We start from the raw sequence: 60,948 nt of genomic DNA, 5'->3' as shown, positions 1-60,948 counted from the left end.
GGGAACTAAGGGTTGGTAGGATTTCAAATAGTTACTTATGGAATCAATGAAAAAAGTATACTACATTGATGTAAAAGTACTTGCTTATTTATGAATTTTTCATTGCAATTTTACAACGTTCATTATTTGAGAGTATGTGTTTTTTACACGTTATATTTAATATTTCATAGATAATGAAAATTTATTCTAGTCTTATTCATAAAAAAAATATTAATATTTTATTATAAATTAATTTTCATGTGTCGAATTTGATTTAGATGGTGAGCATTGTATCTGATTTAGCAAAGTCAAATTTGGAGAAATTGATTAACGCAACACTGGAACAATCGCGTTATATTTGTTGCTTCACATTTATTACTAGAGAATTTGAAAATGAAAGAAAAAATTTGATACCAAAAAAGGAAACTTTAGAAGAGTATGTTAGAGTGGCAAATAGAAGAAATGATAACATACGAAGAGAAGTCAAAATTTGGCAAAAACAAGTTGAAGACCTTATTGAAGAAGACACCAAAATAAAAATGACATGCTTTTTTGGTAGGTGTCCTAACTTCAAATGGCAGTATAGTAGGGGGAAGGAATTGGAAAGTAAGACAGAAGAGATTAAAAGACTCATGCAATGCAACTTTGAAAATGTTGGAATCATTCGTGATGTTCCAGATATTGAATATCATTCTTCTCAAAATTACATATCTTTTGAAAGTAGAAAGTTAAAATTTGAAGAACTCTTTAATGCATTGACAAATGACAACAACTATATGATCGGATTGCAAGGGATGGGGGGCACAGGTAAAACAACATTAGCAAAAGAGATTGGTAAGAAGCTTAAGAAATCAAAATTTTTTGATCAAGTCATTGATACTACAGTATCTAATACCCCTGATACAAAGAAGATTCAGGATGATATTGCAGGACCATTAGGACTACCATTGAAGGATTATACTGAATCAGAGAGACCTAGAAGGTTGTGGGATAGATTGACCAATGGTGAGAAAATTCTTGTAGTTCTAGATGATGTGTGGGGGGATATCAATTTTGAAGAAATAGGTATTCCATTTAAGGACAACCACAATGGTTGCAAAATTCTTGTAACAACTCGCAATATGAGCATATGCCATAAAATGGAATGTGAAAAGATAATTCAACTAGATATCTTACCAGAGGAAGAGGGGTGGATATTGTTCCAAAAGCATGCTGGTTTAAGTGATACTTCCTCTAAAAGTGTTCTAAATAAAGGTCATAAAATTTCCAAAGAATGTAAAGGATTGCCAATTGCAATTGCAGTTATCGCTGGTAGTTTAAAGGGCCAAACACGTCCAAAAGAATGGGATGTGACCTTAAAATCCTTGCAAAAGTCCATGCTCGTACGTGATGATGATGAAAATTGGAGTAAAGTTTATGCATGTCTGAAGTATAGTTATGACAATATCAAGAATAAAACAGCTAAGAAATTGTTCCTTTTGTGTTCTGTGTTTCAAGAAGATGAAGAAATATCTGAAGTACTTTTAGTCAGGCTTGCCATAGGAGCAGGTCTCATTGAGAAAAATGTTGATGATTACAATTATGATGCATGTCGTAATGAAGTTATTGCAGCAACATATAAACTCATAGATTCATGTTTATTATTGAATGGAGAATTTGGAGGTGTGAAAATGCATGACTTGGTTCGTGAAGTGGCTTTATCAATAGCTAACAAGGAGATTTTGGCAATGAATACATCTAACAAGAATGAAATGACAATGGTTGAAAAGGGGAAGAACATCAAATATTTGTTGTGTGAAGGCAAGAGCACGGATGTGTTTTCCTTCAAATTTGATGGATCTAAACTTGATATTCTTATTGTCTACTTAAATGAATATGGTTATGTGGAAGTACCAAATTCATTCTTTGAAAATATAGCAGGGCTTCAAGTTTTGTACTTATCAAATACCCATATATATGGAGAAGCAACTTTGTTATTACCACAATCAATTCAATTGTTAACCAATATTCGATCTTTATACCTTGAAGGATTCACCTTGGGTAACATATCTATGCTTGGAATCCTAAAGGACCTTCAGACTCTTGATTTGGTTAGGTGTTCAATGGATGAATTGCCTAGAGAGATTTCAAAATTGGTGAAACTTAAATTATTGAACTTGAAACTTAATAATTTTGAATGGAACAATCCATATGAAGTGATTGAAAGTTGCACTTCATTGGAAGAATTGTATTTGATTGGTAATTTCATTTCAATGAGTCCTCACAATGTAAAGCTTCCTAACTATCAAAGGTTTTGTATATTTGACCCTAGTGGCTACTCCATTTCGAAGGAAAGCCTTGTAAGAAATGTCCTGGATCTTTCCATGGCTGATGAAACCTTTTCTAAAGATACATTCAAGAATCTAATGCAAAAAGTAGAATTACTTCATTTAAGGCAACTTCGAGGAGTATGGAAAAACCTCATACCTGAGATTATTTTTCCTGATGATGAAGGTGCGACTAATCTAGTTGAGATTGGTTTATTTAATATTTCACAACTCAGATGCCTAATTGACAATACTGATTCTCGTGTGCAAAATGCCTTATCTAAGTTGGTTGTACTTGAACTTGTACAAATGAAGAATTTGAAAGAAATATGTAGTGGACCCCTTCCCTTTGATCTTCTGAAGAGTTTAGAAAAATTCATTCTATGTTATTGTATAAATTTTGAAGGCGCATTGTTAAAGAGCAAGATATCCTTCTGCAATCTTCAATGCTTGACTATACGGGGATGCCCAATGTTGACATCTCTGTTTGAGTTGTCGACCACACAAAGTCTACTATTGTTGGAGAACTTGTGGATAGATGATTGTGAAAAACTCAAAAGTATAGTTAGAGAGGAAAACGAAAGGAAAAATTTAGAGGAAGAAATAGTTTATGATCATAATCATAACAAGAATTTTACTTCAACCTTTCCAAATTTAACCACTCTTTGTATCAACAAATGTCCCCAATTAATCTTTATACTTCCAATTGCTATTGCTCAAAATGTTCCAAGACTTGAATGTATGGATATAAGGGAGTGTACTGGGCTAAAATACTTATTTGGCTCATACCAACATAAGTATAATGAGGAAGATTTACATCATGAGTTAAAAGATGTCATATTCACTACTCTAAGTCAAGTTTATCTAGAAGACTTGCCTAATTTTGAGGACATTTTTTCAGAATGTAATGAGTCTATGTGTTCATCACTGAAGAGGTCATTTTCCAGAGATGAGTTCAAGGCACAAATAGAATCAAACTCCATGAAATGTAAGATTTTACATTGGATCCATAAATATAAAAACAAATGGAGAACTACCAAAATTCCTTTGGATTCCAATGATCAATTGCAAGACTCTTCTCTCTCAATGGTATGTTTCTCACCCCTTCTTATCTTACATGTTTTCTATTTTTTTTTATGCATGTAACTTATAATGTAAAGGTTAGCATTTGTATATAGTTATGAACAATCATATAACAATCACATCTCAAATTAGATTAACTGTTAATTTAAAACATTTGGATTTAGAATTCAAAACATTTTTTTATAAATAAATTACTGTTAATTTGATATTTTGTAGCTTGATATTATTAACAATAGGTAAACTATAATCTATAATAACAGAAATTTGGAAAATTCACTTGTTTATTGATAAAAAAAATTCGGTGGAGGAACTAAAGTTTCAAGTTATTTAATAATTAATATCTAAATGGGTGCATGACACATTTTTTTTGGCTATGGTGAATCACTTGTAGGTGAATGACTCCAATGAAAATGATTTGATTGGACAAACTATGGATGTATCTTTGAAAAACATAGCATTGAATAATACGCCTCAAACACCTGTGAGCTCCAAGATTTTTTTTACTCTACAAAACGTTACAGTGTTAGTAATTGAGGACTATGGAAATGCTGAAGTAATATTTTGTGCGTCTATGTTGGAATGCTTACCATATTTGCATACACTTGTCATATCTGGATGCAATGAATTAAAACAGATAATTGGTGAGGATACAAAGAATCAGAGAAAGCCATTTTTTCCAAGGCTAAAAGCACTTTTGCTAGAAGAATGCAACAAATTGAAATGTGTCTTTCCCATTTCAACTTCCAAAATGCTACCTAAGTTAGAAGTTCTGATAATCATAAAAGCATGTATGCTAGAGGAAGTATTCCAAGGGAACAGTGATGAAAAAGTTGAGATTCCAAATTTGGAAACTGCAGTATTTGTTGAACTTCCAAGCCTTTGTCAGAAGACTGAATTTCTTACTGTAAAAGATTGTTGGGTGAAGAATTGTCCAAAACTCTCCTCCTTGTCTTCATCCCTTCAAAGTTTCCAAGATATTTTTAATTCTATCGAAGGTACTATATACACATTAAGCATTTTTGCATCAGTTTTATGTAATAATTTCACATGTGAAGAGTCTAAATGTTATTAGTCTATTCATTAAGGAATAATCTAAATAATCTAGAAATATAACTCATGCAAGAATTTTAATTATCATTATTTAAAAGACAACATATATATGTTTCTAGTTTGAACTTGAAAATTGTGATTCATAAGCATACATATTTTGTTATTATTGTGAGTTACTTTTTATAGAGGATATTAATATTTACTATATGATCTTCGTAAGTAGAATCATGTGTCTCCGATGTATTACGTCCATCGCTTTGTGATCTTCTTGAAGCCGAAGAGATTTGCAATCAGAATCCAACTACAGAATGTACAAAAGACTTATTAATTGGGACTGAAGTTGAAGCAGCATCATTCGATGGAAGTGAGTTAACTTCATCACAGAACAATGCAAACCAATCTATTCATGCTAAGATTCATGAAGACAACCAACATGAAGATGACGTTGAATCGAAGAAGTTGGAGGATGTAGTAAAACAAAGCAAAGAAAATGTGGAAGAAGAACAACAAATTGTTGAAAAAGCTCCTGGTTTTGGGATACCATCAATGGCAATATCAGCAACAGATACCACTCTACATAAAAGACATTCATTAGTAAGTATTTTGTATTTGATGCCTTCAATTTTTTGATTTATATAGTAGTAGTTCAATGAACAATTACCATAAAAAATTTTAGGCCTTAACTCCCAATTTGTATCTCAAAAACCCTCAGGCCCCACTCTTTAGTCTTCCTCAGGCATCACATATCCCCATAGAGAACATCTTGTAACTATTCGTTTGCACTTAGCGTTTGTTAAAATGCATTACAGCAACATAAATGAAGCATTTCATAGAAATTACAGGTAATACACAATTTATATCATCATAGCTACACATGCTAGCATGTTTCTCAGTAGTCAGGAAAAATAGCATAATACACTTCTTACATCCTACTGCACTTGTTGCCCTGACAATGTAAGCTCTTAGCCCCCAAACTGTATCTCAATAACCCTCATGCCTCCACTCTGTTCGTGTTTCCCAGACATCACAGATCCACCTTTTTTTTAAAGTAACAACTTTACAAAATTGTCAAACTCTACCTTTGCATAGATACAAAAACAAAGAATTAATTAAGATTACACACACCTCCAGTTCTTGAATCTACTATTAGTCCTTCCCTTCTTTCTTAACATTTATCTGCCACTTGGATATTTATGATAGTGATTTTATGCATTGTAATGGGCATAAATACTAATCCGACTAAGAGAATGTCACCTTTGAAAAATTATATTTCATCTAGACACATATTTATCTAGGCAAAAAAAAAAAAGACTTCTTCTGCATATTCCGGATGATGACTATCAACATATCCATCCAAATCTTATTCCCATTCACATAGAGTTCCATTAGACTAAATTGTTAGAAATGAACTTGACTAATGTGTACAGGTTGGGATATCCCTGAAGTGTCTCATCTTAGTTGTGATAGATTGTGCTTACTCCTACCCGTCTATCATATATATTTCACACTCTTACAACAATTTTATTTTATGAAACCAAACTTTCAATAATGCCCTTATACCTTAGAGTAATTTTGTAGGTTTTTGTTCATTATTGCATTTGAAAAAAATCAAGAATATTATAAATTTTGCCAAAATAAAAAAGAAGTTGAGGTACTTAAACTCAAACTAAAGAACAAATAATTTTTTTATGAATAATATGATATGTCTCTTACAATCACAATTGGTTTTTTCCTGGAAATTGCACCCAAACTCAAGTGAAAATATTTAATTGATGAGATTTGAATACTAATCTTTGCCGTTATTTACACTTTCTATTCCTCTAACATTTAAACTTACTAATAAAACATGTATTAGTAATGGATACAACTAATTCTGAACATTAATAACCTAAAAGACGATGGTTCACTGAATCTATGCAGAAATATGAAGAAGGAGAAATGGTGATACCTTATTCAAATCTTAAGATGGAGCCTGCTACAACCAAAGATGTTAATGATAGAGATTTGCAGGGAACATCTAACTCAATGGTTACCCATTCTCAAAATACTAATTCTACAGGTATAATGACTCTCTTTTCTATTTATTTTCTTTACCTAATGGGTTTGAGTTGGGTAGGAATTGCAAATTTTGGTATTGACTAAACACTACAAGAAAATTATCAAATAGAAACCGATTTTTAGAGACCAAAATAATTAGTTGCAATGGTAATTAAATTAGAGATCACTTTAGAAACTAAAAATAAAATAGTTTCTAAATTAGTTTCTTCTATTATTGTTAAATAGTTTCTAAATTGGTATATAATTAGCTACCAAGGTTTTAACTACCAATTATTTAGTTTATAAATTTGGTAGCAAAAATCTTGGTTGCTAATTAAATACCAATTTGGAAACGATTTAACAATAATATAAACTAATTTAGAAATTAAAAATTTATTTAATCCCTAAAATGGTCTCTAATTAGGCAGTATAACAACTAATTATTTTTTGTTTCTAAAAATTGATTTTTATGTAATGATTTTCTTGTAGTAAAAATTGAAACTAGCTCACCCAAATTGAACCCATCATAAGTCAAACTAACTCATTAACTTGTGATCATATAAATTAAAAGGAAATACATTACCGGAGTCTAATAATAGCCCAAAACAATTAAAAAAAATGAGTGAGAGAAATATACACAACACACAGCTTCTTGTTATCCTATCAGGTAATCCTTCTCCCTTACTTCTTTTCTCTCAGAATTAAAATCTCTTATGTTACTTTTTTCTTCTCTATTCTAGGGTTTCCGATTTTGGGTTATAATTGTCTATTTGAAGTTTAAGTTGTAAAATGAGTACGTTGAATTCACTTTTGAAATTATTAAATGTTATTTAGAATTATCATTTAATCTTTGTGTTTCTTATGGATATTAATATAATATTTACAATTAGTGTTTACAAGTATCATTTATGGTAATTTGGATAGAGGAAATAAGTACAAAAGTAAAGAGAGAGAAAAAAAATGAATGGAAGAAAATAAACAAAAGAAGCTTAGAATTTTTTTACAAAGTATTTCTAAATATTTTTGTTTCGGGATGAAAAAAAAATTAGAGAAAGGTAAACAAATGCTCTTATACTTTTTAACTATAAAAATGTTATTTAAAAATAAAACAACACATTTTTAATCTTGTGAATTACTTTCTGAAAGGTGTTTAATTTTGATTATAGGGTCAGAACTGAGAAATCAGCTTACAAAGAACATATTACTAGAGATGTCGGATGATGTTGATGAAGACTCTGAAGGCAGAGAAATCAGCAATCATAATGAAATGGCAAAAGCCACTGAAGACTTTCGAATTGGGACTAAAGCTGAAGTAGCATCAGGGAGTGAGTTGACTTCATTGCAGGTCAGCACAAATCAATCTATTTTCGTAAACATATCTAAATGCAAATGACACTGAATCAAATACTAAATCTAAATAGGAGATATAGACCAAACAATGATTAGGGCCTCAACAAGAATTTCTTAATTAATGTTGGAGTTAATTGCTTTACTCTATCGAACAGTCAACAACCAGATGAGAAAACAAAAGTTCTTCCATAAATCCTTCTTAAAATAATGTCACACTATTAGATTATGCATGTTGTAAGAATAATACTATATTGGAATAGGATTCCTTAATCATATAATGAAACGTGAATAATGATTAAATAATACCTGGTAGATCCGTGATCGTATGGCTGAGGGACGAAGACATGATCTTGTCGGGTTCCCCTTTAGGGTGTATTGCTTAGAATGAAATTATGTGAGTAGAGAGACAAAGAGATGAGAGGCTCGAAAATCCCTTTAGGGAATTAGTTTCGGCCGTGTGATGTTAGAATATGAGGGTGTCTCTTTAGTTGTCTGGTAATCTCTATTTATAATACACCTAAGGGGAAACCCTAATTATTTATGGTAAGAGTAATTAAATTAAGTCCATCAAGTAATTACCAATAATATAATAGGATAAATATGGTAATTGATCAATTAATAAGATAAATAATCGTGAGGTGCCACATAATATTCTTACATTCTCCCACTTGGCCAAAGGATTATTTATTATGAGCATTAGATAAGTCTGGCCAGATTTTAATACCCATTTTAGTCCTAAACTGTAATTGTAGCAGAGAAATACAGTCTTTGAATCTGTATTCAACTCAAGACCCAAATTAATCATACTTACAAATTTAAAACTTAAGTAAATTTTAGGATCAATTGATAAGTAAGCCCTTTAGACTTTGATTTGTACAGTTAGTGTCTATGTATATTTAGGCATGCATAAACATATTTAACGACACACAAATCAAGGTAAATGAGGAAATTTTATTAAACATAAGTAAGTACAAATATGCTAATTATAAGGTCTTTAGATAATCCCATCTTCGAAACATGTTCTTCGAATACTTTAGGTGGGAGACCTTTAGTCATCGGATCTGCAAGCATATTTTTAGTACTAATATACTCAACACAAAGCTTATTTTCCTCAACTCACTCACGTACGAACAAGCACTTTGTATCAAGATAAAATCTAGCGCCACTCGAACTATTATTGTTCGAAAAACTAACAACAACTGAGTTATCACAATAAAGCTTCAATGGCCTGGAAATGGAGTTAATGACTTTGAGTCCAATGATAAGATTTCGCAACAACATTCCATGACAAGTTGCATTGTACACTGCAACATATTCTTGCCATCATTGTTGAGGTTGTTGTTAATTGCTGCTTATGACTCTTCCATGAGATAGGCCCGCCTGCTAACATAAAGATATACCCAGAAGTGGATTTCTTGTCATCTTTGCATTTTGCAAAATCAGAGTCAAAATAACCCACCACTTCTAAACTTTCACTTCTCCTATAGGTCAACTTATAGTCTTTTGTGCCTTGTAGATATCGAAGTACTTTCTTAGCTGTTTTCCAGTGATCTAGACCAGGATTAGATTGATACTGGCCTAACATTCCAGCAATGTATGCGATATCCGGACGAGTACAGACTTGAGCATACATAATGCTTCCAACTACAGATGCATAAGGTATCATCGCCATTTTCTCTTTTTCAGCCTCTGTTTTCGGTCATTGAAAAGAATCGAAAACATCTCCCTTAATTACTGGAGCCACAGAGGGAGAGCAATGTTGCATGTTATAACGAGTGAGGACAAGGTCAAGGTAGGCCCTTTGGGATAATCCAAAAATCCCATTAGCTCTATCTCGGTATATTTCGATGCCAATAACATAAGCGGCCTCTCCGAGATCCTTCATGTCAAAATTATGCGAAAGTATGCGCTTTGACTCATGCAACATGTCTATACTATTACTTGTCAATAGAATGTCATCTACGTAAAGGACAAGTATAGTAAAGTTGCTCCCACTCATCTTGAGGTAGGTGCATTGATCCACTTGATTCTTAAGGAAACCTTGTTTCTTCATGACTTCATCAAACTTTATGTACCACTAGTGTCGTGAGGCTTGCTTCAGCCTATAAATGGATTTCTTCAGCTTGCAGACTAAGTGTTCTTGACCTTCAGGTTTAAAACCTTCTGGTTGTTGCATGTACACGTCTTCATACAAGTCGTCGTTAAGGAAAGCGGTCTTGACGTCCATCTGATGTAGCTTTAGATCAAATTGAGCTACGAGGGCCATTACGATCCTTAAGGAATCTTTTCATCAAGAGACAGGTGAAAAGGTCTCTTGATAATCAATTCCCTCTTTCTGAGTGAACCCTTTTGCAACCAATCTTGTTTTGAAGCGTTCAATGTTTCCATTCTGATCTAGCTTGGTTTTGAACACCCATTTAGATCCTACGGGTTTTACTCCGTCGGGTAATTCTACTAGATCCCAAACATTGTTTTTCTTCATGGAGTCAAGCTCATCGAGCATGGCATTATTCCATTTAGAAGACTGATCACTAGTAATGGCTTCATTGTAAGAGGTAGGATCAGTATACCTTCCGGCATCCATTTCTGCTTCAGTCAGGTAGGTTACATAATCATCAAAATTAGTAGCAATTTTAGTTCTAGATGACCTCCTGAGCTGATTAGCGAGTTCTGCATTGTACTGATGTTTGTCGTTCAGGGTGCCTTCATTCTCGGATGGATTCAAAGTAGCATCAAGGTCTGAGCGTGGAGTAGGTGGTGCAGTGACGCGCGGAATGGTTACAAGAGGAGTGATCAAAGGCAAATTAGTAGTCGATGTAGATCTCCCCCCGCCTCTTGTACTTCTAGTAAATCCAGGTAAGGATTGTCACTGCTCCCACTGATCTTGAAGTCCTCTAGGAAATGAGCATGCTTGGTTTCTACAATGCGGGTGACGTGGGAAGGACAATAAAATCTATAACCCTTTGAGTGATCGGGATACCCAATGAGGTGACAAGTTACTGCTTTCATGTCAAGCTTCTTTAAGAAAGGGTTATAAACTTTAGCTTCAGCAAGGCAGCCCCATACTTTCATATATCTAAGACTCGGTTTCCTTCCAATCCAAAGTTCATAAGGAGTTTTAGGGACAGATTTGGAAGGAACTCTATTGAGTATATGAACTGGCTAACATACTACGCACCATGTTCATTAGGGTCTTGTTTCTCCTTTCAGCAACACCGTTTTGTTGAGGAGTACCGGGCATGGTGTATTGGTTCACAATTCCCTGGCTTTTACAAAACTCATAAAATGGACTAGGGGCTTGTCCCAAATCAGTATGTCTACCATAGTATTCACCTCCTCTATCTGATCGCACAACTTTTATTTGAAGATCAAGTTGTTTTTCAACTTCAGTTTTATAATCTTTAAAAGTTGTAAGTGATTCAGATTTTTCCTTAATGAAATACAAGTACATGTAACGAGAATAATCATCTATAAAAGTGATAAATGAATTATGTCCTGTTATTCCAATGATGCTGTAAGGGCCACTAATGTCAGTATGAATAAGTTCTAATAATTTTGAACTCCTAGTGGCACCTTTCTTCGTCGTAGATGTCATTTTGTCTTTGAGGCATTTGACACATGTTCCAAAATCAGTGAAATCGAGATATGGTAAGACTTCATCCTTCACAAATCGAGATAAGCGATCTCGTGAAATGTGGCCTAAACGTTGATGCCACAACATTGATGAAGTTTCTAAGTCTTGTTTTCTCTTGGTCTTTGTTAAGTTCTCATTAATATTATATGATAACAAAGATTTGGAGAAGTTATCATCTAGTTCTAACTTATAGAGACCGTTATCCAGAAAACCAGTACCAAACAATTGAGAATTTAAACAAATAGTAAGTTTGCCATGACCATGGGAAACATAAAAACCATCAATGTCTAACTTTGGTCCTGATACAAGATTTCGAGTAATCTCGGGAATATATAAGGTATCATAAAGTTTAATACATTTTCCAGTTTTCATAAGTAATTCTAAGGTTCCCACAGCTTCGACAAATAGTTCTTGTCCATTCCACATCTTAAGTGTTCTTTGGTTTCTTTCCAGCTTCCGGATTGTAAGGAATCCCTGGATTGAATTGGTCACATGAACCATAGAACCAGAGTCAAACCACCAAGTATTAGTTGGAACATTTAAATTAAAGGACTCAATTATCATATTTAGATGATTACCTTTCTTAGCCAGCCACCTTAAAGCTTGAGCACTCAGACTGCTTATGTCCTACCTTGCGGCAGAACTTGCAGTAGGACTTGCTAGTGGATTTGTTAGAGCTGGAGGGTGCACTTGCATCAGTTTTAGGGACCTTATTAGATTCCTTTTTATGGAATTTTCCCTTCCGCTTCTTCGATTCAGCAGCCATGAGGTAAGCAACATCTGGTTTCTCCAGCTTCAGGCGCTCTTCTTCTTGAACAGTCATAGCAATCAACTCACTCATGGACCATTTGTCCTTCTGAGTATTATAGTTGACTTTGAAGGCTTCAAACGCAGAAGGAAGAGAAGTCATAATGAAGTGGACTAGGAAACCTTCATTGATCTCCATGGCTAATCCCTTAAGTTTGCGGGCCATGTCGCTCATCATCAGGATGTGCTCGCGAATGCCGGTGCGCCCGTCATATTTTGTAGTCACCAACTTCAAGATAAGAGTACTAGCATGCACCTTAGAGGTTCCTTGAAATTGTTCCTCCACAGAAGCTAGATAAGTCTTAGCGTTAGGTGAATCAGGAATGCCTCCTCTGATGATTGGGCTGATGGAATTCTTGATAAGCATAAGACACATCTTGTTACTCCTTTGCCATTTCTCATAAGCCATCTTATCTTCAGGAGTGCTCTTATCAGTGAGGGCAAGAGGAGCAGCTTCAATTAGTGCATGATCAAAATCCAGCATCCCAAGAGTCAGCATCAAGGAATCTTTCCAAGAAGAATGATTTTGACCAATCAAGGTCTCAATTCCCATATTAGGGGCTGGTTAAACGACGAATTAAGATACTTAGGCTAAGGAAAAAGTTAGAGTGACATAGGGAAACTTAGATCTAAAGCAGGCATAAGTAAGAACCATTATGATAATGAAGCTGTGATAAAATCTATTATAACATCAAAATAATATACTAGATTAGGTTCTACTTAAACAATCAGCTTTCACTTTGGTTAATTACCAATTATTTAAGCATAATGAACAATTATAAGTAAGGTATGTGCAATAAGAATGTGACACATCATCTTTGGACAGAAGTGAACATTTAAGCTTATGCACATATTAAGTTTGCAAAACACAAGTGCAACAAACATAGTTGGACAGAATAGAAATAATTGTGTTTTTAGGCAAATGTCATGTGAATATTTAATAATTAAGTGTACTCACAAGTAAGTGAAGGTGCTTAATTAGACTCAAATAACAAGACATAACCCATCATCGTTGGACAGAAGGGAGACTCTCCTGTTATTGAGTTTAAGCAAAAAATTTAATTTTAATTTTGTCAAACTTAATATTTTTTTTTTAAACATAATTACGGTAACATGAGATTTACCATATTTAATTCGATAAATAAAAGGAAACACGTAAATATGTTACTCATAAACCCGATAAGGTGAGTAGCGGAATATTAAGGATTTGACTTTAGATTTGGTCTTCAAAATTTTAATTAGATTGATATGTTTCCAAGTTTGACACGACTGCTATTTTTGAAAATAGTAATAATAATACCGAAAATTAATAAGGCAAGAATATATTATCCTAAATAAGGAAAAACTTGGAGACTAAGATATCAATTTTTTTATTTTATTTTTTTAGGAAAACACAATCAAATCAAATCCATTCTTAATTAAGGGAATCAATTTGTATTTCGAAAATTTTAATTAAGAAAAATATTATTTTCGAAATTTCCTAATTAAGGGAATAATTAATTTCCGAAAATTCTTTATTCCTAATTTTCGAAAATTCATATGAACAAAAAATAATGATGATGAACATAGAATCAAAATTAATTCCATTCCTAATAAGGGAATACTCACGAAAATTATGAAGAACATTCATATTAAATTTTAATTTTCAAAATCTTAAAATAATTATGGATCTCGAAAAAATTAGAATTTATTTTATGATATCAATGTGGATTTTCGAAAATGAGTGGTTCAATAATATATCAAAATAAAAACATCGAAAATCAATAGGTTGAATCAAAATCCTCGTTTCTTCCAAATTTAGGGAAAACGAAAGAAGAATCGATTAAGCAACATAACCTGACTCTGATACCAAATATTGGATTAGGATTCCTTAATCATATAATGAAACGTGAATAATGATTAAATAATACCTGGTAGACCCGTGATCGTATGGCTGAGGGACGAAGACATGATCTTGATCGGGTTCCCCTTTAGGGTGTATCGCTTAGAATGAAATTATGTGAGTAGAGAGACAAAGAGATGAGAGGCTTGAAAATCCCTTTAGGAAATTAGTTTCAGCAATGTGATGTTAGAATATGAGGATGTCTCTTTAGTTGTCTGGTAATCTCTATTTATAATACACCTAAGAGGAAACCCTAATTATTTATAGTAAGAGTAATTGCGTTCATCTAGTAATTACCAATAATATAATAAAATAAATATAATAATTATCAATTAATAAGATAAATAATCGTGAGGTGTCACATAATATTCTTACATACTATAAAAATATCAAATACTAGTTTAAATGATCAAGAGGATTCCATGTCAGACAAATCCTTGACAGAAACTCTTTCCATTTATCCAAAAACAAAGGAAACATGAAGAAGTTTTACTCTACCACAGAAGGCAGTCTTCAGTTATTTTTTTTCCTTTTATTATATGAAAATAAGTATAGTCCACACTTTGATATCTTATTTATTTTATACAGGAAATAAAGAGAAGTTTTCAAGAAGGAACTACATCAACATATGCAAAGACAATAGCATTATCAACAGATTCTGAATCAGTAATTAGTTCATTATTTTGCTTATCAGTTACTTCTGAATGTAGTAAAATATAGATAAATAACTTCCCATACTAAAAAGTAATGTTGCACGTTTTCTTTTCATAAAATATAAATACATAAACCCATATTTTCTAAAGCAAGAAGAAATCAGATAATTATGTTTAAACTAAAACTAAGATTTTATGAACATGTGATATGGTATATTGCATTAAGAATTGAAAATAAAAAAGTTGTCTCTAGTTATGGTTGATGAAGATTCTCTTTCTAGATATTTTCTCCCACTATAAAACCTAGTTCATCCAAACTGAAACATACAATGAATATGGTGACCTTGAACTTACACATAACATAGGCCTTGAAGCTGATGTTATCATGAATTGATTGAATCTGTGTAGGAACATGGTGAAGGTCAAATATACGTACCTTTTTCAATTATGAATATAGAACTTGAAACCACTAATGATGTTGGTGTTGGAGACATTCAAGAAGCTTCTAAGTCCATGATTGCCCTTTCTGAGACTAAAAGTTCTCCAGGTTAAGACTCTTGTGTTTTTTTATCATTTGAATCTGTTTTTATTACTTTTGGATGACATAATTAGTTGCTTTTTCCTTCCTTTTCAGATAAACTTTCTTAGATCATTGAAGATTCAAGTTTTGCTTGTACTGTAACAAAGGAGTTTGAGCAACTTGTGTCTAACAAGCATTTGGGTTTAGAGAGGGTCTGTTAAGTAATTTCCTTGTGAAGCATCCTTGTGTTGGTTTAACAGACAATGCACTGAGTGATAGAGACAAAGGCTTTGCCTACACTTGTGAATTTATTGAGTTCTTACGAGATTTGCTTAATCTTGGTTTCAATAAGATGATGTTGAAAAACTCAAAGTGCTTTGATTCAGCATTTGGAAGATCTTAAGAATTCCACGTATTGATAAATGTTGGTTGTGTTGACACTTTGGTCTTTGCATATAGTTTCAAGAACTTTTCATGTTTAATAAAACCAACTAAACCATCATTATTTGTTTATTTTACTTTTTTAATGCATTTGTGTCTTCGGATACAGATGATGAAGTATTCATTTATTCTATTATCTGTGGTAATTAGTTATTATGATTTTGTTGTTTATTTTAATTTTTAAGCTAAGGAAATTACCATTGAATATATTATGAAATAGAAACTAATTTTTATAACAAAAAATAATTAGTTGTTATAATTACTAAATTAGAGACTAAAAAAAATTGGTTTATAAATTAGTTTCTATTATTGTTAAATAGTTTCTAAATTGGTATCTAGTTAGCTACCAAGATTTTAACTATCAATTATTTAGATTCTAAATTTGGTAGCAACCCTCATACAAAGAGATGTATACAAAATGTACTCTCCTATGTCCATAAACAAAATTACTATTCCTCACCTCACCACCAATCTTTATATTTTTTTTATGGATCTCAAGACACCGATCAAAATAAGAGAAACATGCTGACGTATCTTCGATGTCACCTAAGACTAAGCCTTCAACTGCGTCATTGAATCTCCGAGTGATCTATATACTTATTACTGAAGATCTATTTTTATGCTTCCACAATTCTCTTATAACTATTATCCACACATTCAACCAAATCCTCTTATAACTATTATCCACACATTCAACCAAATCCGCTTAATGAATTTAAGTTATATTCTTTTATACCGAAGTAGTAATAATGATCATGAACCACTTTATTTAAAATTAATTTTAAATTCAAACAAGATCCTGAAAGTGTAATATAACTTTTGTTTAACAAAATTGATAAAATCATTAATTGCAACTTTCAAATGAAGTCTTTTTCCACCTAAATGTTACCACTCTAATTTACGAAAAGAATTACACTTTACAAAAACCTATTATAACTTCGTCTTTTAGCTGATTCATTGGTTGCCCATAGGTCGCTTGATGTGTGTGTCGGTCAAAAGACAACACCTTAACCAGGTCTAATGAGATTACATTCTGTTACGGAAATTTTAAAGTACTTAACTAACAACTGTAACTTTGGATCTTGTAACTCGTTTTTTAGTACTTAAATTGATCCCTGTTACTAAGAAAATGAATCCCTATAAATGTAATAGGTTCTAAATAACAGAGTTCAACTTATTGGCTTACAACAATACCAAATAGAATCGTGCTATGCGGTTCTTATTTTGCTTCCTCGTAAAAACCGAAAACCAAGAAAAACATGTTGGACTTGTGGTGATGTCCTTCGATAACATCGTTGTGGTTTCGTTAATATATACCAAAACGAAACAACATGCTTTTTCACTCTTACAGACTCGCTCGTTTTTCATCCAACTCAGTCAATGCCGTCTTATTCTTCATCATCATCATCCTTCTCAAAATCAAAATCAAAATCAAAGTCAAAATCAAAACCCCAATGGAGATACGATGTGTTCATCAGTTTCCGGGGGAAAGACACTCGGAGGAATTTCGTTTCCCATCTCTATTCTGCCCTCACAGACGCCGGAGTGAACGCTTTTCGGGACGATGAGAAGCTTGACAAGGGAGAAGAGCAGAAATCAGAACTGTTGCATGCAATAGAAGGGTCTCAAATAACCATCGTTGTTTTCTCCCAAAACTACATTCGCTCTGAATGGTGTCTTGATGAACTCCTCAAAATCATGGAATGCCATGCTTTTAGAGGACAAGTGGTTCTCACAGTATTTTATGATATTGTGCCGTCAGTTTTACGTGACAACCAACATATTTCTTTCGAAGTCGTTTCTGACCAACCGAACACGATCAAACTATGGAGGAGAGCACTCACAGAAGCAGCAAATTTATCAGGTTGGGATTTGAGAAATTACAGGTATGCAATCTATTCTGTTTTATTATTACTACCATTATTTGTTCAGCACCAGCACTGAAAGAAGTAATATCTGAGTGCATTTTTCCCGAGTCAGTGTTTGCATGAGAAGAATGATTGTGTAGAAGTAGAGAGACAGCATACAAGAGGATTTTATGACCTACTTATATCATTCACTTAAAAGCTACTTATATTGAAAGGTATACAAGTATGTTGGAGCATGAGTGTAGTGAAGGTTTTAAATATCAATAATTTTGATCTCTTAAACTAATTTGCATTTAATGATTTTTTTACTATATACCACTAAAATGTCATGCTAAACCTTGTCATTTACTATATTCCTTTAACCATTTGTGTCCATGTCATTTTGGGTTATCTTTTCATGCAGAAATGAAAATGATGCTATGAAGAATATTGTAGGTGAAGTTTTGAAGAGACTAGATAGAACGTACTTGCCTATCACAAACTTTCCAGTTAGACTACAATCCCAAGTGCAGAAGGGTATTGACTTGATTAGAAATAAAAAAATAGGAAGCTGTATATTAGGGATTTGGGGAATGGGAGGGATTGGCAAAACAACCATAGCCAAATCCATTTGCAATGAAATTCGTCATGAATTCAAGTATAAAAGTTATCTTGCAAATATCAGAGAAGCTTGGGGAGGAGGTCGTGGCCCAGTTGATTTGCAAGAACAGCTTCTTTCAGATATCCTTAAAACAAAAAATAAGGTGCATAGCACTGATTGGGGAAAAGGCAAGATCAAGGAAATGCTTTGCACAAAAAAAGTACTTGTTCTTCTTGATGATGTGAGTTCCGTAGAACAGTTAAATGATTTATGTGGAAATCGTGATGCAATTGGTGAAGGAAGTGTCATAATCATCACCACCAGAAACGTACGTCTACTGAGGGAGATTGGTGTTGATTGTGTGCATCGAGTGGAGAAAATGAATGAACTTGAGTCCCTTGAGCTTTTTAGTTGGCATGCTTTGAGGAGAGCCGATCCATGCAGAGACTTGTTTGAACTCTCACAAGAAGTAGTCACATACTGTGGAGGGCTACCACTAGCTCTTGAAGTTCTTGGATCTTACTTGTACAAGAGAAGAAAAGAAGAGTGGGAAAGTGTGTTATCAAAACTAAAAGAAATACCAAATGATAAGATACAAGAGAAATTAAGAATAAGCTATGATGGTTTAGAAGATGATCAGCAGAAGGGCATATTCCTTGACATATGCTGCTTCTTTATTGGTAAGGACAGAGCCTATGTCACAGAAATACTCAAAGGTTGTGGACTTTATGCTGAAATCGAATTAACAGTCCTGGTAGAAAGGAGCCTCATCAAAGTTGAAAAGAATAACAAGCTCGGAACTCATGATTTACTACGAGACATGGGAAGAGAAATTGTTCGTCAAAGTTCAGCGCTACCACAACATCGCAGTCGATTGTGTTTTCATAATCACGTACTTGATGTATTGACAGAACATACCGTAAGAACTTTCTCTAACTATTTTGAACTTTCAGTATGATCTTTATCAGGACCATAATAACACATTCTGTTTTAATCTTCCCAATCATATTGTTTTTCTTAACTTGTTGGTTGAAAGCCACGTATACTCACACAACATGGAAACTTAGACATGTGTAATCTCCAAAACATAGAAAAAAAACACGTATGAGTTATATGATAGGAGATCAATTGAAAACACTTTAGTTCAAATTCATTTAGAGGAAAATTAACAAAGTTCACATTATTGGAAGAAGATAAGATAGAATTTGTTCTTTATTTTTATAATCATAACACAGACTTATATAATAAGTTTAGATTTAAAAAAAATCATTATAACTCTCTTAGAATTGTTAGAGATTCAACAAATACGGGTCTTACTACTGTCATATGCAGTTATATGCTTAGGCTACAGTTTTTGTGCATTGCTTATTACGTTTCTGCTGTGAGAACAGCAAAGGGTTTGGTTTATTGAATGCTCAAATTTTCATGTGTTTATTTGATGACAGGGAACAGAAGCCATTCAGGGATTAGCTTTGAAATTGCAAAGAACTAGCAGACTTCAATTCAGTGCCGAAGCATTTGAGAACATGAAAAGCCTAAGGCTTTTGCAATTTGATCATGTCCAACTTGCTGGAGATTATGGCCATCTTTCCAAACGCTTGGCATGGGTGTATTGGGGAGGATTTTCATCAAAATACATACCTCACAACTTCTATCAGGGAAAAGTAGTTGCTATTGACATGAAACACAGCAATCTCAAGGTAGTATGGAAGGAGCCCCAGCAACAGGTATATCTTTGTTAAAACTTTCTATGGCCACCATGCTAATTACTTCCTCCATCTACTTTGCTAATACTCTTCTCAAAAATATCTCTTGCAGTTGCTGGAAAACCTAAAGTTTCTCAATCTCAGTCATTCCAAGTTCTTATCAAAGACCCCTGACTTTTCAAAACTACCAAATCTTGAGAGACTCATTCTCAAAGATTGTCCAAACTTGTCTGAGGTGCACCCTTCCATTGGAGATCTGCGTAATCTTCTTCATTTAAATTTGAAGGACTGTGCATGCCTTCAGAATCTCCCAGTGATAATCTATAAATTGAAGTCTTTAAGGGCACTCATCCTTTCTGGTTGTTCAAAGATTGACAAGTTAGAAGAAGACATAGTGCAGATGGAATCATTAACAACTCTAGTTGCAGACAATACTAGTCTAAAACAAGTGCCCTTTTCTATAGTAAGATTCAAAAGGATTGGATTTATATCTCTCTGTGGATTTGAAGGATTAGCAAGTGATTTATTTCCTTCTATCATATGGTCTTGGACTTCGCCAACAACAGGTCTTGTATCCTCTGTTCAATCATTTGGAAGCACGTCAACATCTTTAGTCTCTGTGTATATAAAGGATGACAATTTGGGTAACCTACTATCAAAGCTTAGTGAATTTTTAAAACTTCGAAGTATTTGTGTGCAATGTAACTCAGATCTTCAACTAAGTCAAGAATTAAGAAGGATGGTGGATGACTTCTGCAAAGTACATTTTGCAATGGAAACAACAAATGCACCACAAATTTCAGAAAAATCTGTGGTATCTCATTTGATTGGAATGGGAAGTTACAACCAAGTCATTGATATGCTTAGCAGTAATATCACAGAGGTTCATTCTATCTCTCTAATCTCTAGCCTCTCATATTATTTATTTGCTACTACTCAAATATAGGAATTGACATAATGAGGGATCTATGTCTATGCTTCACTATTTTGGCATTTAGTTTGGTAGGGAGAACTACTCTATCACTTCTATTACAAAGTGAATCTAATAATAAAATTGTGAGAAGAGAAATCTCAAATGAGGCAAAATTTACTTTGATGCTGACTTTTCTTATTATAAGAGGAGCAAAATGTTTTTTTATGTAAGACACATCAAAATCTCTCTAATTTATTTTTTATTAGAAAAGTTAAGAGAAGAAAAATAGTTTTCCCTTTAAGGTTATGCTTCTTGTTGTTTTTCCTAATTCCAAGAAAAGGTATTATTGTTTTCTCATTGGAGGTAGGGAGAAGGGTATTGTAATTTTATTTCCATTAGTAATATTATATTATTGTATATTGTCTATTTTGTTCATCTTTTTTTTTTATTGTAGTTGTGAGTTGTTATGTTGTTACTCTACTACCCAATAGTATTAGAGCTTGGTTCTGGAGTATTTGAGTAAAGATTGGCAATAATTAGAATTATTTTATCCTTGTGTGCTACATTTGATTTACATCTTGAGCAATTGGATGTAAAAGTTGTTTTCTTCAGGGAGAACTTGAAGAGGAAATATATATGATCTAACCAAAATCTATGTACATTTTAAAGCATGCGCCTAAGTATTGGTATAAGAGATTTGATTCCTTTATTATTAGCCTCAGTTATAACAGACTGAGTTCAGACCATTGTACTAAGTTTGATGAGAATGATTTTATGATCTTACTATTGTATGTAGATAACATGTTGGTGGTAGGCCCCAACAAAGCTTAACTCCAAGAATTGAAGACAAAATTGGTTAAGGAGTTTGATATGAAGAACTTGCGATCAACAAACAAGATTTTAGGGATGCAAATTTACTGAGAGATAAAAGATAGAAAGATTTGGCTTACTTAGAATAATCTTAATTAAATTCTTGCAGGCCTACAACATGCAAGATTTCAAGCAAAATGTTATCCCGTTACCAATCAATTGAAAGTAATCCTCAGGTATGAGTCCTAGCAATGAAGTAGAGAGGATGAAAATTTCTAGAGTACCATATGCCTCAACAGTGAGAAACCTTATGTATGTTGTGATTTATATAAGACCAAACATTGCACAAGCAATGAGAATGGTTAGTAGGTTCATGACAAATAGTACTAGAGAGCATTGGAAAGCTATTAGGAGGGTCCTTATACATCAAGGGAACCTCAAGTGTTACTATGTTTCGAAGGATCAAAATTAGTTGTCAAAGGCTATGTTGATTTAAATTTTGTAGGTGATCTTGATAAAAGAAAATCAACTATGTCTATATGTTTAGACTTACATGAAGGGCAATAAGTTGGTTTTATCCAAGTTACAAAGTATTGTAGCTTTGTCTACTACAAAAGCTAAGTACATGACAAATACTCAAGCATCCAAGGAAACTATTTGGATTCAAAAGTTAATGGAGGAACTCGAAGTCAAGCAACAAAAACTTGTATATTGTGACAGTCAAAGTGTCTTGCACATTGTAAGGAATCCTATCTTACATTTTAAGACAAAGCACATAGGCATATGTTATCACTTTGTTCAAGAAGTAGTAGAGGAAGCAAGTGTAGATATGCAAAAGAATCACACCAATAAAAACCTAGCATATGTTATGACAAAGCCAGTTAATTAGCATTAACAAGTTTATATGAGCTCAATCCTATTATGGCCTATCGAAAAAATAAGCAACATAATGACAAAATATAAAGCATGGTGTAAAGATTTTATTAATTTCATCAAAATCTTCAAGTGGAAGAATGTGAGAAGAGAAGTTCTACGTCAAGAAAAAATTATTTTGGTGCTTACTTATCTTATTATAAAAGAAGTAAATTGGTCTTTTAGTAAGACACATCAAAAATCTCTTTTTCAGTAATACACACAAAAAATCTCTTCTTTTTATTTTCTACATGCTTAGTGCTTGACATAAAAATTAAGAGAAAAAAAATAGTTTCTCCTTTTAAGTTCTTCTTATACTTGTTCTTCCTATTTTCAAGAGAATATGTTATTGTTTCCTCCTTGAAGTTTGAGAGAAGGATATTTAATTTTTTTTCCCTTCAGTAAAATTATTTTACTCTCTATTGTCTATTTTGTTTTTCTTTTGAAATTTTATTTTAGTTGTGAGTTCTTATATTTATCTAGTACCAACAAAAATCTCTTATATTGTTTTTCCATATGGGATTTATGATTTTCAAGAATTGCATTTTGAAATGGTTGGTGATGAAATCTTAAAACTCAACACACTAGTGTATTACCTTGAATAACTTTATGATTTAAGATGATCAAACTTTATCGCAAGTGGGTGTCATACAGATCAAATAGAAATCTCACCTTGACTGAATTCATTTCAATCCATTTCCTTATCTATTTTTCATGCTGTAAACTTTTGTTCTTAAACAGCAACTATAATGGCACAAATTATCCACTTGTATTGAATAGCATAATTACATAAATAGTAAATAAATGACTAAGGTTTAGTTCATGATACAGGTCTTGAAAACCCATGGTTCCAGTGATGTTCACCTTCCAGGGGACAAATATCCTTATTGGTTAGCCTATACAGGGGAAGGATATTCAGTACCTTTCCAAGTGCCTGATGTGAGTGATAGCCCAATGAAGGGGATGATTTTGTGTGTTGTTTATTCATCAACAACCCCTGAAAACATGGCAAGTGAAAAAAGTCTAGCAATTGTATTCATCTTTAATAACACTAAGAACACCATTCAGATGTACAAGCAAACAGCAACCATGTCTTTTACTGATGAAGATTGGGTAGGTATAACATCAAATGTAGAACCTGGAGACAATGTAGAGATTTCTGTAGTTTTTGGGCAAGGAGTGACAGTTAAGAAAGCAGGTGTGTATCTGATATATAGTGAGTCAATTGTAACAGAAATGGCATCACCTGAAGTGAGCACACAGCCATCAGGAGAAGGGAGTGAGCAATCATCACTTGAAGTAGAAATGGAGCCATCTCTTAGTGTTCAAATGGAGCCATCTCTTGGTGTCCAAATGAAGCTACCAAAGAAGCCAAAGAAAAAAAAGTTTTCAAAAATTTCCAAGAAAATGAAAGCATGTTTATGCTTAAACTAGAACTTCTTTTTAATGGACATTCAATGGTCATTATGGAGGATTAAAGTGTTTCTGGTCTTTTTTTTTTCTTGAAATATAAGAAAAAAAAACAACATTCACTACATCAAATAGAAACCAGTTTTAGAAAGAAAAAAAAATAGTTGTTATATTAACTAAACTAGAGATATTTTTAGGGGTAAATTATTTTTTTCTATATTAGTTTTTATTATTATTAAATAGTTTCTAATTTGGTATCTAATTAGTTATCAAGGTTTTAACTACTAATTATTTAGATTCTAAATTTGATAGTAAAAACTTTTGTCGCTAATTAAATGTGAATTTAGAAACTATTTAACAATAATAGAAACTAATTTAGGAACCATTTAATGATTTTCTTTTAGTGATTGTTTTAATATATATATATATATATAAAAGAAAATAATCAAATTACACTATATAACTTTAATTTACATCGTTTAATCTATTAAATCATGTTTTTTCTAAACTCATAATTAGATTGAAAGTTCTTTTTACAAATTATATACACATAATTTTATATTAAAATTATCTGATATTTCACTAATATAAATTAAATCAAAATCAATGTAATGTATACTTTTTTAAAATTTATTAAAATGTGCATAATTTGGCATTTTAACAAAAAATTGATATAAACAATCATTATTAGTATTGTTCAAATTTAATCTGAATAATCATGATTATGTTTGTTCAAATTTAACAAAATTTATAATGATACAAATTATAAATTAACAATTATATCAACAAAATTCCTTTTTTTATAAAGTTAGTTACCGTATAACATTTAACAAAAACTATCCTTATGTAATTTGAAGTTTTTTTATATTCAATCAAGATCTCAAAAATACACTAGGCCTAACCTGTTCATTTGAGGACGCCTCTGGTTGGATGAGTTAAGATCAACACAGATGGTGTTGTTAGAGGATGTCATGGACATGTTGCTTGTGATGGTATTTTCGACGAGAGTCAAGGGGAACACAAGAGGTTTCTATTCTTATTTGGGTATCAACAAATATTTTTATGTGAAACTTATAGTTATTATCATGGCTATAGAAAATGTTAGAATTTATTGTCATAAATGTTTGTAGTTGGAATGTAATTCTACTATGGTTATGGTTTGTGAAGATTTTCCTCGTCCTTAGTCTATTCTCAAGGTTATTAGAAGAAGATGGATGAAATGTATGAAAAGTTGCAGACCTATGCACTTTCAAATTCACATGTTTTTGTTTAGTGAAGGCAATGTTTGATCATCTTTCCAAATTTGGAATTGATAATAAATTGGTCTTTCTTGGTTTAAGGTGTTCTTCCTTTTTTTTATTAGTCTAAGATTCTTTTCGTAATAGGTATCAACTCACATTTTTGTTTTGTATTTTTCATTTGTGAGAGTTTGGTTGTATGTGAGCATGAGTTGGTTTAGTCCCATATTTTTGTGTTTGTTTTTCCTTTTCCTTTTTCTTTGATGCAAATTTTTATATGATTGTTCAACTTTGAAATAATGATGCGGTAAATGTCAACTTTTAATAAAAGATTAAACTCCTATGTAAATCTCACTAATTATTCACGAGTTAAGAGGGTTAGGAAATCAGACTCTTGTTCTTGAGAAACAATGACAACTTTTAGTCATTAAAACTTTCAACAAGTGGTAGGAGTCAAGCACAATTACAAAGAGAAAGAATAGCATACTTATTTCTCTCTGTTAAAAAATGCCTATACCAAATAAATAATGAATGTTGTAACAATATTTTGAGACATACAAGGTGTAAATTTGATTCCTTGGGCACATCTCCTGGGATGTTGAAGAAACATAAACTAATAAAAACTAATATCGATTCCAGTAGGTTCTTCGTCTGAACTTGTTGTAATCAGGCAAACGTTGAATAGGTCCCATAGCAGCAATTGCAATATCCTGCAAGGCCAAATGTAATGTGAGTGCTGAGAGAAGCTGACGGAACAAAATGCCTAGAAAATGAACTGGCGTTTGTGTTATTGAAAGATTAATAAGATTGGTTCACACAAAACCTTGTCATAAATAAATCGGTTAGCAACACGTTTTATTGTGCTTGCATCCACAGCATCAATTCTAGCAAACAATTCTGCAAATGGTATTCTTCTGTTGTAGGTGAGTAACTGGAATGATGACCACATAAAAAGTAATAAGAATAGGAACTATCAAATGGTAGCAACAAAACATTGTATTGTATAGATTCAATTATTTGCATAGGGTAAACAACAAGGAAATTTCAGCATGAAAAGCTTATTGACCATTGAAATGACATCTTATAAATTTTAGACAAAAGTTATGAGCCTAAATAAAAGAAGGTTCTATACACAATCTCTTGCCAAAACTGTTAAATAGTATGTAAACATAAAAAAGTATCAGGTTTTCTGCTTCGGAATCTCGTTGTACTATTATTATCTTTTATTTAATCATCATATTCCTAGTTGAAAATGGGAATCTTTTTCTTTCACAACTCACGCACCCACAACACTCAGCAACATTACATCACATTGTTTGAGTTTGTGTTTGGGCCTGGGATCTCTAAAGTGAATAGGCATGAAAAATAGTAGGCCTCTCTTTTCTATTAAGCTGTCATCTACAAGTCTTGGCTTCAAGTTATGACTTGCTTTTTGAAAAGAAAGTAATAAGTCACGGGTGAACTTTGCGCCAAACAGGTAATAGTTTTCTAATTGTAGTAGTGTTAAATAATTTTATTTACACATTTTTTCTTTGGTCATGAAAGTTGTTTTGAGTTAAGATTTATTGTACCTGGCGCCCAATATCTTCAGCTACTGGACTTGTTCCATCTATGTGGAGCAGGAGTGAAGATTTCAACTGTGAAAAACACAATTTTAAGTAGCTACCAATGAACAGAATACAGAAATAAATGGAGCACCACTAATCTAACATATCTTGCATGCAAAAGAAAAATTCCTATTTTCACATTAAATTAGCAGGGTAAAGAAACTGTGCAAAATAGGAGCAATGGTACACACCTGATTACGAGCTCGAGTGACATCATCTTCTGAAACCTTATAAGCCAACTTGGTTGTCTCATGCATTATTGCATAGCTTAAGTCATCCAAGCAATCCTTCTAAAGAACAAATTAAAAATGCATCTTCATTACATAAAAATGTAAAGATTATTGTAGAGCCAGAGGTTGCGGAAGACAATGTATTTTGTATGCAACTTGTGCATAATGTTCTTTAAAAAAATAAAATGTTCATGCACTGCTTGAAATAAAGCAATTCATGTACATTACACACAGTTAAGATTAGCATAGCCACCCACAACACTCCAGATTCTAATAGGTTTATATAGATAAAACAATATATATTCTAATAGATTTATATAGTTCTTTCGAGTTCACAAATAAATTATAGAATTCACAATGCCAAAAGAATCTAATGTGTGTTAAATACCACATGTGGAAGGATCAGGAAGATGATTTTGCACCATACAAAATACATACTTCCAACTTTTATTGGGTTTATTGCATTAGGCCCTCATGTTTCAGTATAGTCAAGTGGGTTTTTTCTAGCTAATTATAAATTATTAGTTGTCTAAATCAAAGTATAGCTTCCAGGAGAGTGGGCATGAGCCATTTCTTTTATAATCTGATTTGCTTTGATCTGCCTAAGTTATTTTACTCTATTTAGCTATTTAAATTTTTATATTGAACATTATATATGATTTATATGTTATATTTGAAGTATCTTTTCATTATATTTGAATTTTATGATTCAAAACAAAATTAGGAAAGAAATGTTGAAAAATCAAAGAGGATTAGAAGCATCCAAGAGGGCTAAAAGTTGGTATGTGTGTGGAGATACATGGTGCTTGTATTCAAATCTACATGTAACACAATAAACAAATGCATTGTGAATCTAAGAATGTACACAATGACTCACCTTAGCAACAGCATAAACACCAAAGAGACCTGTATCCTTATAATTAGTATTGAAGGCCATCATGCTTTCTGCAACTTCATTAATGCCAACTCGTTGCGCCAACTCAGAACTGTAACAAGGAAAATTTACTGTGTTATGTGATCATGAGGAGGCAGAGCAGCTAGTTTTTTTTATTTTGGGGGTTAAAAAAGTGCCCAAGTGGCGTACCCCATGTGCTTTCCACCTCCTGTGGATTTATTCCAAGAACCCAACATAGCTTGCATGACCATCAGAGCAATGGAATCAGGATCTGTCCATGCAGCACCTTCAAAAGCTACAGCAAATTGTGCAAGGGGAATATCATCATCCAAAATTCTAACCTGTTTTTAAAAACATATTAAAGTAGTTATTAATTTTCACTACAAAACAAGACAGTTTTTTATGCACTCAACGTGTTTATTCTAATGATCTTGCCTCGGAACCAGTAAAGTTGGCTGGTTCTTTTGCAACTAATTGAGAAGCTGTGGTGGGATCTGTTGACAACTTGGTAAACAACGTTTTTACTTGCTCTACAATTTCTTCATGCTTGACAGCTCCAGATGCGGCAACCACCTAAGAAATCAGACCCAAACCACACAGTCATGAGGACATTTTGTCTTATTTAGGAATTGAAAGATACACTGTATGAAATGTCACAGAATAACAATGTAGTAAGAATATTATCAGAAGGTCAATAATTTCTGCATACCATTCTAGGAGCTGTGTAGTGTGTCTGAATGTAGTTTTGCAGATGATCTTTAGTGATTGTCCTGATATTCTGAGCAGGTCCAAGAATTGTTCGACCAAGTGGACTGTACTGGAAAGCAGTTGCATGTAAATGGTCAAAGATTACTTCTTCCATTTGTCCCTCAACCTAAAAGCAGTTGCACATTATGAGAATATTACTGTGTTAGCCTTTCATAAACCAAATCATGAAAGAAACAGGAAGACAGAAAGGAATTAAATAAACTCAAATAAGTAAAAGTGATATTGCATAGCAATGCACTTGACACGCGCAGACATATATGCACACTTAACATTAAAAATCTTCTTAATTGTTCTCATCATATAGACACAAAAACAAAATGGCGAGACTATTATAGTTCTACAAGTAGATAATATGGGATCAAGTGATTATCTTGCAAGTAAGGACGTATAAAAAAAAATTACAACCGAATTCTAAATCAAAATAAAACCTCGTGCTATTCAGAAACCGAACTAATAAAAAAAAGTTAACAATCGATCCAAATGACCGATGACCGATGCAATGCTTTCTGATTTTTTTTTTATAAAAAAATCATCCAAAAGACCAAAATGCAATGCTTTCTTTTAATGAAGAAATCTTAATAAATAAATAAATAATTCAATTCAATTTTAAATACTACTGTTCATCAACTCTCTCACTTCCCATTTAAGCCAGAAAACACCTCTACACCCAATTTTCCCGAAAAGAATACCTTTATGACTAACACCAAATAGAGAAACAAAGAAAAGTATATAGAAATCACTAAATATAAATAAACTTGCAATTCAAATCCCCCCATTGATATTACCTTTTCCATTTCCCACAAAGCAAAAAAACAAAGCGATGGCAACAATATCTTCAAAAGATTAACAAAAAATGGAACGACAAAAAAACATTGAAACCATAGGAAGGAAAAAATGTGTAATTCAAATCTGCTCCATTTTCCCTTCTATTTCCAATAATGCAAAGCAGGAAGAAAAAACACCCAATTGCAACAACAAAATAATCACTCCGATATTACCACAAAATGAAAAGGACAAACGAAAATCATAACAATTTAACAGAAGTGCACTTCGGATTCTCATGGAATAGTCATCTCCTTCATTTCCCATAATAAAACAAAAAAAAAAAACACCTCCACACCCAATTGCACCAAAACAACAACACATTCAAAATCAACACACACAAAAATAAGGAAAAAAACATCATCTCCTCCATTTCCCACAATTCAAGGCAAACAAGAAACCTCAATCACATCAAAACAATCAACACATTCAATGTTAACACAAAAATAAATAACAAAATAAAACACAAGCATCATCCCCTCCATTTCCCACAATTCAAAGCAAACACACACACACGATCGCTTAAAAAACCAACATTCAAAATCAACACAAAATAAACAAGATGAAAAAAAATCACATTAACCATTTACCTCCTCCATTTCCCTCAGAATCACATCACGCTCACGGATGATCCTATTATCATCGAACTTCGAATTCTGCAAGATATCAGCCAGAATATCAAGAGCCTTGGGAACATCCTTGTTCGTCACCTTAGCGTAGTACGTGGTCTGTTCGCGTGAGGTGTACGCATTGAGGTGCCCTCCCATGTTCTCGATCTCCTCCTCGAGCTCCTTCACGGTGCGCTTCGCGGTGCCCTTGAAGATCATGTGTTCGAGGAAATGCGCGGTGCCGTTGCTTTCCTCGGTCTCGAACCGCGACCCGGCGTCGATCCAAACGCCGACGGTGGCAGTGCGTGCGGCGAGGGAGGACTCGGTAGCCACGCGAAGGCCGCTGGGGAGCGTGGTCACGCGGGTTTGGGGAGCGCCGAGGAAGCGCGTGTGGTCGGTGTCGGAGGGCACCGGGCTGCCGTGCTTGAGGAAGCGGGGGTCGGGATGGTCGAGGCGGCGGATTTTGGCACTGGTGGCGGAGGCGAGGCGGTCGTAGAGCATTGCGTCGGGTGGGGGCGGGGCGGGGCGGGCGGAGATCGTCGAGGCGGCTGAGAAGGGGCGGGCGGAGGTGGGGTGACGGAGGCGGCGGGTGAGGGTGAGGGTGAGAAGGCGGTTGGAGGCCATGGCGGGTGGGTCCGATGGAGGTTTGGACCTTACCGGGTTGAGTTTGTGGGTTCGATCACAGTGAGGATATGAGATGTTGGAAAAAGAACAAAAAGAAGAAAAAGAGTGTGAATGTGTTTGTGAGAAACTCACTGTTCCACCTTCAGCAGCATCTCATTCGGAATTAATTTGACCAATGCCAAACACGTACTTAGTTTGTTTCTTTTCTAAGGGTCACTGTTAGTTAGTTAGTTAGTTAGTTAGTTAGTTAGTTAGTGACTCATATCTCCCCATTTTCTATTCAAATTTCTGATTTGGTATTATTTATGAGAAATTTCTGTGAAGGCATAAGGAAAGTGTATAAAAGAATATGATGACTTCAATCTAATATGTATATGTAAGGATTGTTCACAAAGTTCTAAAAGGGATAGTAGTATGAGTATGATAAGTACTTCTTTAATATACTAATTTCCTTTTCCACAAATGTATTTGAAAAGAAAGTGAAAAACAAAAACAAGATGTAAAACATGAATAACTAGAAAAATATTAAATATTAAACTTTTCGGATTGAAAAGAGTAGATTTTTTATGAAATTATATATCTAATATATATAATTGATACGCATGTAAATAAAAATAAAATATTTACAACATGATGAATTATTAATATATTTTTATATTATAATATTTATATCTTGTATTATAAATATTTTGTAAAGTGAAGTTCACTAATTAGTAATTTTGATTAACAGGTTATTACAACAAAGTGAGGTGTAATCACTAAATCATATAAGATGCAAATACTTTATTTTGATAAATAATAAAATGTGTTACCGTTTTTGTTTCGTATGATAAGTAAAGTTTTCATTAGACGATAAACATATAGTTTTTATAGTGTATGTTGTATATCTTAACAAAAATATATTGAAGCTTATGTTGTGTTGTAATGGTTGTTTTTGTCTTCTGTCTATCAAGATGATTCGCGCAAGCACATGTCAATATTAAGATCTCTTTTTCTTTTCTTCATGTACACTCTCTTTTTCTTTTTCCTCTCCTTCTTCTCCCTTACACTCATTTTTTCTTTCCTCATGTTTTTTCTCCTCACCAATAATCAAATTGTAATCAATCCCCTCTCCTATAACTATTCCAATTCTAGTAGTAATTGACTTACATTGATCCTTGGATTTTGTCTATGTGTTGGTTATAGATTGACTATTCTAGGAGTCATCCAATTATTTTGCTATTTGTCCCACTTGTGTCTTCAAACTTCGAATAGAAGTGTCAATATTCTTTTGGTTGGACAATGATGCTTGCATAAACAAGGTATCCTCCAATTTACTTGTCCTCTTCTGAGGTAAAGGATATAGTGGTTGTTATTGTTGAAAGGGGCCTTGCTTACTAGATGGACCAACATCTTGTTTCCATCCAAAACTTTGATTTTGATTGCTTCCCAAATAATGGACATCTTCTTCAGATGGATTTATTTGAAAAGAACAGTGACCATTTGGATGATCACCTCCACAAAAATCAGACTTCATGGATTGAATCTGGCTCTGATAAGAATGTACAACTTGTAATTTTTGCGGCAGCTTAGATATCTGCTTTGCTAATGCTTCCATCTACTATGTTATAATTTTTTTTCTGAGCCAAGAGTGCATTTGAAGTATTATGGTCCAAGATCCCTTTCTTTGACTCAATTTGTCTATCATGTTGGACTTCATAATCTGTTGATGTCAATGCATCAATAACCTTTGTCGCATCAACAACCATCATTGTGCCACCAGCTACAAGATCTAGAAGCATTTTGATATTAGATCTGAGACTATTATGAAAAATACTAAATTGGGCAATGTCTTCAAACCCATTATTTGGGCACTTTCTCAGCATCACTTGAATCTCTCCCATGTTTTATAGAAGGTTTCATCTTATCCTTGGCTGAACATACAAATATCAGACTTTGCTTTATAGTAGCAAGATAATGGAAAAAATCTTTGTAAAATTTTTTCCTCTACATCCCTCCAACTAGTAAGGCTCTGATTTGGATGTGATTTGAGTCATTCCTTAGCTTTTCCTGCCAATGAGAAAATAAACAAACGCAGATAAACATTTTCAATATCACTTGATTAAAACCAATTGTTTCCACCAATTTCCTAGAATGTAGATAAATGTGTATATGGATCCTCATGGTCCATTGTTGTAAATTGATGGGTACTGATGAGACTGAGAATGCAGGTTTCATCTCCAAGACCTTAGTTGTAGAAGGTATTGCGATACTAGAAAAATGTCTTGGTCCCTATTGCATAACAAAATCTATAAGTGTTTTTCTAGGTTGTGGTGGTTGGTGCTTTCTTGAAAAAAATTCAATGAGAAGGGAAGAAGTAGTTGAAGATTGTTCTCTAATTTCTCCTTTTTTTTCTTTTCTCTTCTTAATCCTATTCTTCCGAGCTGCCTTTTCAATCTTTGATTCAAATTGTAATTGATCTTTGGAAATTTGTCCTCTTAATATCATATAAGACAACTCACTCAAGGGTTAGTACAATGAGTAACTAGCAATAAAAATAAAATTATAAAATTTAAAACAAATATAAAAAAATAATAAAGAATTAAAAACAAGAAACAAAAAAAAATCACAATATTCAGGAATTTTTTGTAGTGAGAATTAAAACTGTTCCCCAGAAATGACGCAAAAACTTGATGACTATTTTACGATAAATGTACCGTGGTAGAAGTAATAAATTTTTCCCTAAGAACGGATATCGAACCCACAAGGAACAGTTGAATTCTCGAGTATAATATTCACTAAATATAAGATAATATGTAAAAGTTTGTTGGAAAAAGTTGTTTGTATGGTGAATTTGCAAGAAATTAAATAAAGTAAAATAAAGGATTTGTGATATGAATCCAAATAGAAATGACAATAAAATTGAGAATTTAGGGTTACGGAACGAAATAAATTCAAAACAGTAACAATAGAAACCTGGATAAAGGAAGGCGCCACAAACAAAGTTTGATAAGCCTAAGGATGATCGCCACAAGAATTGGTGGATTCTTGATAAGATCGCAAGATATAGGGAAAAACCCTAGCAGAGAAACACTCTAAAATTGTCAAAATATTCGTTTGCCTAATCTGAGTTTCAACAGTGTATAAATTACAAAGGTCTTTTCTTGTTTGTAAGAAAATAAGACGATACTACAATCCTTATATTTCAAGAATGATCATTTGTCCCAGTGGTTAGGTTGATACTCAAACCTTTGCTCTGATACCAACTGATATGAATCCAAATAGAAATGACAATAAAATTGGGAATTTAGGGTTATAGAACAGAATAAATTCAAAACAGTAACAATAGAAACCGGATAAAGGAAGACACCACAAACAAAGTTTGATAAGCCTAAGGATGATCGCCACAAGAATTGGTGGATTCTTGATAAGATCGCAAGATACAGGGAAAAACCCTAGCAGAGAAACACTCTCTAAAATTGTCAAAATATTCGTTCGCCTAATCTGAGTGTCAACAGTGTATAAATAACAAAGGTTTTTTCTTGTTTGTAAGAAAATAAGACGATACTACAATCCTTATATTTCAAGAATGATCATTTGTCCCAGTGGTTAGGTTGATACTCTGTACTTGGTCCTGAGTTTAAATCCTAACTCCAAATAGAAGGCATAAGGCATAATCCTAAACATTAGGGAGAATAGAGATAGATACAAAACCTTAGAGGAGGCAACCGTCAAGGAGTGATCTTTCTTGGACGAGTATTGAGTGAGTTTCCAATGAAATATTACTGAAATATGACACTTATCATGAATTCCATTTTTCTTTCTCTTTCTTCATAAGAGAAGAAAACTTGAGGCGTGATGGTCTGATTAGGGGTTTTTTAAACAAGTGAGAGGTTTTGTCTTCATCAGCTTAGATGACCTCTTTACCTTTTTTACATGTTATAAGGTAAGCACTTATGAGGACGACCCATTGCTACATAAAACTTTGTTTTGTGATTGATGCTTGGATGCACAAACCCAAACACAAAGAAGGTTTTGTTAGCATGTTGCTGATAGAGCTTTATAACATTGTAGCATTTATGACTCTCTTATATAAGTAACTAGCACGTTATATGAAGCTCAAATAGATCAACATAACCTTTCCATTCTTCATGTTCCTCACTTTGCTCGAGATGGACATGATCAATCTCATATGGGATTGGATTGTATGTTGAATTTGAATGATGGATCCATGGTAGGAGCATATTAGTCTCAAAGCCTACAACAATCATATCTATCAAACTTAGTGAAGCGTAGAAAGGAACATTTTCATCAGCATATGCATCCAGTTCCCATATGTTTGCCTTTGGTGGGAAAGTCCTTTGATACGAAGAAATATGCACCATGATCAGATCAAATTATGTGAAAAAGATGAACTCTCAAATAACAATTTGTTGAAGTGTTTGAATGAACATCATTTCCATCCATGAAAGGTTAAACTCTTTATTCCTTTGCAAGCTAGTTGAACAAAATTAACACTTTACAAATTATAGTCAAAGTTAGTTTTGTCCAAGCTAATTAGGGTGTACCTTGAGTTTTCCATTTGTCGTATGTTGTGATGAAGTCTTCTAAACCTGTGTTTGTCACCTGTCTCTAGAACAGATGATTGAGTTATGTCAGGAAAAATCAAAGAAGGAACAATCCATAAATACTCATCCACTAGGACATAGTCTGGATTGTGAAACATATGTATCCACTCCTCTGGAAACAATATGTGAATGAGAGAATATTTTTTAGGAGTAGAAGCCTCATCATCCTCAAAAGCATATTCTATCTCAACAAAACCATAATGTACAACACCATCAAAATGTTTTTGAATAGCTTATGGAACTGAAGACAAAATGACCATTGTTTGTACTTCATTCATTTCTTCATCTATGTAGGAGTCATTATAGAAAAAGGTTGTGCATTAATGACCATACCATCATAGGCCACATTATTTGCATCTATAAAAGTGTCTTCATCAGAAGAAGACATAGGTAAAACATTATTTTGTTGATGTTTTTTATTTCGGAATAGGTGATCCAAAAAAACTCTGGATTTTATAATTCATAATGGGTTTCTTTAAAAAAAAATACATTTCAGATTATGGAATCCAAAAGGTATTTTTGGGTTATAGAATTTGAAAGGTATTTTCATATATGAGAATACCTTTTAGATTTTGTAGTCCAAAATGTATTTTAAAAAAAATATTCCAAACTGTAGAATCTGGAAAGTATTTCTGTATCTTCCGGATTCTACAATCTAAGAGGTGTAAATAAAAAAAATACATTTTCAAATTTTACAACCCAAAATGTATTATTTTAAGGATAAAATAGTCTTTTGTCTAACTTGGACTTGTGGGTGTTAGGAGAAACTATGGAGGTGCAGGAAGAAAGAACCCTCTCAATTTGTGGTGGTTAGTGGGCTTTTCTTATAAATGAAGTTACAAGAAACACTTTTCTTTTTTCCCTCTACCTTAACTTTCGTTTTTACATTATTTTAAATTTCAATTTTATCTTTAATTTTTTTAAGACATTTATTATATTAAAACTATAACTATAGATTACACAATTTAAAATATACTTTTTAGAATTATTTATAATAATATATAATAAAGATTCTTTCATTATATATATATATATATATATTATTCTTCTTTTATTTTTAATTATATTTTTAAATTATGATATTTTAAATTACATAATTATTTTTTTATGAAACACAACAATAAATAAGATAAAAATATTAATAATGAATATAAATTACCCATCCACCCACTGATATACAGATTTCAATTATTTCACAAAATAATTATCTTTCTTTTTTCTTTCACACAAAATTGTAATTTATATTACTTCTTCAACATTATTTTCATTCAAATTATAAACTATACATATATAAAATAAAAAATAGTAAAAAGTATTATACTTGAATAAATTTATTACATTTTAAAAAATAAATATTAAATTTAACTATCAAAATACACAAGTATTTCTACCAGTAAAAAATTATGTAAAATATTTTTTATCATTATTATGCAATGGTTTTAGCAAGATATTCCACTTTATTATGACATACACAATCTTGAAATGTGTTATGCATTATAAAACATCCCAAAACTCTTATTTTTTGCTTCATGAAATCTGTAATCCAGAAGTTCTTAAATACATTTTGGATAATATTTTTGGGAATGTATCAAAGATTTTAAAAGAGTACATTTATATATCAAATATATCAATCAAAATATACTAATCTAGATGTTTGAAGAAAATCATGGAGCAGAAGAAGATCCATTTCAAAGAATGAGACAATTCTTAGGATTCTGCAGTAGGCATTGACATCTTCATTGGTATTCAAACCTCCCTCTTTTTAGACAAAACCCTAAAATAACTTTAGCAAAAATAAGTTTTCATTGTGTAATTAATTCTACATACAATTTTTTTTTAAAGTAGTCAAATTAATTATGATACAAATGATTTTTATAATTAAAATTGAATTATGTACACTGCAGGTTACCTTTGTTAATAGTAATTGAATTAATTATTGCACAAATGATCTCTTTTAACAGTGATCAAATATACTACAAAATGAATCAAATTATTTTAATTGCATGATAATGAACTAATGAATCAAGGGAATTTTGAATTTAGAAAACTGTTTTATTAAGAATGAATAGAGAATGATCAGTAAAATGTTGGGAGTTCAAATAGTAACTTGGGAAGTGCCAATAGCATGGCCCAAGAATGACTTGTTTGATGGTCCTTATACATTTTTATTTTTGAGAAATAACAAACCTTAAGGGTATAGTCAAAAAAACAAATAAAACAATAGCTCATTTAAATCACATCCCATTTAGTAATTACACTATATTTAATTGTGTTAATGAACATAATTAATTTAAATCACAAAACTCCCTCGTCAAAAATTTATTTGTGTTTCTACTTTCACATGTTCAATTACTTGAAATTAAACCCTTAATGTCACATAATCGTAATCGAAAGAAGAGACATTACTTAAAAAATAATCAAGTTTTTTTTTCTGTTTCTTCGTATTAATAAAAAAAAGGGTTAGTGTATTTTCACTGAATTTTTTTATTTTCTTATTTTAATGTTGAACTTTTATTATTATAAGAAAACAATAGAAGCAGTTTCGAAAAGTTCAAGATCTGAGTAACAAAACAACATCAACAGCAACCCATGGTTTTGCCAAATTCTGCTGGCAGACAAGGCACCGACATACGTATTATAATAATAATCATTATTATTATAATAATTACTTTATTTTAGTGATGATATATAATATATAACTAATGAATAGTGACAAGCAAAAGTGCAAAGCCAAGAGAATATTTATTTATTTATTCTATATTATAGTTTATAGATTCCTAGTGCTTATCAATACTTTCGACATCTATACGTATCCTTTTGTATTCATCGTAAGAGACTACAATGGAAGAAAATGATCAGACAAAATAATTATTATGAAAATTAAAAGTGTATAAAAAAGAGAGAAAATATTTATTACGAAATTAAAAGTGTATAAAAAGAGAAAATATTAATTATGAAAATTAAAAGTGTATAAAAAAGAGAAAATATTTATTTTGAAAATTAAAAGTGTATAAAATTTATATTATTTTAGGCTAAACTCAATAACAATTTCGCATTAAGGTGGAGTCATTTGAGTAGTATTTCAATCTGATCATTAACAAAAATAATTATTTATTAAACTTTACTTATCTTTAAGTTGAATAAGATTAGTATAAGATGTAGTCTTAAAATACTAATAAACTATGTTGAATAACAACTTCACATAAAACACTCAATAATGTAGTTGTTTCTTAACTATTACTTCTAATCATGTATTTGTAGTTAATTCTTCTTAATGATATTTAATTAAATGAATTCAATAATAGTCTTCAATAGGAAAAAGTAATGTCATGATTGTTTTCATCTTCTAAAAAACTGAAGAAGATAAGACAATGAACCATTTTTATGCATGGTTTTATTCGAGACAAGGATGAAAATTCTGACGTACAACAATTTAATAAGGACAATTCAGTACTACGATATAACAAAAATAATAATGCATTTTTATGACACTACTCGTGGATTTTTCCACTTATTTTTCATTTTCGAATACTTCTCTATTTTTCAAACATATAAAATATATATGCAATTCTAACTTTTCTCTTTCAATTATTAAAAGAATCTTATAAACTTAAATATCTTTTTATCTCTCCTGTGATTTCTACTTTTGTTTTTATTTTCAGATAGCTTCCATATGGATTGTTTGTCCATTTTTTTATTGGAGAATAATAAATTAAATAAAATATTTAAGAAATTGTATTAGTACGGTCTGACATACACTTCGATTCGGTCATTAACACAAATCATCTGATCGTTTGTTTACGATAACGGGGTCTATAAGTCTGTATGCGATCGATCGACCCACTTTGACGAGTCATGGGTTCACCAAGTCAACAAGGTTAACTATGCAACCTTAAACATGAATCAATCCCCTAATCCGACTCACTAACAGAGGTGCATTAAGGTAATATAAATAGTGCATATTCCAAAAATCAGTACTCTGACAACAGAGAGTTGAGTCCCTTACTGACTTGATCGTCGGAATGCCTTCTACAGGTACATTCGAACCTGTGTCCCCGGACGACTATGAGAGAAGACGAGAGACGAAAGGAAAGTAGCAAGAGAAGAGGATCGAAGACATAAGTGACCGACCGACAAATGCATCCAACAATCGTTCTCCAGACCTCAACAATACCGAACAAGACCATAAATGTTTCAATAAAGTAAATTTAATAGTATTGTATGTTATAATATTTAATAAAAAAATATGAATAATCATCCTTATAAGTCGAAATTTTTTAAAAATTACAAATTAGTATAATTATCAACACGATATTTAATCACAGGTTTAAACTATAAGCTATGATGAGAAAAAGTATGTTTTTACTTCTTAATTTTTTTAAACTTAAATTTAATATTTCTCGTGTTTTTAAATTGACGAAATTATCTTTACCTTTTATAAGAAGATGAGTTTATTTTTTTCTGTAAAAAAAAAAATAATTAGAAGAAGACTTTAAGATAGAAATTAATCATGAACAAACACTAATAAATACTTTGTACCAAGTAATATTTTATGTCTGACACAGTTAAAAGAAAACCAATTCATAGTTTGAAAATTGAAGGAAGTAAAAGCATTATAAGCATATATTATTTTCCATAGCATTGCTTTCTGTGAGAGCTGGATTTTGATTGGTGTCACATTGTAGTTGGAAAATATATAATAGTTTATGAATGAACATTCGAATAAATTTCAAGAGTTTGAAAACAGAAACATTTAAAAACGAATAAGTACGTTATACTAAATTCAAGTTGAGTTGTAACTCATTGATGGAAAGCCAAACAATGCCTTCGTCAGCACTGTATATTTTTTTCGTGATTAAAATATAAATAAAAATACTTTTTTAATCTTGGAAAGAAAAATAATATTTTAATTGAGCAGAATATAAAGGAAAGATACTTAAGTTACTAACTACCCCACTCTAACATTAAAAAAGTAAGACTAATTTGTTTATTAGGGTTTGGTGATGAGGAATAAAAACAAAGGATAGATTAATGTGTATTTTCTATTATATACATTTGAAAGAAAAAAAAATACAAATAGTAAAAGAAAGTTTCTTTCATAGTTAACAATACAAACTAGTATTTTTATAGTGTTCATTCTAAAAAGAGATTTATTTGATGTATTATTAATATTTGTACTAAATATTTAAATATGTAAACTGTATTATAATTAATATTTGTATGATAGGATTATTTTTGTTGAGATTTTTCACAAAATGATAGAAATCTTTGAACATGGATGATTTTCATGCAGGTATAAAGTTATAAAAATAAGTTTAGTATCAGGGTATGACTTGAAAATTTCGCAAAATAAATAAATTTCAAAAAGTTTACAAAATATATGAGATCAAGTTAAAAAATTTGTAACTTAAATTGAATCGGATCATTTTTTTTCCATTCTGTTTCATCAATAATTTAAATAAACTTAAGTCAGATTGATACATACAATTTTATGAACTAATTCACTTTATAAATTAATAATTATATTTAAAAAATGATATTATTTTTTAAAATACATACATATATTATAATTTATATTTATTTACATCAACTTATTGTTGTAACTCCTCGAAACAATCTCTCTAAATGTGTCTCTCCCTCACACTTTCTCTTATCTCTTTTTATTTTTTTTCTTCAATTTTCATCTATTTCAAAATCTCATCACTCTCTAGGAGCTAAGAAGTCATGAACATTTCTACTCGATCAAATTTTCAAACAATTCATTTTTACTCTAAAGATCACTTATTCTATGTTTTCTCTATGATTTAATCATCAATCTTAGTATGGCTAGTTAAGAAAATGTTTCTCTCAACTTGATTAAGCTCATCCTAAAATTTGGTAATGTTTGGATAACTTGTTTTAGGTCTTTAGATTTTAGAGTGATCCCCCTTCTTGAACATGAATTTTCTCATTATAAGAAATTATATGTAAGAGAGAAGTTATCTTTTTTTTTGTAGAACCATAGTTGATTTAGATAATAAGTTAATATAGTAACTGGATTATGCATGCTAAGGTATAAAGTTACTTAAATTGAATTTGATTATGGATTGGCGAGTTTATGAGTTTGAATAGTTGAAATTGTACTGAAATGTCCGAAGTGAATGATGAAATGTGTATGAAATTGAGATATGTGATTGATTTGAGAAATCTTAAATAATGTATGAGTGATTGATATGCATTATATGTGAATGATATGCATCGTATAAGGACAATGAAATTATATAAGATTGAGATCATAGATTTGAGATAATGTATGAGTTGTTGATTTTTGTAGCATTAAGTATTGACATTTATGTTTTAACATAGATCATCTCGCTTCATTTATGATCTAAGTCACGTATACTAAGATATTAGTAAGTGAGAAACTGATGAGGGATTTCATACACACCATGACCGCTTGTAATCACACGGTATTGGGTGTTTGAACTTAACTTTATCCTTACTCTTGTATTCGCTTGTAAATCTATGTTTTGGGTATTGGATAAGATGTTAGTATCTGGTAGAGCCCACTTAATACGAATCTTCCAGAAGATGTCTGATGAATATTGTTGGTATATGGATCCATGTGTTGACTATATGATTGTTGTTGATGATAATATTTGAATGAAGTTGGATTATGGTAATTGACTATTAAGTATTATATGATTATGATTGATAAATAAATAAATGAAATGAAATTACATATTTAAATAATTAATCTAACTTATTCTTTTTACTTATATTTTTGTATGTTAAAATTTTATTTTCGATAGTTTACCCTTGCATGTGTTGTTTGTGTAAGAATTGCGACTAGTGTACTATGTACGCGGGTAGATATATGTGGAGGTAGAGGGGCTTAGGGAAAAAAGTGGAGAATGATGTTTTATTTTAATCATTTTTGTAAGATTTCTGTACATTTTAGGGTGTTACAATTATAACTAAAATTTAAATTTAAATTTAAATTCAGTAATATAATTTAAATTTTAAGAATTTATATTAGATTTTTAACTTGTATTTAAATCTATTTATTTTTTATTTATTTTTTAAAAAACAGGTCAAAATAATCCATTAGTCCAACTTTTAATGTAGTCAAATAAAAAAGTTATAATCTTATTTGAAAAATTAGTCAAGTTAAATGAATATGATTGTTTTAATGAACTATTTAATCTATTATTTTCATTGGATTGTGATGATGGTGAAAAGATAAACAAAGAAGGAGAAAATAAGTATAAATGAGATTATTTAGATTAGAAAAGAGTAAATGTAAATGAATGGAAGGTTTTGTGGTGGATCTGATTGATGTAGAAGAAGAAATTAAATCAATTGTATTATATAATCATTACCAAAATTCAATTTGTTAAAAATTAAGAAGAAATAATATATATTGAATTTAAAAAAATATTTGTTATGAAGTAATTTATTTATAAAATTGCAAATACTATTTAATATTTTTATTAATAATTTTTTATAAAATTACATGGATTTAAAGAATAATTAATTTTTAATATAATTTAATATTTATAGAAAATTTTAATTTAGTTTATTAATATTTATTTTACAAGAAAACAAAATCAAAATCACTAATATCAAATTAATATTTAATTAACTTTTTCTTTGTTTCAATTCAAATAAAAAAAATCAAAGTGATTAAAAAATCTACAATTTTTCATAAAATATTTTTATGTATCACACTTATTATTATATTTAATTTTTATATTAAAGAAAGAAAAATTATTATATATATATATATATTATTAGTAGATATGCGTTTTGTATATGAGCATTCTTATTAATCAAAATAAATTACTAGTATGTAATAATGTATACATAGCTGTTAAAACTAATTTACCTTTCGTTGCAAAGTTATTAATGCACAATTTAATTTAACATGTTCAACACAATTAAAGCAATTTTCCACTTTTGGCACCAACAAAAATCCTTCAAATATCTGACTAAAGCATTCATAATTTCTCTTTTTTAGTTTGCTACCTATTCGGATATTCCAAAAGCAAATGTGAACCTATTGAAAGTTATATATTATTTCATTTGTGTACGCATTTTTCATGCACAAATACAATCATGGATCTTTAAAAAATCGTAATAAAATATTAAAAATGTAATAATAATAAGTTATAATAAAATTTCCTCTTTCTAGTTGTCAATTATTTTTTTAATGAAATATTTGATCTATTGATGTATGAGTTGAGTTGTGGAATGGCGCCCCAATGTATAAGTCACTAAATCAACTAGAGAATATTAAGAAAAAAATAAACATAATGAATAAATAAAAATATTTAAGGAATACTTCACAAAAGCTACATGAATAGTACCATAAAAAATATTCTCATACAAATAACTTCAATGGAATCTAAATGGATCCAGAGAAATAAAAGTTGGATTAGATACAACAAAAAAACCTCTAAGTTAGGATAATACTAAGTGTTATATTTCAGTAATATTTCTATTAAAATACAAACACTTATGTACATTCATTTATAAAATAACTATAACATAATTCCTAATTTATGAATTTAATTTATTTTACATATTTTGTGACTATAATATGAATAAGAACGAGTTATTCCCAAATTTGTGTTAATTTCAGGATTTTAGGAAAAAAATGGAGATGAAAGGGCAAAAGGAGAATATACAAGATAAAAAGGGAAAGCTAGAATGCTCTAAACACTTGTCCAAACTTGCCTAAGGTAGAAGCTTCTAGAGGATCTTGTCCAAGCGAGCTTAGTCACGCCCAGGCGAGATCATTCCAGAGACGTTGGGCTTGTTTTCATCCAACTCGTCCAGGCAAGCCCAATCATGCCCAAACGAGAAGTCACTTAGCCTAAGTCCAACTAAGTTAAATATGAGGCGTGAGGCACAATCCTATACATGAAATGGGAGAATAGTGGGTGATAGAAAACCCTCGAGGAGGCAACCGTCAAGAAGGAACATCTTGGATCTTCTTTTCTTACTTTCCATGCTTGTAATAACCAACATGAGTGGCTAATTCTACCCTTTGGGATTGGGAGTAATCTATTTAAACTCTTACGTATTGAGGTGATATTTAAATATAATATTTTGTTCTTGATTGATGATTGGTATTGTCATTTTATTTGTAATGCTTGTTTATCATGATTTAGATCCTTAGATTTGATTGAAAAGCATATCTAAGTTTCTGACCCAAATGATAATGCTTAACATATTTGAATGCTAGGAATAAATTTGAAATGTTAATTGTTTTCAACATCTAGTCGTAATGATAAAAAGTTTTTATAAATATGCGGGGAATCAATATTTAGGAGACTCTCTTTATAATTTTATATGCGAAAATCGATATAAATGAATTTAATATAGGCATCAACATCAATCAAAGGATAGAATATTACTATGTTTTTCAAAATACAAAAGAGTAAGAAGGATGAACCTTAATCCCAATTTTGCCAATTGGACCAACAAACTCTTTAACTTGCTTTCTTTACCATTCTTGTAATCATAAACAACAAACTTCCAACAAACTCTTTAACTTGCTTTCTTTACAATTCTTGTAATCATAAACAACAAACTTCCAACAAACTTTATTATTTTGTTTTCTATTTAGTGAATCTTATACTTGATAATTCAAATGTTTCTTGTGGGTTCAATATCCGTTCTCAGGGACAAATTATTACTTCTGACGTAATACACTTGCCGTAAAAATTTCATCAGATACCAAGGCCTTTTACCTTATTTAACACAATGCATCATGCCATCTTCCAAAAATACTATAAATATGCATCATATGTGCCTTGCAACTGCATAGACTGTGGCATTTTGCAGGGTTACCACCTAGGGACCTTGAATATAGATTTATATTCAATAACATCACTCTTAAACTGCAAATGTAACATTGTTCCGAGATGGGAACTGAAAATAGTTTCATGCTTCCACAAGTCAACTTTTTAGCCTTTTCGCTTCTTCTTTAATAACCCGAGTAGTTTTCACTGTGCAATTTCCATTTGGTCATTCTTATCCTCAACTTGTTCTTGTTAACATAAAAAAAGGAAAGTTTGTAGATTGCTCTGTTGTTATGCCTCCATGTACTTGAGCCTCCACCTTGTCCTTGTGTGTGTTGTTTCTCCTGCAAAAAAGTCACGACACTCATCCTGGCATCTAACTAAAATCAAGTGATAAGCATTAAAATTGAGAGACAAAGTGATAAAGATGTTCAACTACTAATCATGTTATCCTATTTACAATTTTTCAGAGATCTCATGCAAGTGATGTTTGTATATCATAATGTGATCCCAATACAAGAGGACTCCTATATCATCAAGGGAGGGATTACTTCAAGGCTCAAGAAAGAAGAAATAAAGAAGAGGACTTTATAAAATATATCAAGATTATGGAGGAAGACATACAAAGACAATGTAGAAGAAATTTAAAGAAAATATTAAAAATATTTTTCTTAATAATTCTTTTAATTTATTTATAAATAAAAATATATTGTAGATATTTTTTAATCTTTCTATAGTTATCTAAATATAGCTTGAATCAAATCATGAAACCAGATTATTGCTTAAACAACAATTAAAAAAAAAAGGACAAAATGCATTAAAATGCAAAAAAAAAAAAAAACTACATTAAATCCTAATAATTCAAGAGATTAAAAATCAATCACCTAATATACATTCAACAAATCTAAATTTAAAAACTACAAATAATTTTCTCAAATCAAAATTTATTGATTAAATTCTCTAGTACTTAAGATTTTACACTAAAAAAACACACACAAAAAAATGTAACATTTTGAAAATAATATATCATAGAACATTATATTATTATTGAGCTGCTTCTTGAAATCTATAAATAGGGTAGTCGAGTAGATCACTTTCACAAAACTTCAATCTTTCTACCACCATTATTTATGAGTTTTCTTAAGATAATTACACTAAGACTTTGTCGATTTGTTGATCCGGAAATAAGAAACAGAAAAAGAAAAGAGAAATTCTACTTGATTAGATTGGTGAACGGTTAAGTCTAAGTTTATTTATTCTTAAGAGTTTCTCTAGGAAGGGTTTCAACTTTCTGAGGAATTTTCTAATTAGATTAAGTTCATGTGGTAATGTTATCGAGGATTCTGAGATAAATGGGAGCTAAGGTATGACTGACAATATTCCTATTTAAGAAAAAGAACCAATAAAATCCAAGTTAGGGAAGTTAACATTCAAAGATAGTAATTAGGATGAACTGTATGCAATTCTCATATTGATTGTTAATATGTTATGTTTGTTGAAAACCTTGTTTTGGATATTGTTTGGTTGTTTGTTGATGATCTGAAAGGTGAGAAACTTGTTTGTTGAGGGTGAAAATGGAAATTTCATCCATAAGAATCTTTACCTTGGATCTATTTTTGCTCAAGTGAAGCCTTTTTCACTTAAGTAAAAAATGATATGATCCAAAGTGGTGCAATGTTTGCTTAAATGAAACCTTTTTCTTTACTCAAACAAAAGTGTGACGATGTTGATATGACCTGAGAAAGCGATATTTTTTCTTGAGCAAAAGTTCTAGTGGTGCAAATTTTTCTCAAACAAAATTAGTAATGGAACTTCACTCTAATAATAAAATTTTCGCTTTAGGAACATAATTTTTGGTCAAACAAAAATAAAGTACAAAACCACTTTACTTTTGGATCTATTTTACTCAAATGATTTTGAGGTAAGCTGTGAGTCCCAATAGTAATATTACTTTGAATTGTTATTTTTGAATCTTAATTTACTCTGCGTTTGCTAATTATTTGACATGCTATATAATGTCATTCTGCATGTGCACAAATGTTTTGACATGTAATTTTTTTTTTAAATCTTAAAAATAAACTAGAAAAAAGATTTATATATATATATATATATATATTATATGTACATTTTTATCCATCAATGTAAATTACTATATATCATAACGATTTTTAAAAGTGATTAAAAATATTTAAATGTTTCAAAACCAAATAAAAAAGCATAAAAAATGCAAGGAACATGCTTTTCAATGTTTTTAATGTTTTTTTTATGTATCTAAATTAAAGACTTATTACACTACTGTCATTGATAAGACACTAATCCTAATTTATTTATTTTTCTTTCAAACGTGCTTACAAGAACTTCTCAAAGTAACTGAATTTCACGTGCTTCATTTCAACTCCCATTTTGGAAATTCAAACTTCATTTCAAAGTCATAAATTGTCGATTCCTCCATGCATGTTTATATTGAACTTAATGTCAAAGAGTCTCCAATGTACAAGTTGTCAAAATTTACGTGTCGTTGCAAAGCAATTAATACACGATCGACCACCAAAAAGAACAATTTAATTTAACGTATTCAACACAATTAAACCAAATTTCAAGTTTTGGCACCAACAAAAATCCTTCAAATATCTGACTAAAGCATTCATAATTTCTTTTTTTAGTTTGCTATCTATTCGGATATTCCAAAAGGAAATGTGAAAGTATTAAAAGTTATAAATGCACCTTCAAATATAATCATGGATTTTGAAAAAAATCGTAATGTAAAAATGTAATGATAATAATAAGTTATAATAGGATTCCCTCTTTCTACTTGTCAAATTATTGTTATTTTTTTCAAATTTGAAGTTAGCATTAATTTTTCATTAACTTATATTGATGTGTTTATTATGGTGTAGATATATACAAAAAATACCTATTTTATTAGCATAATTTTTTAATATATTTTGAATTTATACCTGAATTTTTTTAAAGGAAACGAATAATATGAAATGAGTATTAAAATTGTGTTAAAATTTTATGAAAAATAACAATAAATTGTATTAATAACATATATTTTTATTAAAAAAATTCTTCTTCCTAATCTACCTAGAATTATTATTATTATTAATGTTTCTGTAAAGCAATGGTTTGAGTGGTGTGAAATATGTCATCTCACTTTAAGAAAATATATTAATATGCATTTAGTTTTTGTATATTAAATTCATTATTTTTATTTTTGTTTTTCTCAAACAGTAAATATTTTAGGTCAGATTTTTAATGAAAATATTTTATCTCTTGATGTATGAGTTGAGTTGTGGACAACTTTGAAGAATGTTACAAAATCTAATGAATGTTCCTGTGGAGATAAAAGAGTATTCGCACTATAAAAAAAATTATTAAATACAAACTAATTTTAGAGATAAAAAATAATTAATTATTATATTGATTAAATTAGATATTATTTTAGATGGTAAAAAAATTATTGACATTTAAACTAGTTTATACTATTAATAAATAGTTTTTAAATTGATATTTAATTAGCTATCAACTTTATAATCTAAAGAATTGGTAGCTAATTAGATACCAATTTAGAAACTATTTATCAATAATAGAAACTAGTTTAGATACCAATAATTTTGTTACTCTCTACAATAGTATCTAATTTAGTTAATATAGCAATTATTTATTTATTTTCTTTAAAGTTAGTTTGTATTTAATGATTTTCTAGTAGAATGAACAAAAATGTAAATATAAGTATAGTGAGATTTTGTGTTATGAAGGTGTTTGTATATAATGATGTGATCCTAATACCAAAAAGAAACATTACTACAAGGCTCAAGAAAAAAAAAATTAAGAATAAGAGTTTATAACGAATCAAAGATTATGGAAAAAAGACAAGTTTTAAAAGAATATTAGAAATTTTTTTCTTAATAATTCTTCTAATTTCCTTGTAAATAAAAATATAAAAAATAAAAATATAGTAGTTTGATTGACTTAGAAAAACAAAGGCCTTGGTTACTTAGGATTTGATAACCAATTAAATGAGGCTTGGACTCTTGATCATTTTTTGGAAGGAATAACGGATGAATTTTTTTATTATAAGTATATTAAGTCAGAAGTAATAATTTGTCCTTAAGGACGAAAATCGAAACCGCAAGAAACACTTATTTAAAATCCTAATCATAGCCTTCACTAAGTATAAGAATATGTACAATAATTTGATTTGAAAGATATTAACATAAGTTTGCATGAAAATTAAATGAAAACAAAATAAATGATTTGTATGAGTCAATTGGGAAAATTAGGATTGAGGTTCATCCTTCTCACTCACTTGTATTTCAAAAACATATAATATTCCATCTTGATTGATATTGATGCACATATAAAAATCATTCATATATTTCTCTCATACAAAATTATTAAAAGAGTCTCATAAATATTGATTCCTTGCATATTAATAAAAACTCCTTATGATTATGAACAAAATTTATAAAGTAATTAACATTTCAAATCTATTCATAGCATTCAAATATGTTAAGCATTATCATTTAGGTAAGATGATTTAAAGTACTTTCCAGTCAAATCTAAGGATCAAAATCATGAATAATTCAAGCTTTGAGAATAAAATGATAATACCAATCATCAATCTATAATTTATGGCCTTAAACAAGAGGGGGTGAATTGTTTATAAACAATTTTCACAAACTTTGAAAGTATAATGAAATCCAATGATGAATCACAGAGAAATAAATCAAGGAAGCCAAAGAACAAAACTTATTAAGTTGATTTCCAAAAAATCAATCGGTTGTTTTTTCGATTCAACCGGTTGTTTTTATCAGCATTGAATAAAAACAACTTAAAACAGATATTAAAGAGTTCAGGGAAAGAAATAAGCACACAAACATATTTATACTTATCCCAAGAGCTACATCTAGTTCCCAGAAACCACTAGGTATCCACTATGCAATCAATCATAGATTACAATCCACCAAAGAAGTGATATTGATCCCCTAAAAAACACACACTTCCTTTGGCACACCACAATTACACCACAGGTCATAACACCCTCTGACTTTGTGAACACCAGTACTTACAGATTAAAAATCAAGAAGAAATAGGATTGATCACACTTGGTACAAATCAAATCAAAGTACACAACAAGTCCTACTTCACTCTTAGAAAAAAATCCAAAGCCTTAAGCATTCTTGGAGAAAACTTGATTTCACAAAATGATCTTATAAGTTAATGTTAGGAGCATAAAACAAAACATATATACTCCAATTAGAAGTTGAAAACATTTATTATAAAAGCCAAATCAGTTTCAAATCATTTAAAGCAGATTTAACCAAATTAACATAATTATGTTAAGGCAGTTAAAAAAACAGTCGGTTATTTTATTGAAACAATCGATTGAATTGGTTTGACAACAAAGTTAACCAAATTCAAATCTACCAAAACCAGTTTAAAAAACCTTAAGTATGAAACAACTGATTGAAACGATAAAACAACAGGGTTGAGGTTGTATATTTTGAGGGGTACAGTGACAAATCTATCCATGAACTTACGAAGGGATTGACGGTCTCTTTGTTTGATGATTTATAAGGAAACCAATGTTGCTTCGTGAGGTCTACTGGTTGTAAAAGAAGCTTTAAACTTCTAAGAAAAACAATTCAAAAAAAATATGTGATGTTTGTTTATAATGTGGAATACCATTATAGGGAAACTCCTTTAAGTATTACATAAAACACTCCATAAAAGATTAAATTGTTGCTTGAGTATAAGTAAATTTGAGTTACATATGTATTCATGAGTTTATTAATATTAATGGAACCATTTTACCTATATATGAATAGAGGTTTCCATCCCAATGGTAAAGATATGCTCATAATGCCATTATTGAGATGACGATGACATTTTCATTTTATGGGTCATAGTGACTATAAGTGAATTTAATGTACTATAAATTAAAAATAAACTTGAGATTCTACAAATGAGTAAATGACTATTATAAATGACTAATGAGAAATTATATTGATTTCTTATCAAAATCATAAACTTGTGAGGTCTTAAGAAAATTTTATCAATATCTTATAATAAACAATAAAATGCTATTATTGAATATTGAACATCTTTAAGTCAAAATTTTAATAAAGTAAAATCTCTTTATACATACCTCGAGAACATACTAAGATGTAAAAATATCATTAAAAAATATCAACATGAATAATAAATATGAATACTTATAAAATAAACATCCTACTAAAAAATATTCTTATAAAACTTTTATAACATAACTTTTTAGTTAATAATATAATTATATTAAATTTTATGCTATTATTATAAGTTAATATGAAATATATATATATATATATATTAAAAGATAAATGAGTTATTAAATTTTATCTTTTAAATAATTATTAATTAATTTATTAATAATAACTTAATTATAAATATTTAAATTGTATTTCTAGCATATCAAATACAATTAGGTGGAATTCTACTTGTTAAAAAATTCCAATTATCAAATAACTTTTTCTTATATTTCATTTTTTTTAGTTTTTTAATATGTTGATTTCATCTGATATTTCATGAAAATTATAATAATTTTTTATTTTTAAGATAAAGTATCATTCTGACACATGATCATGATTCTATCTCCGCCGTAAAGCATCTAGGGTTACGGCCTATCATGCTGAATTCATTGATGTATGCGCCAATCGACACGTCGTTTTCTTATTCTAAATTTATTGCATAAACAAACACTATGTGTATAAAAACATGCATGATAAATCCACTAAATTACGAAATATTTCGTATTATTATAACATAGATTCACTTATAAATTTAAGTAATATTTATAATACTTTAAAAAAATATCAATTAAAAATCATTTTGGTGACTAGAGAGGATTAGATCATAATTTTATTTCAATAAATTGTTTGATGTAGTAGTATAATATATAATATTTTTTGTCTTGTTGTTTAATATGTTTTGTTACTGAAATATATTTTTTAACTCTATTATTAACATCACTGTTTTTATTGTCATTTTCTTTATTATATTTTGTTATCATTATATTACTATTATCACAAAGTTTTATTATATTATTATTATTACCAGTTTTATTATTATTATTATTATCAGTTTTATCATTTGTATCCTCAATATTATTGTTTTATTAAAAAATTATTATTACTATTATCATTATTGTTTTTTATTATTTATTATCATTTTATCATTGCAATCAATATGACCATACTTACTATTATTATCACCATACTAACCTATTAATATTGAATTTTTATTAATACATATCAAACATGCATAAAATTAATTATTATGTTATTCTTATTGTATCATTCATATTTTTTTACATATTATCTCATCATATATTTAGCAACTAAATGAGTTCTAAACGTTTAAAATATATTTATTTTAGCTCGGGTATAAACTTATCAAAAATTAAAGAACACCCTATACAATATATATTAGTTTTGTTCTTAACATATTTGGATTCTTAGCATGATTTTCTTGCCCTTATAACACTGTATTTACCAAAATTAGAATATAATATAACTAATAGTATAGATATACTCCCCCATCCCAAATTATTTGTAGTATAAGGTTACAGTTTTACTATATGGTCTAATTCCCTCATAAAACACACCCTTGGACATGATTGTTGGAAACAAAAACACAGAGAATCAACATGGACTTTGCACTAAAAATTCACTAGGATTAAGATAAGTTTATATGTGAGGGCAAATTTAAAAACATTTAGACCGCACTTAAAAACAAACTAATATATTTAGAAATAAACTTTAGACTTAATTCAATTCATCTATTTATATATTATGAAATATTGATGTTAGATCTCTAACACATCTCCTCACGTTAAGGTTGTCAATTCATATGAGACTATATAACGAGTGATCCAATAGCGGTACAATAGTGAGTAGTCTGATCATCTCAATCAACTTTCGCTAGAACAACTATTAATGAATATGGTACCATGTTAGAAGGTGAACTTTAAAAATTAATTTAATACTATAAAATTAGTTTATAAAATAAAGTTTATTATCACATATATATTATAAAATGTGAATTTATTGAATGTCAAATTTTAAACATAATAATAAATATATTTTATATTGCGAAATATGAATTAATTTGAAATAAATTAGGAATATTATTAAAAGTAGATATAATTGGAAAGAGATGGGGAACATTTTTTTATGCTAAAAGAAGTGTATATCCACGTTAACCTATAAAACAATTAATGTTGCTAGGCACAGAAATGAGTGTAATAAAGAGGATTGGTATAACTTTACATGAACAGTGCCGTGTAAATGTTGGACTTGGACTGAAATGGTCTAAAAGTAGTACACTGCACATTTGATGTCACCAATTTAATGTTGTGAACATATTTATTCATTTATAAGATAAGATAAGGTGTTAGGCACGTAAAGGGAAAAATATTAAATGGTCTACACCAATTAACGCACGCCAAATAAATGTAAAGAAAATTCTTTTTTTTTTATTTTAAAAAAATTGGTACAAAAACTATTGAGGGGATGGTATTATATTATTTATTGAAATCGCTTTCATTTATTAATTGCAAATGTTTTTTAGTCAAAATATGTGTTTTTGATTTGGTAGATATTAGTAATGTTAATCTAACTTCTTCAATGGAAAATAAATTTAAAAGCTGTTAAGTTAACTATAGATTAAGTTATTTTCTGTTTATGAAAAAATTACTTAAAATATTTTTATCATCAGAAACCTTGTTTTTTTTTAAATATAAAGTTATATGTTATGCATCATGGAATCTCACATCTTAATTAGGTTTTTCAAATTCTAACTATTATACATTATTATATGAAAAATATCATAAAAAAATTACAAATAAACATGGGTGACTAAAACAAAACTCATCGAGAAAATAAAAGCTCCCACAACTAAACAAGGCGAAATATAGGAAGCTTACACTTATTATGAAAAAGTTCAAGAAAATACTAGGAGATAAATTGCTACACCAAACAAATTTCTACCTGTAAAGAAACCTAAAGAGGCAAGTTTTTCAGCATAATGATTGTCTTTTGTATAAATATTAGAAACTTTAAAAACAATTTCTCTATCAAAAGAAAAACATTTATTCCATCTATTCTTGAGAAACTAAGGCACATGAGATCTAGAGAAGAAAACACCACAAACCAAAGAAGAATCACACTCCAACACCAGAGATGTTTATACCCAACTTTTTGGGCTTCCTAAGGAGCAATAATAACTCCCATGAATTATGCCACCAATAAAGATTAAAAGAAGAAAAATCACCAACAAATTCTCCCATGCTACCTCTAAAAATACCTGTATAAGAAGCATGACTTGAAGAACCTCTTGAAGCACCATCCGTAGAAGGAAACTTTCAAACAATTTGAATAGGTTGAAGAATTTTATTGATCCTCGTATTTATTCCTAAAAACTTCAACACAGAAAAGTCTGTGATATCATTATTCATGGATTTATTAGAAACATTTCTAGATAACCTGGTAAAATCTTTAATAGTATCAATAGTCCTGTCTAAGCTGATCTTTTGCTAAAATCAAATATGATTTCTCATTCTTCATATCATCTCGACTGAGAAAGTTGTACCAATCTAATAAACTTAATCAAATGACTCCCAATAGACTTAAAAAAAGAAATAAAATCATCAGAAGAGGAAAAGATCACAATAAGAAAAACTTGTTGAATCCAATCCCAAATATAAGTAGTAGAAGAAAATTCAAAGAAAAAATGTTGAATAGAGTCTTCATAAGTATCACATAAAGCAAAGATAAACATCTCTACACTAAATCTCACTGTTAGTAGGTAACCTACCATGAAGAATCCTCCATAACATAAGAGATTTAGCAGGAGGGATAGAATGAGACCAAATAAGATTACCCCAATCACAACTATTCTCAACATGAGAGAAGAAACTATGAGCTAACTTCATACTAAAAACCCTAGTCCTCCAGAATCCAATTAGGAACATCCTTATCATTATTGAGAATAATGTTTCTAATAAAATGAGAAACCAAAAGATAAGATAGAGAAATAGACCAAGAAGTGTCAGACCAAGCCTAAGAGAGACTTTAGGGGATAGTTTAATTCTTTCATTGCAATGAGAGACAAACATATAAAAGAACACTGATGAACATAATTTTATTAACACTTATTAAATTTAATCATAAATTATTGGAATGTAATAATAAATAAATTTATTGTTTTAATTAATATTCTTCTAATTAGGTTTATTTGGGCCTTAATTATTATTTTTGTTAATTCTGTATTTTTAACCCAAGTTGCTTCTTTTGGATCAAAACAGGAAACAAAATCTGAAATAAAGAATTAGAGAATTAAATCTGCAAATATCTCAAAAAAGGAATTGAATTTAAATTTCTGCATGGATATTCCCTAAAAATCCCGCAATTAAAATTCCTATGCAAAATCCTTCAAAAATAGAGCAAATATACTTTGAAGATACTATTCAAGAAAATCTTCTGCAATATCTCTCACAGTAGTGTTGGAATCAATTCCAATCAATAAATTTAAAGAATACAATACATCTAGAAGAGAAGCAAGAATAAAATTTGAGACTGTTTGAGAATGAAGATATATGTTTAATGATTTGAAACAAGAAAAGAAGCATATAATAATTGTAAAATAATATCATAATGTAGATTTTTAATCTAATTTTGTGCAAGAAAATAAGATTATAAAAAAGACTTCAGAGAAAGGAAGGAGGAATTTATTTAGGGATTGTGTTTCATATAAGTCTTTCCAGTGACCAGGGGAAGCATTAACCACTAAACCAGACAAGTTCTTTGATCATATTATCATTTTTATTATACTTATAGATATTAATATAATTTATACATATTACTATAATTTATACATATTAATATAATTTATACATATTACTATAATTTATACATATTAATATAATTTATACATATTACTATAATTTATACATATTAATATAATTTATACATATTACTATAATTTATACATATTAATATAATTTATACATATTACTATAATTTATACATATTAATATAATTATTATTAATAATAATAATAAAATAAATTATAATTATTAATATTATTCATATTATTAATATTTATTAATATTATTAATATTTATTAATATTATTAATATTTATTAATATTATTAATATTTATTAATATTATTAATATTATTAATATTTATTAATATTATTAATATTTATTAATATTATTAATATTTATTAATATTATTATTAATATTATTAATATTATTATTAATATTATTAATATTATTATTAATATTATTAGTATTAATATTCATATTATTATTAATATTATTAGTATTAATATTCATATTATTAATATTATATTCATATTATCAATATTAATTTTGATATAAATATACATTTAGATATTTATTGTGTGTATAGTAGTTTTATTTGACTTGAGTAATATTACTTTTATCCGGATATAGATAGATAGAGAGAAAAAGGAAGAAATTATATAATATTAATATAACTTTAATACTATAAATACATATATATTGATTAATATATTTTTTTATTTAATCATTAATTTTTTTAAACTCATGGTTAAATTTAAATTTATTTTCATATTATATATATATATATATTAATATAAAATTATTTGATATCTTATTTTCAAATATAGGTTATTATAGGTAGTTGTGAAGTTTTTGTTAGATGGCTATATAGGTGCTTGTATCTTACACTTTTTTTCTGATTTGAGATTCTTCTATAAGGATTGAAATATCCTTAAAATGTTTCCTTTAATTTTTTTTATTCTTTGTTGATAAAAAAAATCTTATTTTCAAATATTTACTTACATAGATTAAAATTGATATAATGTATAATTTTTAAAATATTTTAAATTATAAATTATTTAATCACTTTGTCATTATGATTTATATATTAGTAGAAAGGGTTATTTAGTAACAACATTTTACATAGATTTATGGAATAATTAATATAGTTTAAACTATAATGATATGCTAACTAGTAATTTGTATTAGAGATTTAATTAATAGTTAATGTAAAAGTCATCATTCTATGTTAAAAGATAATATTGTTTGTTGACAATATTCTTTACTATAACACACAAGTAAAACCAACTACCTATAATGAACTTAATTAAGTCAATATGATCGTAAAATAATAATTAATATGATAGTTGATTTTAATGTAATAGGTAATATGATGACTATGAGTATGACATATATTAAATGTGATTCATACTAATAGACAATATAATAAATTATGTTTAGATTCAAGTAGATTATAGATAAATTAAATGTGATTCATATGTTAATATTGTTAGTATCATTAATATTGTTAGTATGATTATTATTGTTAGTATTATTAATATTGTTAGTATTATTAATATTGTTAATATTGTTAGTATTATTAATATTATTAATATTGTTAATATTGTTAGTATTATTAATATTATTAATATTGTTAGTATTATTAATATTATTAATATTGTTAGTATTATTAATATTATTAATATTGTTAGTATTATTAATATTATTAATATTGTTAGTATTATTAATAATAATAAGTATAATAAAAATCATAATAAATTTATAGAATTTGCTTGGTGTAGTGGTTAAATTTTCTTTAGTTGCTGAAGGATTGCTGAATTAGATTAACGCATGTTCAATCTGGTTTAGCTTTGTGTGAGAATTAAAGGATGATAATCTTTAGATATCCTATGAAGAATTCATATGTGAAAGAACTTGCGGATCAACCACTTTTTTATTTGCTATTTTAATCTATTTTAATTATTGTTATTGCCAACTTTTATTGCTTGCAGATAAATTCTAAACACTTATTTACTAATTTCACTATTGGAGTTGTTGAGAGACAACTTGAGGTCATCAAACCACTATTATACTATCATCTCTCTAGCATTAAACAACTCTATACTAGAATGATTTTAATTTGACAACAAAACGACAGGTATCAAACCACCATAAATCTTTCCAAAAGTTTCATATAAATAAAGAAATCAGTTATTTAAGTTTATTTTTAAAATAGTCATCATTTATCTAGAAAACCTTTTTCTTTCTTCCTCTTCCTTCTCTATTGATTTCTATAACCATAATCCTTCATTATTTTGGTTATCGAAGGTCGCCTTTGGACTCTTAGTAGTGAGTAAAGTAAATATGTTCGCATAGAATTTTGTTTAGAGTAAGTTCCTTTTTTCTAATTTTTTCTTTAAGTTAGTTTTAAGTTTTTTGTTCACCTAGGTAGACATGTTTTGCATGTAATGTCTATGTCTTTAGAATTAGTCTCGGTTAGTTCACGATCCTAGTGATATGTTCAAATATTTTATTAGAGCTTTATGGTGCACCTTAAACTATCCCTGATTTCTTTAGAAGTTGAAGCTTTTTGTGAGTACTCATACTTCTAATCAGGTAAGGGAAGCTAGATTTATCTTTCAATAAAACTTTATCCTAGAGGATTTGGATGTGAACGTGACATGGTTATAAGTGCCATAATTCAGTCCAAAGAAACTCGCTCAAGACTCGTCCAAGGCTCACTTAAACAAATTCACTCTAGTGAAGTTGGGTTTTTTCTCTTCAAACTCGCTTAAGCAAGAAATATCTCTCTTGAGCAAGATGTCACTTAGCCCAAACCCAATTAGGTTATATAGAAAGTGTGAGGCATAACCTTAGCCATCATTTGGGATGATATTGAGAGATATAAAACCCTAGAGGAGGCAATTGTCAAGAAGAAACACCCTGGATCTTCTTTTCTTACTTTCCATGTAATGACCAATATGAGTGGCTAATTCTTTCCTTTGGAAATATGAGTAATATGTTCAAAATTTTATGTATTGAGGTGATATTTATTTATAATATTTTGTTCTAAATTGATAATTGGTATTGTTATTTTATTATTAAAGTTTTAATCTTTATTCATTATTTTGGTCCTTAGATTTGATTGGAAAGTACTTTTATGCATCTGACCTAAATGATAATGCTTAACATATTTGAATTGTAGGAATATATTTCAAATGTAAATTGCTTTATAACATCTGTTAATATGCGAAGAATCGATATTCATGAAACATTCTTAATAATTTTGTATGCGAGAAATAAATATGAAAGATTTTTATATGTGCATCAATGTCAATCAAGATGGAATGTTATATGTTTTTATTCATTGAAAATACAAACGAGTAGGAAGGATGAACTTCAATCTCAATTTTTCCAATTGACTCATACAAATCATTTACTTTGCTTTTATTTAATTTCTTAAAACATCATGATACAAACAACCTTTCAAACAAACTTTTAAACATTGTCTTATATTTAATGAATTTTATACTTGAGTTTAGAACTGTTCCTTGTGGGTTCGATATTCGAACTTAGGACAATTTATTACTTTTGACTCAGTACACTTGTCGTAAAATAGTCATCACGTGGTCACAAGTTCCAAAATTCTCTTGTAAGGTTTGTTTTGTTAAGTAAAATAGATGTTATTTGATGAAAATGGTTTGAACTTAAACAAATTCATAAGTGATTGACTGTTTAGATTGATTGTAAGATGTATTTTAAAATTTAATTCTTGAATTTACTTGTCAAATTTTGATTTAAATGAGATATACTTGTTCTCTGCCTCAAATACGATCAACGCCAATTCTCTATGCTCAAGCAGATTGAGACACAATTTTGGAGATGTTCTCTGCCTCAAGTCCACTTAAGACCAACTTGTTGTGCTCAAGCGAATTAAGATACAATTTTTAGGGTGTTATTTGCCTCAAACCTACTTAGCACCAGTTCCTTCCACTTAAGCAAATTTAGATATAATTTTTGGGGTTGTTTTTTGCCTCAAATCCGCTTAACACTAACTCCTTGCGCTCAACAACAACTTCTTGGGATCAAGCTCCAGCTCCCTGAGCTCAAGCCAATTTCTCAACACTAGTTATTTTCGTTCAGCTACCTCTTGTTTCTTTTTTTATATGTCATGAAATTTAATTAAATCTTTTGAAAATTTATCATTTTTGTAAATTATAAATTATTATTACTTTCATAGGCCAATATTTGATTAAATTTATGCAACTAAAGTATTTAAAACAAGTAAATCTAACATTTATCCAAATAAATACTAGTTATATATTCAATTGATTTGTGAAATTTGAAATGTTATGTGATTAATGTTGATGAGTGAGATTAACTATGAATCATGTAGAAATGTGATCGAGACATAATATTTTCAGAAAAGAAAATACCATGTTGAGATTGTTAGGATGTGCATTGATTAGGGATTCGTCTAGAAGGAGATGCCCTGACTTTACTTGGATATTGGAATCATATAGATGAAGATTATCAGGTGGTGAGAGTCAAAGAAGGTTCATATGATTGAGTCTATGGTTTGAAAAACAACTGGTAAGAGCATATCATATGGATTAACCCTATCATACGGGTTGGATTGGTTCATATGTTTATGTGGTTGTGTAGAGAGATATCATAGGAGGAGTACCATCACATGTGCAGATCTCTGAGTCTGAACCAATGCTTAAGTCTTTCAAAAGTAGAATCAATTATTTGTTGTAGTATGCCAGTGAATTTCTGACATAAATGGTGAATGTGAGAATAAACACTTGATTGTTTAGTACATTGGAATGGATGAAGTATCATGATTCATGAGTTGTGATGGTATTACGTGATATGAAAATTGAGAACAGATACTTGATTGTTGTGTAATGTGTTGTGATATAAATTAAGAGATATAAGAAATTTTTTGAATGGTTATAAGTTATA

At 29.9% G+C, this 60,948-nt stretch overlaps 3 protein-coding genes across 3 annotated transcripts; 2 read left to right on the top strand and 1 right to left on the bottom strand.

The window, feature by feature from the left end:
* Positions 1–257: 257 nt before the first annotated feature.
* On the top strand, positions 258–15,753 carry LOC137818797 (uncharacterized). Its single transcript, XM_068622406.2, has 8 exons — positions 258–3,374; positions 3,760–4,363; positions 4,642–5,012; positions 6,339–6,477; positions 7,622–7,800; positions 14,717–14,794; positions 15,190–15,328; positions 15,416–15,753. The coding sequence occupies exons 1-8, from the start codon at positions 258–260 to the stop codon at positions 15,427–15,429; spliced, it is 4,641 nt and encodes a 1,546-aa protein (XP_068478507.2). The 3' UTR covers positions 15,430–15,753.
* Positions 15,754–17,122: 1,369 nt separating this feature from the next.
* LOC137819160 (disease resistance protein RUN1) lies at positions 17,123–23,965 on the top strand. The gene is made up of 5 exons (XM_068622928.2): positions 17,123–17,628; positions 18,014–19,109; positions 19,636–19,917; positions 20,009–20,779; positions 23,363–23,965. The coding sequence occupies exons 1-5, from the start codon at positions 17,123–17,125 to the stop codon at positions 23,963–23,965; spliced, it is 3,258 nt and encodes a 1,085-aa protein (XP_068479029.2).
* Positions 23,966–25,579: 1,614 nt separating this feature from the next.
* On the bottom strand, positions 25,580–31,074 carry LOC137819302 (putative mitochondrial-processing peptidase subunit beta, mitochondrial). The gene is made up of 9 exons (XM_068623103.2): positions 30,092–31,074; positions 28,621–28,785; positions 28,347–28,484; positions 28,101–28,252; positions 27,894–28,002; positions 26,978–27,076; positions 26,751–26,816; positions 26,003–26,110; positions 25,580–25,889 (listed from the first exon to the last, which is right to left on the bottom strand). Exons 1-9 carry the CDS (start codon positions 30,731–30,733, stop codon positions 25,803–25,805), a joined length of 1,566 nt encoding a protein of 521 aa, XP_068479204.1. The 5' UTR covers positions 30,734–31,074; the 3' UTR covers positions 25,580–25,802.
* Positions 31,075–60,948: the final 29,874 nt, after the last annotated feature.

The sequence above is a fragment of the Phaseolus vulgaris genome, chromosome 10 (assembly GCF_051622355.1).
Source record: "Phaseolus vulgaris cultivar YP4 chromosome 10, ASM5162235v1, whole genome shotgun sequence".
Taxonomy (NCBI): domain Eukaryota; kingdom Viridiplantae; phylum Streptophyta; class Magnoliopsida; order Fabales; family Fabaceae; genus Phaseolus; species Phaseolus vulgaris.
The sequence above is the reverse complement of the archived record's forward strand: the minus strand, read 5'-3'. Positions and strand labels throughout refer to the sequence as shown.

Excerpts from the sequence above, each read along its gene's own strand:
- LOC137819302 (XM_068623103.2), bottom strand. The coding sequence starts at position 30,733 with ATGGCCTCCAACCGCCTTCTCACCCTCACCCTCACCCGCCGCCTCCGT. Across the intron at positions 27,077-27,893 it reads GTGTTTATGCTGTTGCTAAG|AAGGATTGCTTGGATGACTT; the intron begins GTGAGTCATTGT and ends TTTGTTCTTTAG. Across the intron at positions 26,817-26,977 it reads TCACTCGAGCTCGTAATCAG|TTGAAATCTTCACTCCTGCT; the intron begins GTGTGTACCATT and ends TGTTTTTCACAG.
- LOC137819160 (XM_068622928.2), top strand. The coding sequence starts at position 17,123 with ATGCCGTCTTATTCTTCATCATCATCATCCTTCTCAAAATCAAAATCA. Across the intron at positions 17,629-18,013 it reads TGGGATTTGAGAAATTACAG|AAATGAAAATGATGCTATGA; the intron begins GTATGCAATCTA and ends CTTTTCATGCAG. Across the intron at positions 19,918-20,008 it reads GGAAGGAGCCCCAGCAACAG|TTGCTGGAAAACCTAAAGTT; the intron begins GTATATCTTTGT and ends TATCTCTTGCAG.
- LOC137818797 (XM_068622406.2), top strand. The coding sequence starts at position 258 with ATGGTGAGCATTGTATCTGATTTAGCAAAGTCAAATTTGGAGAAATTG. Across the intron at positions 3,375-3,759 it reads AAGACTCTTCTCTCTCAATG|GTGAATGACTCCAATGAAAA; the intron begins GTATGTTTCTCA and ends AATCACTTGTAG. Across the intron at positions 4,364-4,641 it reads TATTTTTAATTCTATCGAAG|AATCATGTGTCTCCGATGTA; the intron begins GTACTATATACA and ends CTTCGTAAGTAG.